This window comes from Epargyreus clarus, unplaced genomic scaffold, assembly GCF_041222505.1.
Source record: "Epargyreus clarus isolate Ecla_fem2 unplaced genomic scaffold, WU_Ecla_fem_2.2 ptg000011l, whole genome shotgun sequence".
Taxonomy (NCBI): domain Eukaryota; kingdom Metazoa; phylum Arthropoda; class Insecta; order Lepidoptera; family Hesperiidae; genus Epargyreus; species Epargyreus clarus.
The window spans coordinates 305,199-366,146 of NW_027332219.1; the positions used below are offsets into that span (position 1 = coordinate 305,199).

Consider the following 60,948-nt stretch of genomic DNA (forward strand, 5'->3'; position numbering starts at 1 on the left):
GTATGTATGTATGTATGTATGTATGTATGCATGTATGTATGTATGTATGTATGTATGCATGTATGTAGGTATGTATGTAACTAAGTAACGGAATCTTTGAACACGATTTCTATCCACTTTAGCGTTTTTCGAAAACTGATAAATGGAGCACCCCACGCTTTTTTCACAATTATACTATTTACTGTCCCTTAATTTATTCCTAGATTGAAAATTATTTTCTACTTTTTAGTTGATTTTACCATAAAAGCGTGTTTTTTTAGTTTTTTGAACTATATTTATTATGTTACAATCAAGTCGCTTCTGTTGTTGGCCGTGCCTAATAATGAGACATACATTTATATTATACATACTCATATGCATATTATATACACACTTACTCTCAGAAAACGTGACCGTATATGTATACTAATATTATAAAGAGGAAAACTTTGTTTGTTTGTTTGTTTGGTTGTAATGAATAGGCTCAAAAACTACTGGACCGATTTTAAAAATTCTTTCACCATTCGAAAGCTACATTACCCACGAGTACCGTAGGCTATATTTTATATGAAATATATTTGATAAATAGATTTTGAGACGGTACAAAGTTTGCGGTGTCAGCTAGTAGCTAATAAAGGCATATAATAACAGTAATTAACATGTACAGAATTTAGTCACCAATGTCCCATACAAGGATTTTTAATATTATGTTTGTTATTTTTGTTCAATTTTAAAAACAGTACTATACTTTTTTGGTAAATACTTTAGGCGTAAACAATTTAAATAAATAGTTTAGTTCTTACTCTTTTATTTTTTGTCAAGTCACTCCGTATATTTTCCTTTGATAGCTATTAATTTTGATCGTTCTATTTCGATCACTGTGCGAATATTCACGAATATGTATATATAAGAGCCCGACTCGCGCTTGACCGTTTACTTTACATAAATATAAATTGAATTCGGAAACTCATCGCTAACAGAACAAAGCATCAGACAGCGCACTAATGAATTACCCAATTTATTTATTCCATTGTAACTCTCATCTGATCTCGGATCAAACCCGAAATCCTATCTGGCCATGCGATCCAAATTACTCCGTATTACATTTACGTTGGATTCAAATCCGCTTGGTGATGCATCCATGCATGCATGCATTCATGCATATGCAGGATGCACTCGTAATTGGATTCCGGTTCGGAAACCAACCGAATAGTATTAAAAACATAAATTCTTGCCGTTTTCGCAATTTTCGAATATCCGCCCAATGGGTGGCTAAAATGCTGCTGGTTGATTTGATTCTGTTTTTTTTATAAAATAGGAGTAGTAGACAAACATGCAGTCCACTTGATGGTAAGTGGCTACTGCCGCCCATGGACATCTGTAATCAACTCCAGTTAGGATTAAATTTTCACCTGAGTTTCGCCACAGATGCGCCGCTACACCTGAGGACTAAGCTGGAACGCCCCGGACCATCTTCAAATCAGAACACAGTGGCACTTAACACTGCTGTTAATAAGTTATATACGGTACGCATAATGCTATCTATGTATTACTATTCTCTATTTATATATTCTTCATGTAGTGTAGTGTAGTTGTCGATGCAAAAAGTAAATAAGCATTTTGTCAGAGTAGGTGTAAAAGTCACTTTTGTTGAAAGTATGGATATTATTATTCTCTTGAACGATTAAATAATCCATGCACTGTAAAAAGAGATTCAAAATAAAAAAAATATATGTATTTTTTCCATAAAAAATAATTGACATTGCATTTTAAAACAGCACAGACGGGAGATTTTATTTTTTGGATCGCTTTTAATAACAACATTAATACATTTTCCGAAACATGAAGCTCTCGAAGAAAACTTTTCGAAAGCTCTCGAAAAATTGTTGCTTTTGTAAAGCTACAATTTTTGGACAAAACAAAATTTTAGGTCGAAATTTTATCAACATAATCTACGTATATAGGTACATAAAAGCGGCATTTTAGTGCTCCATAACCATCATTTGGTATAGTTTATGAACCGATCGCACTATTGCTGACTCATAAAACGCATACATAAAATAACGCCTTTATCCCCGTAGAGGTTATACTCGATTCAATAGTAAGGTAAACGGCGGCTTCGCCGTCAACTCATTACTGTCATAAGTGTCATAGCAGGGCACGGATCTCCTCTCAGAATGAGGAGGATTAGGCCATAGTCCACCGTGCTAGCGAAGAACGAATTGGTAGACTTCACACACCTTTGAAAACTTTTTTAAAGTACTCTCGAATGTGTACGAGGGTTTCCTCGTGATGTTTTCCTTCACGGTTATAGCAAGTGATAATTAATTTCTAATTTGAACATAAGGCAAATAGTTTGAAGTTCGTTCCTGGGGTTTTAACTTTGAACCCCTCGATTGAGGCCACGTTTCAATCTTCTTCTCTTGTGAAAGAAATAAAGTACGAGTACGAATTAAAAGGTACAGTTTATCCATTAAAATTTTACAGCCAACAAATAACATTATTTCAACACTAATTGGAAAAAAAACGTATAAGTTGATAACCTTTCTCCTTTCTATAGAACCCCGGGGCCGAAGACCCGAGTGTCCTCCCCTAAATCCGGCCCTGGGCGGAGGTTGAGATTTCACGGATTAATTTTGGAAAAACCATGCTAAATTTCTTGCCCGGTAGCATTTGAATAGGCTTATGTCATTGACTTCTCGTCGGTTTCTGAAACTAATTACAGGCAGACGAGCTAGCCAAAGACATTCAACCATATAGTAGACCTTTTTTTTAGTATAGAACTAGCAAACAGTCCACCCGATTATTGATTGATTGATGATTGGAGATGTAGGTACATAAAAAAAATTGATGTAGGTACACATCTCCCTGTAATATACATAAATAATTGACCAAGCGAGAGTCGAACACGCACAGCGAGGGTTTCGTACCACCTCATTTTTATTTATTAAGCTATTGCATAGCTTTTATCGCGGGCTTTGAGCGCGGCGACCGAATCGAGAAATTCCGTAACGAAAATAAGTAACACCTTTCAACAACTCGGTTGCCTGGAGACTTGATATCCAACTATGAAGTCTCCAGGCAACCGAGTTGTTGACTGTCAACAGAAAAATATGGATATAATTGAATAAAGTATTATTTTACATTCCTTATTATTTTATTTGACATTGGCGACGAGATGTCGAATGAACTAAAAAACAATAAGGAAATACGAGCCACATTACGTGGGTTAATGAAACGAACCGAAAATTACATTTCGGGAATAGAAAAAATTGACATTGAAGAAATAAATATAAGACTGAATTCTTTACAAGAAAATTTGAACAAATTCTACGCGATTCAAGAAAAAATTGAATGGCTTACAGAAGAAGAAAATTTAGAAGAGGAAATAAAATACAGGTACGAATTTGAAGAAATATATACAAAGCTAAAATTTAAATTTTTGAATGTACAAAAAGAAAATAATCGGCTAATACCTGAATGTTCTTTTATATCGGCAAGAGCGGAAGTTTATTTGATAAACTGTTAACTGTCAAGGCACGCTTGAGACGTACACCTAATACAAAAGAGTTATCACCTTATCAGTTAATGTTCGGCAGAGAGGTAAGAACCTATATGCATGCCTTATTTAAGAAATCCGCCCCACTATCCAGATTACATTACAATGCAACGCAATGCAACGCAGGAGTTCGGACAAGGTGATAAGGTACAAGTCCGCAGTTACACCAACCCAAGAGTTAAATGGGAGTTCGGAGTCGTCATCCGAAGATTAGGTAGACTCCATTATGAAGTCAGAACTGAAAATGGCATACTGGTGCGCCGTCACCTTGACCAAATGCTGCCGGCGCCCCTGGTGGTGTAAGTGAAAATAGCGGTGGAGGACTGTTGGATATCAAGTCTCCAGGCAACCGAGTTGTTGACTGTCAATAGAAAAATATGGATATAATTGAATAAAGTATTATTTTACATTTCTTATTATTTTATTTGATAACCTTAATTCGTCAACTTGAACACAGATGGCAGTAATACACATTTTTTTATAATCCGTGCAGAAATCTTAAAATTGCGTGAAGTATATTTTATATTCCCATTATAAAATTCAAAATTATATTACCATATTATCCAAATAATATGTTTTATCAACATAAGCTATGTTGAATTCTGGATTGATAAAATAACGTAAAAGAGTGTTTGTTATTTTTAAACGTACAATTACAACTGACAGACTTGACAGCACAAAATCAAAACGCCATTATGATTTATGGTACAAATAATTTGTGTACAAAGTGTTTTAAATATGAATAAACAAAGTGCATTTATTAATGAAAAATGCGATGTACCTGTAACATTCGGCCAAATGTCACAGGCACATCGCATTGATCCATTTATATTGCTGGTTGTTAATACTTTATGTCACTTATTAAATACTTTTCTATTTTATATTTTAGAATGTTCAGTCTTGCTTGGAGTTATGAAATGTCAGCTGATATTTGCAATGTCTTATATAATGGAGATATGATAAAATAGTGGATAAAGATGTATTAATGTAAATGTTGATGATTATGGAAGAATATATTGTATTTCTGGAACTCCTTCTGAGCGTTTTCATAGCATAAAAAATGCTATGCAATAGCTTTACCGCGGCAGTCTCCGAGTGCCACACGTATTTTTTTTGTATTTGTTATCATAGCAGCCATAGAATTCAATGTATTCTGAAAATTTAGATTGTCTACCTATTTACGGTTTACTAGATAACACGGGAAACGTCAAAAAATAGCGGTTTCTCGTATGGTGACCAGTAATTTTTATTTTTTATTTTTAGTATTTGTTTGTTGATTGTTATACATATTTACCTACACGGTTCACAAGATAGAGCCCTGTTACAGACAGACGGACAGTAGGCTTTTTAATAGGGTTCCGTTTATACCCTTTGGGTACGGAACCCTAATAAAAAAAATTAGATCACACCAAACAGTATAAGAGCTGATACAACATTGGACCAAACCTCGGGGGATTTAGCAGCTCTAAGCACAAAGTGTTTATTGGCAACTGATTTATTTTTATTATACCGATGTTACGGCAGATTGGATCGTCGTAGTTAGTTCCTTGTTGGTAGTTTATTGGGGTATAAATTCTGTGTAAAGGTAGGGTGGGTGTAAGGTATAAAGAAATTTACTGCGGAAGATAATCTGAATTTTTTTGGTGGGTTTTTGTGCGTTGGGACGATTTGTTGGCGGTGTCGATGTCTTTTGAATATATTTTCAGTATTTCTTTTCTTTTGGTTCGTCTGTATTGTAAAAGAGTATGAAACAGTGAATTAATTATTTAAATTAAGACAATATTATTTTGTGTAATAAGTTCAAATATTTTTTTGATAATTCAACACACGAGTAGGTAAAGTATAGACTTTCTGAAAGTAATATTATAGGTCTTAATTAAAATTTAAATAAAAGAAACTCATATATTTATTTAGATTTTTTTGGGAAAAATAAAGACTAAATCTAGTTGGAGTATTTTTAAACCAAAGATCGATTTAACAGTTCCTGTCTACTAGAATAATCCAACTTGCACCATTGATATGCATAGCATTCGATAGATTGATTATTAAAAATGGACGTAAATAATATGATATATATTTATAGTATATATTATATGCATAGCAGTGTAAATTGCCTAATAAAAACGTTACATTGTTAAATAACAAAAATACATGTGACGGAGGTGCCACCGCACTCAAACAAAAAAGAGTTACATTTTAACATTTTCTCCATAATTCAAAGACTTAGTAATAATTAAAATGATTTAACAAGACCACAGTCATTGTTTGCAAATTTTATTACCTTGTGCTGTGAGAATGAGTAGCCTAATTTAGTCATGACAGGAAATCCTACATGTCGTTTTTTTATAAATTTAAATACCTAATATGCTACTGCCACTATCACGTAAGAATATATGTAAGAATAATTTTAAAGGTGGTAGAACCCTTTGTGGTTCGACTCCGGCGGCACCACCGCCACACCTATTTATACCTAATAACAGCAGTGTTAAGCGCTGCTGTGTTCCGGTTTGAAGGGTGTGGTAAGGGAGACATACTTTTTCGAGGCGTTCCAGCTTAGTCCTCAGGGGTAGCGGCGCATCTGTGGCCGACCCCAGGTAGGAATATCTAATCCTATCTGGGGTTGATTACAGATGTCCATGGGCGGCAGTAGCCACTTACCATCAGGTGGACTGCCTGCTCGTCTGCTACTCTTATATTATAAAAAAAAAAAAAATATGTAATCCATCCTAAAAATATTTGAACTGTTACTTTACGATTCAATAGATAAAGCGAAAAACGTCGAAATAATCGGTTTCTTGTATGGCGACCCCCGTTTATTTACAACTTTTTTTTTATTTTTAGACAGACGGACAGACGCCCAGACAGTGGAGGCTTAGAAATAGGGTTCCGTATTTACCCTTCGGGTATGGAACCCTAAGAATTAGAGTGATACAAACTAGAAGACGAAAAATTTAGAACACCTTCGTCAAATGTCTCTCTTGTTTATTATACTATAGAAGTGGGAAACGATCATGCAATCCACCTGATGGTAAGTGGCTACTGCAGCCCATTAACATCTGTAATCAACCCCAGATAAGATTAAAATCATATCTGAGGTTAAATTGGAACACCTCGGATAAATTACCGGATAATTCTTAAAACACTCTACTACTGTCTTCTAAGGTATTGCATAGTCTCAAGGGCTGCAACGCAACCTCAGAGTCTTATCCTATCTGGGGTTGATTATAAATATCCATGGGCGCTAGTCTCCACTTACCATTAGGTACACTGCATGCTATTTTTTCTATAAAAAAATCTTCATTAACTGTTTTTATTTTTACAGCAAAATGCATAATCATTTGTTAATTATAATATTTATAATAATGAAGCCCACTTCCCACGTATAAATTAATATGTTTTTTGTCCATCTGTTTTTCCTTGTATCATTATTATTGTATTAATATTTTATCGACTATGACTTTACACAATGCACTGTAGATGTAAAGATATGTAAAACATGGTTTTGTAATATCAAATGTATGTAAAATAAGGAGTTGGTATACTTAAGCCAAGAGAAGCGCATAGTGGTATTTCCATCCTCTCACTGGAGACCTAGGTTCGAATCCTGTCACGGTCCTGTCAAATTGGTTTAAATTTTAATTCTTAAAAAAATATATATAAACAGAAACATTAATTTTTATACTTGTATATAGAAACTGTTTGGAAAAAAACGTAATATTATCACTATCTATATATGAATAATAACAAAGATAGCAACGCAACTGTGGCCAACTTCAAGTAAGAATCTAATCTTATCTGGGGTTGATTATAGATGACCATGGGCAGAAGCCACTTACCATCAGTAAAGTACAGGCATTTAATTTACCGTAGACACTTTATTTTACTTTATATACAAAGATGATGTCGATCAGTGTATAGAATCTATTAACACAGTCTTGAAAACGGAAATACTTGTTTAGAAAATGTGTAAAATAAACATTGAGTCACAAGTTTTCTAAGACTAAAATAATACATAGTTGTTTAGGTGACTAATAGTGTCAATGATCTGTCCATGGGAATAGTCCGCGTCAAAATGCTAGTCCGCTCTGAATATAACCGAGTCGCGTCGAATACCAATCGTAGATATTAGCGGGACGAAGACAGCGCGGGACTCCCCGGCACCCTCCGCTGCCCGCTCTCGCCCACGGGTACAGAACTGCGTTAGTATGCCCTTACGTTGCTACGGAATATATGCTTGTAGTTGTGCGCAACAACTTCAGAGCGGACTAGCAGTTTGGCGCAGAATATGAATCAAATAAAAATATATTAATATATAGTTCATAAAATGTTTTCTTTAACTCTTGTATATAAATGTCTATAACATCTGGTAAGATAATTTTTAAAATAGACTCTAGAGACACCAAATGCCTATTTCAGCCTAATAACAGCAGTTCGAATAGCCTAATCCTATGTTAATTATAGATCACATTGGATTATAGTTACTATGTACAATCAAGTCAAATACATTTTTATAATATCTAGGTCGCAAACGAAAACAGTCCACCTGATGGTAAGTACAGCTACATGTAATCAACCCCAGGTAAGATGAGACTCAGTAGAAAGAAATAAATATTTATTTGTAAAAAATACTACAATAATGGCATCACATCACACATCAACAACCCATTACTGTCCCACTGCTGAGCACGGGTCTCCTCTCATAATTAGAAGGATTAGGCCATAGCCCACCGCGCTGGACAAGTGCGTATTGGTAGACTTCACATAGCTTTGAGTTTTTTTTTATAAATCTCTCACGTATGCAAGTTTCCTCACATTGTTTTCCTTCACCGTTTAGCAAGTGATAATTGATTTCTAATACGCACATAACTTCGAAATATCAGAGGTGCCTGCCCAGGAGCTTCTTAATCACTAGGCTATCACTGCTCATGTGGCTTAAATAATAGTAAACATGACATTAAAATCAGAACATTGCTGCAGTAAAATTTAACAAAACAGTAGGTCGTATGAATGAAAAAAATAAGAGAAGCCAGGTAGAAACAAATGAACATAAATACGAACTAAAATCATACCCTTCATTAGGGTTCGCCTTCAAAATAAAAATACACTGGATTCAAATTTTAAGAAAGAAAGATATTTGAAACCTTAATGTGGAATAAGGGATTGAAAACCAAAAAACGGCTACTCAACAAAAACCTAATAGCCAGTCCTAATCTTTCATTGCTGAGTCGAACATTTCGTTACTTCGTCGAGGCGAGCTACGTCATCCGCCATTTGCTTTATTGCGGCCATCTTGTAAAGTAAACGTCATTTTGTGAAACCTATTTAGTTGGTATTTTCGTAAGATTTTCAGTGATTATTATAGTGGGTACAATAGTTAACAAGCTTCAGAAGAGGATTTAGAAATTAAATACATAAATTACTTGAATAAATATATTTACAACGCACGTGATAAATGAAATAAATGTGGTAAAAGATTTTTTGTGACATCATAGCATTACATAGCATTACATAGATATTTCAATACATTTTGAATATGCATCAAATGCGATTTTGATAGATGTACTCATGGTACACAGGTATTATGACATACAATTTATTGTCCCATAAGATGCCTCCATATACAACTATTCCGTAAAAATTGCCTACTTCAGAAAATGGGGAGTATTTTGGGAATCATTTGACTTTACGTTAGTTACCACAGTAGACAACTAAGTATAAAAATATATTAGGAATAATAAACAGATAGGTGACCTAAATCGACTATGGGAGTTCTAATAACTTTGTTCAATTTTAATACCCCTTACACTGAGATACATAACGAACATAATTAAGGACAATCTAATGGCAAATTAATTCTTAGCAAGCAAGCGGTTACTTTAACATTGTTTAATCCAAATAGTAATTTAGGAAAGCTAGAATAATACAAACCTTGGCAGTTTAAACTCAATCTTGCTGACAAGTACATTCAAAGTAACGTTGCTGGCCAGAGCCATCCGCCATTTGCTTTTACGGCGGCCATTCCGTGACGCGCGGATTTGGCGCGAAACGACGCAACGCCATTTTGTTATCCGTTTACGACGCTCCTAACCATTCCTTCAGTTTATTGGACATCTGGACTTTTTATTAATAAATATTTACTAGGAAAGACAATTTGTAATTAAATTTCATAGCTGGGATTGAGTAAGATAAGTAATAAGGTTTCAAAATGAGGGTAGTTTACACCAAAATCTCTTTCCTACTCCAATTTATTTGTGTATTATTAAAAATTGGACGACGTTATAAATAGTTGAGACAACAATTTATGTTCTATAAGTGAGGTAACAACTGACGATCGACGTTTAACGATCAATCATACTATCGATCGATCGCCGAACACAGTCCTTCCTTATTCTAAATCGGTTACATATATTCTTTATTAGAACATCCGACCACATAACTTTACACCGATAGGGTGTAAAATGTAGTCTTATTTAATGAAAATGTATATTTTAGGATAATTATTTAACAATAAAGTAAAATTGTTGGTTGATACAATTTACACTTCTTTTAGAACATAAGGTAGAGAAGAGAACTTTTAGAAATACATACGTTTTCTCGCTATATTTTCCTTCACTATCACATTACACATTACATACTATCACTTTCTAATACGCTTAACATTCCGAATAGCTACTTACTGTAGCTCAGAAAACTAATATTACCGCGTGTGATTCTTTGGGAATTTACAGCTTCAGAATTTTTCAGAAGTTTATCACACACAACACTGAGACAAATTTTTATATGACCTATCGAGGTAATAATAGATAAATCCAGAAGTGGAATAATAAGCTGTAGTAATCACAATTCAAAGTGTTCTGGGCATACCTCGGAAGTTCATTCCACATTTTACATGGCGCTGGAGAAATTGGAATTGGAACTAGATTGCGGAGTTCCACAATACGTCCACTTGATTTGGATGGAACATTTTTCCACAAGGAATGGATTGAAAAGGATGGGTTGTAAAGTTCGATGCCTAGTAAGGAATATAAAAAAGTTATACAAATACAATTGTAAAACAGTAACGAAGAATTTGACGTCCTTTTTTTCATAATATAGGAGTAGCGATGAGCAGTAGCCATATAACGCCATCAACTGAAATCAACCCCAGCTAGGATTACATTCCAACTTGAGGCCACAGACGCATCGCTACCTCTGAGGACTAAACTGGAACACCTCAAAAAAGTATGATGACATCTGCACATGTGTTAAAGATTTCAAAATTAAACTAATAAGATTTTATGTAATAGAAGTTTTTAGCTCAAACTTTTTTCAGAGCAAACTTTTCTCAGAAAACTTTTTAATTTGCTTATAACATGGTTACATGATATATAATTGTTATAATTGGTCCACGAAATTTAGACGCCATATTGGATTTAGAATGGTTACGAATCCAATCATGCATAGTCATCCAAACTAAACGTGTTTGCAACATTTTGGCTCAGTCGGTTTTAGTTAACTAGTTCAGTATTCAGTTGTAAGGTTTGACCCTCACATACACACGAACTTACAAGGCAACTTCAATACAAGCTTGTAATTGTAATAATTGAAGTATACTAAAGTATTTTTTATAATATAGGAGTAACAGACGAGCATGCAGTCCACATGATGGTAAGTGGCTTCTGTCGCCCATGAACATCTGTAATCAACCCCAGATAGGATTAGATATTCCTACCTTAGGTCGGCCATAGATGCGCCGCTACCCCTAAGGATTAAGCTGGAACGCCGCGGAATAGTAAGTCTCCCTTACCACACCCTTCAAACCAGAACACAACAACGCTTAACACAGCTGTTATGAGGCAGAAATAGGTGTGGCGGTGGTGCCGCCGGAGTCATACCACAGAGAGTTCTACCACCTTTTAAATTTATATATTTCAATATATTTTATGTATCATTTTTGTCTGTTCATCTTAATTAAAAACTTCGGTTAGTTTAATGAAATATATTGAGTAAATACAAAAAGGTACTCGTAAATCTTAACGCCCCGTCAGCTAGAGTCACCTTCCATTAAATGGGACAATTAAAAGGGATTTGTCGTTATGTTTTTCCAATATCCTTCAAATGTGTTCTTATAAATTATAAAAATTCAAATATTATTTTTGAGCTACATTTCAAATTTCGAACCGAATAGAAAGTAAAAGATGATTTATTCGGAAAGTTCACTAAAATATTTCATGGATACGAATAAAATCGTTGGAAAGTATGAGCTAATAAAGTTTCATACGAAGATATCGGATTCGAACGATTTTGATAGAATTATCATATAAATGGGATTTACGTCGATTCATACGAGATTTATTGTTGTTTGTTCATTCCGGAAGGATACGGATGTGTGGATTTCATAGTTTTAACAATCTTTTTACCCGACTACAGGGGACTGTTTTTTGAGCGTATGCAGATACACAATTGTATAGTGTGTTTGTCTCTGTATGCAGTGATAGCCTAGTGGTTAAGAAACTCGGTCTCTCGATCGAGGGGTCCGAGATTCAATTCCAGGCCTCTAATTTTTCGAAATTATGTCTATTATCAAATGAAAATATTTCGATTCATAATAGACGTATTACAGGATAATTAAAAAAAAAGAAAATCGCAAAATGTTTAATTTGTTGTAAATGAAAGGGAAGTAACTCTTATTTTTCACAAAAAAACGAGTTTTATAATACGTTATAGTCCACGCCAAACTGCTAGTCCGCTCTGAATATAGAAACGAGTAGCGTCGAATAGTAAATTATAGATATTAGCGGGACGAAGACAGCGCGGGACCCTCCTGGCACCCTCCGCTGCCCACTCTCGCCCACGGGTACATAGCTGCGTTAGTATGCCCTTACGTTGCTATGGAATATATGCTTGTAGTTGTGCGCAACAACTTCAGAGCGGACTGACAGTTTGATACAGACTATAACATTCAAATTCAACATTTGTACATGTATCATTTTATTAATATACCTATTTAGATAATATCCTAACTCAAACACATATATTTTACACATATATTTTCTTAAATAAACTACCGATAATATTCAATATAAATACTTTATACTTGTAGGTGGAAAACTAACCAGAAAAGGGTCATTTTAGATATAGTGCGTGATAAACAGTCAATACACCGGTCGATTTGTCCGAAGCGATTTACGAAGCGGCAACGATCCACTTTATTACAGCACCGTCGTGTTGGATCGTGGTTTATTCAAGCCTTCCACTATCCATTTACTGGCTTTTGTGTTGGTTTTACTATAAAAATATATGATACTTTGTTATTTAGATTTTGTTGCCATAGTTTAGAGTCTACGATCTTTGCAACCAGGTCGAAATATAGGCATTAAGTATGATAAGTACTGTGTGTATTTTGATCGTAAGTATAGGTGTATAATTTCAGTGTATGATTAAAAACCCACAGAGCCCCGCATCGATGAAAACTTAATTGGTTATTGAAGACTGAGAGAGAATTGAGAGAAAAAAATAGAGGATTATTTTTAGGCTTTAAAAATATATGAAAGTATACAAATAGAAATATACTAACTAGGGATTTGTGTAGTGGGCTTGTGTGCCCATGTCGATAGCTACTCGTCCTTTTGTCATCCAAAAAACAAAATTGCGATGATCCCTTTTAACATTTACAGACAAACAACCACAGTAAAGCACTTTTATTTGTAACTGGTACTCACAATACGCAGTTTTAATTTTTTTACCGTCAATATTTCGGCCCAGATATATGGATCGTGGTCACGGCGTAACTATGGCGGTGAGAAAAACCCGTTATCAACTTATAAGTACCATAACATATTAAAATGTGTAAATTTCGAGATCTTATTCTAAAACAGTGATTATTAGAGGAATATTTTACAGTTGTAAACCAATCCTATAGAAATAGTACACTTAATACACAACTGTAACTCCCAGTGGCGGTGCGCAAAGCACGCGTGTAACCAATGACATTTTATACTAGACATGTTATACGCCCACTAACTTAAGAGAAAACTTGAGCGAAACTGCTTTGATAGCACACATGCACGTTTTTTAATTTACTTACCTTTAACTACATAGACAAATGTTCTATAAGGGACAGAGCTATTAGAACAATGTGATAAAAAAAGACAACTAGTGTTTGACCTTGCGTTTCAAGTGTACGCAAACGTAAATATTGACCATGGAATATAGTGACCAATGATTACTTCAGTCAAAACGGGACATCGATTTTTTTTATGTCAAATACTTTTTACTTGAAAAAATATAGTTAAAAATAATAAAAAACACGCTTTTATGATCAAATTAACTAAAAAGTAGAAAATAATTTTCAATATAAGTATCATTTAAGGAACAGTAAATAGTATAATTGTGCAAAAAATGTGGGGCGCTTTATGAAAACTGATAAATGGAGCACCCCATGTTTTTTTTTCACAATTATACTATTTACTGTTACTTAATTGACAATGGCAACGGTTCATTTCGGAGACAACGGCACGAAGCATCGAAAAAAGGGACTGTCCCGTAAAAACGGGACGTATGGTGGCTTTCCCATTGATCCGCATGCTTGTCAAAGACAAAGAAATAATGGAACAGAAGGTAAAAAATGTCCAAAACTGTCGATAATAGTTTTAGTATGTCGTTTACGTAGAAATGTTATAGTACAGTTTAACTAAATAAATTATTATTATATAAAAATATAATTTGAAAGAATGTATCTATACAGATGTATCGACTGGTTTCAAATATACGATTTAAAAATTGTTTATATTTATTATCATAGATTAGTAAATATTACTCACTCCTAACAAGAAAATGTACCCAGTTTTGAGAATTGAAATAGTTGCGTAAAAAAGTTTTGCCACGTCTCCGTGCTAAAATGTCTCTAAAATATTTGAAATAATTATTTATTTATTATGTAAATTACGCAGTATTAGTTATTTATTCGTAAATTTTCTCTAAAAATGTTTTTATTTGACAAGAATTCAAAAAAGAACTTACTATTAAGCCGCTTATTTCAATTTCAAGGCGGCGAAGTATCTTTACTAATCTATGTTTATTATTATCAGTTTTATTTTACACACGACCAATAATTGCAAAGTTGTGTAAATTTTATAAATGTACTAGCTGACCCAGCAAACATTGTGTTGCCATATAAATAAAAAAAATGTTAAGGGTGAACAACCCTTATCACTTAAGAGATATGAAAAATAGATAGTAGCCAATTCTCAGACTTACTGAATATGCATATAAATTTTGGTGAAAATCAGTAAAGCCGTTTCGCAGGAGTAGGTACAGTAACTAACATTGTGACATGAGAATTTTATATATAAGATTCTAATTTTACCGTGGTTTTTTTGAGGATTAATTTCTGGCTATACAAAGATTGTTTATTAAATTATGTTTAGGTTAAGGAAGAAATACGACCTTAATGATTGAAATATTTATTCAATTAAAGAAATTTTAAAATACCGTATACTATCCTATATAAATTTTATGGTAATATTTTTTATTATTTACCACAGGTATCGAAGGAAATTTAAAGATTAGGATACAGAATTTCCCATATATCGATTTTATTTTATTAAAATAAACCATAAAATGTTATATTTTGACTAAAAACACACTAATATAAAAATTAAGCAGTGGGATCTTAAACTATAACATACGACATATGAACATCGTCAGATTCAATAAAATGTCACTTCTGTTCTGTTGATCTATGACCATGCATTTTGCGTCTTTATCACTTTCATTGACAAAAACATACTTTGTCTCTTTCTGGTTACTCACGTAATCATGGCGGATCGAACACGAAAAATAAACAAAATTTAATAATTTCTCTTCATTTATGTGTGATAGGTGATTCCATGAAGTTTGTTTCTTTTTCGAACATAATTTTTGCATTTACGCATTGCACAAGAAGGCATTTTGAGGCTTTAAATTCAAAATAATGACGTTTAACGTGTTCAGTGACATTCGTGTGTATTACTACGCCGCGCGAGAGCGACTGGACTTGGCTGGAGTCGTTTTACACCACTTGCCGTATTTTGTATGTTTCAAGTTTTGCCCGCTTGTGGCGGATCTTTAGTTATAGATCAATGCGTGTAACGAAGCGGCACGGTGCAGTTTACTGTCGGAACAGAATACTGGATAAAACTGCTCTTCTATTTTTTCAATCTTATAAAGATTTTCTACAAAAATATTGCGATAGATGTTGTTTATCTTTTTATAAAATGTAAACATAAAACCTCTCGCATGTAACCAGTGTTGAAAGAGTCCATATTATTATACATAATAAATATGAATATAATACCCAGGCCCATAATTAGAAATCTGAATTAATCATTTATATAGTAATCTCTTATCTGATTGAACTAGTTTTTAAATAATAACTTTTTTATTTATTTACTAAATTAATATAAATATTTTTGGAAAACGAATGAATCTATTTTAAGAAAATTTACCACAAAAATAAATCTATTTACTACACTATATTTCAATCAGTAAATACGTAACATAATAATTATAGCGTCTATAGGAATCTGAAAAAATATAAAACATCAAATTTATTTGAGAAAAGTCATCAGAGAAAATAGTACTATTAATAGGCCACTGTAACATTCCCAGTAGCAGCGCATGGTACACACGTGTAACGAAGCGGAATGGTGCAGTTTACTGCCGGAAGAGAATACTAGATAAAACTGCTCTTCTATTTGTTTAACCCTATAGAGTACGAAGTACATAATTTTTTGTGGAGTAATTTCCACAAAAAAATGTAATAAATGTTGTTTATCTTTACATAAAGCTAAGTTTCACTCCAAATTTTACCAGCATTAAAAGATGTTATGTACATAAATAAATAGAACATAAAATGTTCCTAGTACTGTGATCTCTTATTCTAATAACTTTTTCTAGTATGTCTGTAAAATTCGTGTATCAAAACAAGCGAAACTATTCTAAGAACACCTGTCTACAAAAAAAAGCATTTCATTTACTATTTTTCACCAAGTAAATATGTAACATTGCATGGTGCACGCGTGTAACGAAGCAGAACTGTGCACTTTACTGCCGGAAGGGTATACTGGATAAAACAGGTCTTGTATTTTTTCTGTGAACTTATTCACCGAAAAAGTTTGTGATAAATCTTTTATGGTTTATCTTTGCATAAAACCTTCAAGCAATCACTGCACCTAGGTAACAATAGGTACATTATTATTTTTTAAATGTGCCTATCTATATAATTTTATCTTCGAAACGTGTGAAACATTTTTTAGTACAAAAATCAGGTCCTTCGAAAGTCAATGACACTTTATCACTTTTTTATAATATCACTAGCTGACCCGGCAAACGTTGTACAGCCTCAAAATCTATTTATCAAATATATTCATAAAATATAGCCTATGTTCCTCGTAAATAATGTAGCTTTCGAATGGTGAAAGAATTTTTAAAATCGGTCCAGTAGTTTTTGAGCCTATTCATTACAACCAAACAAACAAACAAAGTTTTCCTGTTTATAATATTAGTGTAGATAAATATCAACAATTAAAAAAATAAAAAAGCGCGACGATATACACAAAGTCGTCAGGCTAATAGTTATACAACAGTTCTAAATTGTATCATTCCCAGCGGGCAGTGTACACGCGTGTAACGAAGCAGAACTGCGCAGTTTACTCCCAGACTCGTATACTTGTTGAAAATAACTTTACTTTTTTAACTCGTGGAGTTATTTCGACAGAAAAGTCTATTTCATTTATCTCGATATAACTTAGCAATCACGTCCCTTGATAAGTGTTCAAATATCGTGAATTAAACTTCAGTAAATGTGAAGTATTTTCCAATATTTACTGAATAATTAAACTGGGTGTAATTGGTTTTAATATTGCCTTATCTTTGTTTCTTTGGAGTTATTTCCACCGAAAACGTTTGTAATAGATTTTGTTTAACTAGCAAGAGTCTAGTAGTACTAAATAGGATTCTATATGACATTATTATTCTTAAATGTGCTTATATAATTCTTTCCTGGAAACGTGTAAAATAATTTTCAGTAAAAAATTAAGACCTTTGAAAGTCAATAATAATAATTTACCAATAAACATAATAAATATCAAGATAAAATAATAAAAATAGAAAAATGAAAATGCGCGGCGATACTCGCAAATTCGTCAGGCTAATAGTTATACACCAGTTCTAAGTTGCATCATTCCCAGCGGGCAGTGTACACGCGTGTAACGAAGCAGAACTGCGCAGTTTACTCCCGGACTCATACACTGGCTGAAATAACTTTACTTTTTAACTCGTGGAGTTATTTCGACAAAAATTCAATTTCTTTTATCTCGGTATAATTTACCAATCACGTCCTCTAGTGATAAGTGTTCAAATATCGAGCATGGGACTTCTATAAATGTAAGAAACTCTCCAATATTTACCGAATTATTAAAATGGGTATAATTGGTTCCAATATTACCTTTGCTATATCTTCGAAGTCATTTTTATATACTTAATATTAAAGTTTGATGGTGGTAGATAAATGGCTACTGCCGCCCATGGTCATTACAATTAACATCTGCACATCTGACGTCGGGCACAGATGAGTTGCTACCAGTAAGGACTAAGGAAGAACGCCTCGGTTTAGTTTAGTTTATTTTAGACTAAACTTTAGACTATTTAAAATGAGTATACAGGTACCCACAGGCTTCTAGTCTTTACTGTAGTTAGTCTCACTGCAGGCTCATCTATATACATAGACATAAAAATATGTGAAATCAACTCATCATCATCATTATTAAAATCGTTTATTGTCATCGGTTCTTGATAATTATTCAAAATTTTAAATTAATTGGACCGTTCAAAGTGGGTAAAAATCGAATTCAAAGATTCCGTTACATACATCCATACAGGTGAAGCTAATAAAAGCGTGGTAATGATTACACAAACTTTTTCCTGATTCCTCGTCAGTCGGTGTATCAGTTTACCCAAACTCATACGTTGGGTTGAAATTCCTAACTGGTGGACGAAAAGTTTTGTTAAACGAATGGACAGTCAAACGGAGGTTTTTTACATTTTTCAAACCGTGCCTAGTTCTATGACCGCGGGGCTTAGTTAGAAAAAAATCGGATTTTGCAAAATGTTCCCAATTTACCTTTTGGAAAAGTTTGAGTGTTCGTTATGTAGATTTGTAAAAGATTGTTGATCAAACATAAATGTTTGTTGTTAAGGTGTTGCGTTCTCATGTCAAATTTGTATTAATATCTTATATATAAAATTCTCGTGTCAAAGTGTTAGTTATCGTACTCCTCCGAAACGGGTTTACCCGCTTTTCATCAAATCTTATATGCATATTCAGTAGGTCTGAGAATCGGCTATTATCTATTTTTTATACCCCTAAGTGATAAGGGTTGTTCACCTTTATCATTTTTTTATTTATATGCAACACAACGTTTGCCGGGTCAGCTTGTTTTGTTATAAGATAGGAGTAGGAACTGATAATAATGTAAAAATACTTTTTGGAGCAGAAGTTTCTAAACTTTTTCTTCGTAATTGACCAAATAAAAAAATGACTTTCTAGGAACCACAGGAACAATTGGAAAACCGCATAAGAAGATTTTTCTTTAATATGTCTCCGAAAGAAGTCCATATAAATAATTGGTCAAGTGCGAGTTTAAATCGCAAACGGAGGGTTCCGTACCACGAATTTTTTATTATATTTTATTATTTGTATTTGTTTTCACAGCAGATATAAAATTAAATAAATTATGAAAATTTGAACCGTCTACCTATAACAATTCATGCTAGAGGCCTGTGATAGACAGACAGACGAATAGACATCTAAGGCTTAGTAATAGGGTTCCATTTTTACCCTTTGGGTACAGAACCCTAAAAAGATTGTTCATGAATCCAGAAAAATAGTTAGTGAGAGTAAATATGTATCAAAACCACATTGTCCATCAATCGTAAATAAGACTTCCATTTTTGTCAAACACTACATTAAAAGAGAGACAATGTGTAGTAGAAAAACTACCAAACAACAAAGTTATCTTTTAACTGCTTGTTTGACCAACTTTCTTTTAATCCCGGGATCGTAAAAGAGCTGAAATAAAGAATTTATCTGATTCGATGGGATTAGTATTCATGACGGTATGCAATTATTCTTTAAGATAAGATTATGCTTCAAAGTCGAATTTTTATGTGGTAGAGAAAGGGTTACCAAATGTTTTCTATAAAATAATTTTTTTATAAGTAAAATTTAAAAAGCAAACGAGATGAAATGAAATATATATTTATATGTATAGGCCAACGAAGGCACTTACAATAATTGTCAGTTACAATATTTTTCTTAAACTTCAATATTTTTCTACTACCGGATCGGAACGCGACCTCTACTGAAGAAACCTCCACCTGATAAAAAGTGATAACTAATGCCCAAGGACATCTATATTCAACCTCAGATATGATAAGCTCGAGTAAACTCAAGTAAACGCTGCTGTGTTCTGGTTCTGGTTTGAAGGGTATGGTAAGGGAGACCTACTTATCTGAGGCATTCCAGCTTACTCCTCAGGGGTAGCAGCGCATTTGTGGCCAACCTCAGGTAGTAATCTAATCTTACCTGGTGTTGATTACAGATGTCCACGGGCGGCAGTAGCAACTTACCATCAAGTGAACGGCACACGCGTCTGCTACTCTTGTATTATAAAAAAAAAACAGCAGACGGTGTGACGTTGGTACCTTCAGAGTGAAACTACAAAGGATTCTACCAAACACCAGATGGGCTTCGCTACTTCTATTAAAAAAGAAAAATCGGATATTTATACCAACATTTCAGCTTTAAAATTGTCGTTCGCACTCGCAACATGGCGTCCCGCGTACACGTGACGTCACAGGACAAATTGCTCCCGCCATTTATCGAAGACGCCATGACAGTTCGTGTGACCAAGCATTGTGTCGTTATTTCGGGATTGCTGTGTTAAAAATATATATTTTAAGTATGTTGAAATAGGTAAAGTTAGTCTGTTATAAATGAAAATATTAAAATAGCACATAGCAATGGAAACATAAACTTTAGATTTTTCAAAAATACGCGAAGAGTCTACTCTTGTACTATTAATTCAAACTATAATTGTGTTATAATTTCCTTACAAATGAATTAAAATTGGTCTATCAAGCTGGGTCTGGCCAATTTATAGTCCACTTTTAAGTTATTTAGAAATTGGAGTCGAAAAAGTGCACAAAATTCTAATATATCTATTCTATAATAGCTATTATCTGTTTTCTTATAAAACAGTGTTGCTTTGCACCCAAAGTAAATAGTATAGAAACTGCGTCATCAAAAATAATTTCTTAAACTCCGATCTCAATCATGATAAGAAAGGCTGAAAGTCTTTATACTTAACAGTTCCTAAAATAATCAGGAAACGCTTTAAACGCTTTCTGCATTCACAGCTCCACACTAGGATTCCCAGCATCGTGGGTGCCATGGACACACACAAAGACAAATACCAGACCCAGACTCAGAACAGATATCTAAATGCTTCATTAGATATTCATACATCAGATATCTGTCTGGACGGGGATCGAACCCGGAACCCTTTGCGCGTCAGACCGGTATAGTGACCGCTCCGCCACGGGGGTCGTCTAACCTAAATCCACAAACATGGTCACCCCACACTAACCTGACAGTGACAGTTACGCTTCGCTCGGCCGATATTTGCTGGAGTTTGCAGGAATACCGTTCAGAAATATTGACCAACTTAAAATGTTTACTGTAAGGTAGAACCAGTATGATACGACTGTAAAGGTATCATCGCCACACCTATTTCTACCTACAACAGTGTTAAGCGCTGCTGTGTACTGGTTTGTAGGGTGTGGTAAGGGAGACATACTTTTTCGAGGTGTTCTAGCTTAGGCCTCAGGGGTAGTGGCGCATTTGTGGCTGACCTCAGGTAATCATTTAATCTTATCTGGGTGGATTACAAATGTCCATGGGCGGCAATAGTGCTTTTATTGACATTGATTTACAAAAATGTATCTTTTTTCATATTCTTTTCTAACTTACTCTCTATTTCGCTTACATTTTATAATCTATGAAAATCTTTTTAGATCCAAAGGACATAAGTTTTGACCAAGAATAACATATAAGGTTTTTTCATGTAAATTTTCCCGCACTTAAACTAATACCCGTCGATTTGTATGCAGCCCTGGTACAGGCTTTGCCCGGGAGGCTGTACAACCGGAAATGCCTTTGTAATATCTCTATGACATTGTAAGGGTAATTTGACGGCGTTTAGATTTTATCTGAGTATGGAGTGTAATATTTTTCGAGTGTATATACTTACATTACATTACAGTCATACTTATACAGTACATTACAGTCTTACTTATGACTCGTTCTTTGACAGGGCCTGGGGCGTGATTAGAGAAATCCAACGACTCCTCATATGTTAAAATTTGTCAAGGACATTTGCAGAGGGAGGGAGAAATAATAAGAAATTATTAACAAACATTACCCTCCGGAGTTGCGTCATAAATAAGAGGTATGTACAATTACATCAGTATATTTTGTATTTAATGTCTGAACAGCAGTGTTAGGCGCTGCTGTGTTCCGGTTTGAAGGGTGTGGTAAGGGAGACAGACTTTTCCAAGGCGTTCCAGCTTAGTTCTCAGGGGTAGCGGCGCATCTGTGGCCGACCACAGGTAGGTTAATCTAATACTATCTGTGGTTGATTACGGATGTCCATGGGCGGCAGTAACCACTTACCATCAGGTGGACTGTATGCTCGTCTGCTACTCCTATACAATAAAGTAAAAATAAAAAACAAAATCGGTTGCGGCGAAATAATGGTGGCAATGTTGCTGTTACCGACATTTTTTACCGACATTTGGATATCTGTAATCAACCCCAGATAGGATTTTCGCAATAAGGTCGACCACAGGTGCGGCGCTACCTCTGAGGAGTAAACTGGAAGGCCTCGGAAAACGTATGTCTCCCTTACTACACCCTTCAAACCAGAACGCAGCGTTTAGCATTGCTGTTTTTAGGCAAATATAGGAGTGGCGGTTGTGCAACCGGAGTCGAACCACAAAGGGTTTCACCACCTGTAAAAGTATTGTAAATAAAATATCACGCCGTCTTTTAATTTAATAATCCATAAAATCCTTAACGTCATATCAGGTTGTCCTTAAAAATAATCTCACGATAAACGGCCTTCAAGCATCTACCAGGGTCGCATACAAATTGACGGATTCGTTTAGTTTTAGGAACACTGAAAAATAAACCTGAATTTTTCTATACTTAGGAGAAGCACTTCAGCGGAAGTGGTGATGAACCACCACCATCTTTGCTGATCATGGTTATCTGTAACCAACCTAAGCAATTGGAGCGTTGATTACTTCGTGTATCGCACTTAACAATGCCATTAAGAGTCTGTAGCGACTTCCCGCCACTCTTCAAGAGGTGGCGCTGCTGAATCACGCTATCGAAGTTTTCTAAACATCTTGCATATATACAAGCTCCGAACCGAGACTGCCGGAACACGGCCGCTCCCCGGGCATGATCACCTAGACCGTGGGAGATCTCCCTTTGACAAAAGTCAAAAAGTGGTAGGGCGGCAATGTCTTCGGTGTATGCTATGAAGGTATATCATTTACCTATCACAGCATGAAGTGTGGTAAAGCATCTGAAGCATTCCGACTTTTTTCTCAAGGGGGAAATACACGTCAGTGTCAAGGTCCACTAGGCCTGGACGTAAATATCACCATCAGATGGACTGCAGCTGCTTGTGGTGATGGAATCAGCTGATTGTCTACATCTACATGTTACACATTTAATAAAAATATATCATAATAAGATCCCATAGATATCTCAAGGATGGGAGACCAACCGATTAGCATAATACAAGTCAACAGCGCGAATACAAGGGATGCATACAAATACAGATATTACCCTCACTAACCTTACTACCCTTACCCTACAGCCCTTATTTGCACAAGTAAAATGTACACACATAACATGTGAGGCATATTTTATAATAAGTTTTTTTTTATGATCTTGAAGTAGCAGACGAGCGTACAGTCTACCTGATGGTAAGTGGCTACTGCCGCCCATGGACATCTGTATCAACCCTAAATAAGACTAGATTATATCTTAGGTTTTCCACAGATACGTTGCTACCCCTGAGGGCTAAGATAAGACTAAGATAAGTCATAAACATGGGAGTCCGAGGGTTGAATCCCAAGCAAACACACCTATTTTTGTTAGTTATGTGCGTATTACAAATTAATTATCATTTGTTTTAAGGGCGAAGGAAAACATTGTGGGGAAATCTGCACACCTGAGATCTTTAAAAAAGTTCTCAAAGGTATGTGAAGTCTACCAATATACACTGGCCAGCGCGGCGGACTATGGCCTAATCCTTTGCAATCTGAGTGGAGACCCGTGCCCAGCGGTGGGACAATAATGGGTTCACGACGACGATATAGATAAATAAATATGTTAATACAAATAATAATAAATGTTACTAAATCTATATTTCTATACTAATATCATAAAGAGGTAAAATTTGTAATTTTGATTGTTTGTTTGTTTATAAGGACTAATCTTCGGAAACACTGAACCGATCATGAAACTCTTTCACATTCAGAAAGCTACACTATTCAGAAGTGCTATAGGATATATTTTATTATAATTGAACAAAAAGCTGGGGAAGCCCCACGGCAAGTGCCCACGCACTGCTAGTCTTATGTATAAAATTCTCGTATCACAATGTTAGTTACCGTACTCCTCCGCAACGGCTTTACCGATTTTCACCAAATTTTATATGCATATTCAGTAGGTCTGAATTTCGGCTACTATCTATTTTTCATACCCCTAAGTGATAAGGGTTGTTCATCTTTAACATTTTTTTATTTATATGGCAACATAAAGTTTGCCGGGTCAGCTAGTAACTTATAAATTAAATTTAACCACATAACTCACAAATTGGTCACTAGATGGCGTTAACCAACATGGTGCGGTTGTGTAATTACCGGTATATTATGCGCTACTAATTGTTGTAATTAACGTACAACATAATTTAATTATTGAACCGGTTATAAAACATACGTCATATTTATTGCCATAGAGTTGTGCCCCGTTACACCTGCATCTGTTTTTTGAAGGTGGTAGAACCCTTTGTGGTTCGGCTCCGGCGGTACCACCGCCACACCTATTTGTACCCTAACAGCAGTGTTAGGCGCTGCTGTGTTCCGTTGAAGGGTATGGTAAGGGAGACAGACTTTTCCGAGGCGTTCCAGCTTAGTCCTTAGGGGTAGCGGCGCATCTGTGGCCGACCTCAGGTAGGATCTAATCCTATCTGGGGTTGATTACAGATTACAGATACCATACCCTTCAACGGAACACAGCAGCGCCTAACACTGCTGTTATTAGGTACAAATAGGTGTGGCGGTGGTGCCACCGGAGTCGAACCACAAAGGGTTTTACCACCTTCAAAAAATAAATGCAGGTGAAACGGGGCACAACTCTATGACAATAAATATGACGTATGTTTTATAACCGGTTCAATAATTAAATTATGTTGTACGTAGTTAATTACAACATTTAGTAGCGCATAATATACCGGTAATTACACAACCGCGTCATGTTGGTTAACGCCATCTAGTGACCAATTTGTGAGTTATGTGGTTTAATTTAATGTATAAGTTACTAGCTGACCCGGCAAACTTTATGTTGCCATATAAATAAAAACATGTTAAAGATGAACAACCAGGTGTTCTGCATGTTCGTTTGCTATTCTTTAAAAATATACAAACAAGATTTCCCAGTAATAATATTCGCATATATTATTTTGCAACAACAATGACTCATACTTAACTATTTCTTAACTCTAGTACCTAACTAAAGATTGCTATTAAATGACGTCATATCAACCTTTAGATCACGGATAAAATTGATTATTATAACTTCTGAGATGATTTCTGATAATATTAGATTCCTATATAAGGCTCAGTTGCTGTCCCTGTGGAAATTTGGTACGCCTCGGATACGTGTCTTAGCAGCGCTTAACACATCCTACACCGTGACCTGGAGCTCGCTCCCATTCAACAAGTCCTCAAACAATTCTCTGAAGCGTTCTTCACCCGCTCAGAAAATCTACCTACCCCTTTAATCAAGGGTGCAGCGGACTACGCTGGCTCTCTTCCTACTCGTCATAACTGCCGCCGGCCAAGAAATATCTTGACCGACACTCCTAACAAACTCTCCTCGGATCTGGAGAATCTTCTGGCCGCCCACAGGGGCGAACTACTTTCCATTGATAATCGTCTTCCCGACGATGTTAGTCGTATTCATAATACGTTGACACCTTCAGTGTCAACTCTCTATGGAGCGGTCGCTCTCTATGGAGCGCCGCTAGCGCTTCTCGTTCCACAACGAGAGGTCGCCATCCGATGTCGGCTGTACGGTCAATCTTGGACGAATCTTTTAAGGAGAGTTTTTAGTGGGTTGGTCCTCCCTTCAGGAGGTCCTTTCACGAGCCCCACACGACGCAGGCACTGGTCGTCTCGGCCTGTAAGTGCTTGGATGCATTTTTACTCCTCCCTCTCCGCAGAGGGTTAGCCCAGTTTTCCACCTATTCGTCTGGGCGCCAAAAAAAAAGCTAAACACATATATTGTCAGGCAGAAATGTAGCGATGGTGCCTCCGGAGTCGAGCAACGATAATACAGTGGTATTACAATGGTAATTAGGTAAGAATGATATTAATTAATCTATTAGTAAGTATAGTTTGCACGGTAATAATATAATGCCTTACTTAGAGGTACCTACTCCTATCATATGAATTTTAGCGTACAAGTTACATAACATTGAATGAAACAATTTATTTTAATTAGTGAAGTTACGTCTTCTTAACATTAACCCAAGGTGTCTCAAAGTCAATGTCAGTTTCCAAAAAATCACAAAAGTCTTAACATACTCACGTACATAACCTTTGTTCATAAATGTACACCGCTGACGTACTAAAAGATAGACTCCGAGTAGTTTTCTTAACTAATAATCCTTACATATTTATGCTGCAAGGCTCAAGCTCAAATAATTTTTAAGACTTTTTTTTAAAGTGACATACAAATCAAGTACCATAATTGAACTCAGATAAGGATACAAATGCTTTATTTGAAATCAAACCGGGAACCCTCTGCTTGTCATTCAAAAATTGGTTACCTTTACAGGTGTTACACATGTCAAAACTTAGTTAAAATGTTAGGATTACCAAAAAAAATAAAATGTAAGGGTTAATGATATTTAGATTAAGACGGATGCTCTTTATATTCGGGGCGGACTTTAGACATTTCTTAACAATATGTGACACCAGATATTGTTTCGTATTAGGACTCTATTTCGTTACTACGTTTGGGTCGCAGTAAGAACTGTGATCACACATTCCCACGATTTGTATAATGAAGTTTTTGACGACAGGCGTGGTGTTTGAAGCAAATTGCTTAGTAATTTTGGTTCATTGTCCTTGTACAACGTACGAACATCAATTTTAGGGAAATAGTCATGTTAGTATGTTCTGAGTAACTATATTTTTGGACTCTTTGGAGTTCTTGGACCCTACAATAGAATAACAAAATAAATGGATTTAAAAAACTTTTTAAAGGTGGTAGAGCCAATATGGTGGTCTGAGGAAAAAATGGGTGTGGTGTTAAACCCATTTCTAGCGTGAAGCAGTTCTGAATTTCGGTGGAAGGGAGTTAATCATCTTAGTACTCAAGAGTAACGATGCATCTGTAGCTGGGCTTTAGGTATTCTATACGAAGTTGGTTAAAGATGTAGAAAAGCTATTTAAAAGAGAAAATGAAAAATACCTTTATTCAAAATAGATCATTTACAGAATTATTTTTGTTTTCAATAATCGACTCGTACTTCGCAAGGTTCATTATGAAGAAAAAGCGAGAAAATAAATCCATAACACATCTTCACAAAGTAATAGTTGTCAAAGGTATGTGAAGTCCACCAATACGCACTTGGCCAGCGCGGTGGACTATGGCCTAATCCTTCTCACTCTGAGAGGAGACCCGTGCCCAGCAGTGGGACAGCAATGGGTTCCAACCATGACAAACCTAAAATCATCAAGACTGCATGCTCGTTTGCTTCAGTCTTATAAAAATCTAGTCAAAAATCTAAAGTTATTTATACCTCGTTCCCAAAAAAGAATATAACAAGACAATTGTTTGAACTGAATGTCAGATCAATTAGCACCAATCAAGTTGATTGGTTTCAGTTAGTATTAGAACGCTTTAATTGTTATCAAATGTTATATGATTGTGTTTTTGGTAGAACTTTTCGTGTTTCGACTGTAGAACTACCGTCACACCTATTTGTGTTTAATAAAATCAGTTAAGTGGTACGCTAAAGTATAGATATTTATTGTCCCTGTAGTTCCGGGACCAGAATAGGGCTACTTAATCTAAGGCTAGCTTAATTCTTAGAGTAGCAACATATGATCGAGCTCAGGTAGGACTCTAATCTTATCTGGGATTGATTATATTATCCATGCCAAACGTTACTGTGCCGAAACGTTACTTTTCGTGAGACAATTTCCTATAATTAAATTCCTATAAATTGTTAGTTTTTTTTTATAATATAGGAGTAGCAGACGAGCATGCAGTCCACCTGATGGTAAGTGGGTACTGCCGCTCATGGACATCTGTAATCAACCCCAGACAGGATTTGATATTCCTACCTGAGTTCGGCCACAGATGCGCCGCTACCCTTGAGGACTAAGCTAGAACGCCTCGGAAAAGTCTGTCTCCCTTACCACACCCTTCAAAACGGAACCCAACAGCGCCTAACACTGCTGTTATTAGGCAGAAATAGGCAGAGTCTCTGCCTCTCTCTCTCTTAGGAGTCCATTTTTACTTCATCTATGTCACTGCCATTGAACTATTTAAAAACAAAGTCGCTCACTGTATTTAAGAAGTACCAATGACAAACAAACAAACGTTATATAACTCTAATAGTATCTATTTAAAACTGAGGTAAGACTGACTTAAGTTGCACGACCTTACATAGACATTTTGTTTATGTTAATTTATGTGGCCCTGGTATCATCTATACAAATAAATAGTATTGGATGTGTGATGTGTGGAACTCGAAAATGTTATTTTTATAAGGTCATCCTATTAAATACTTTATGTTTATGTTAAAAAATTAAAGAAACTTTAAGGTTTCAAGTACCATTACTATATGTTTTGTATTCTTCTTAAAATACTTCATTTGATACTCTTATAGCATATTATTTAATAATTTGAAGGCGGTAGAACCCTTTGTGATTTGACTCCGGAGGCACCAACGCCATACTTATTTCTCCCTAATAACAGCAATGTTTAGCACTGTTGTATTCTGTTTTAAAAGGAGATATACTTACCCAAGGTTACTACTTACTCGTAGTCCTCAAGGGTAGCAGTGCATCTGTGGCTGACGTCAGATAGGACTGTTATCTTATCTGGGGTTGATTACAAATGTCTATGGGCGATGTCCACGGAGGGCAGACGCCACTTAATCAGGTGGACTGCATACTCATTTACATGTAGTTCGGGCCTTATTATTATATCGAAGCATAAGAGCAGATGCAGATCAGGCCTTATTCTTCGCACTAACAATGCAATAACTATAGTTATATAGTTACTCATCATGATGCGAACAGTCATTCCGCATGAACCTTGACTCGGCAGGTGCCGCGCCCTGAATACGCGCCGGCAGGAAAATGAGATACATTTTTATATTACATTCGAAAGTATAGGGTAGGGATGCGTTATACGATGAAGCGGAAAGCGGTTTTGTTTTTACCACGCTTTTATAAGCTTGACCTGTATGTATGTATGTAACGGAATCTTTGAACTCGATTTTTACCCACTTTGAACAGTCCGATTAATTTAACATTTTTAGCACTTATCAAGAACCTATGACAATACACGATTTTACTCATTTTGTCCCATTCACCTCATCAGGATCGTCAGGAATCAGGATTAACGAATTTCCTTGTGCGATTCTAGTGTGGTTTTTAGTTTTTAAAAAATAATTATTACAAATTTTGTTACGCGAGTGTGGAGGGTAATGTTTTTCGAACGTATGTACAGTCAGCTTCATTAGTTGATGAGCAGATCAAACCAAAAATACCTATACAACCAAACGTTCATAAGTCGATAAACACCCCCTAACATCATAATTCGATGAGCACTAATACGTCAAAATAGCTGAATACCGTATGTGTAAAATGGCTAACGTCATTAATATGAACATCACTATAATACGATATGTCACTTCACTACTTTGCTACTTTGACACTGTACTGCTCATATACTTTTGAAACTTTACGACGTTCATCTAATTATGATGCTAGTTGTGTTTAGCTAATTATGAACGCTTGATATATGTATTTTTGTAATCTATTCATCTACTTTTGGAGCCGATTGTACATATGCGTGACAGATTTTAACACATGAGGTGTCGTTGGATTCGTCTAAGTTCTGGTTGTATTTTGGCTATCCACTTAAGTGGTCGGGTTATTTGTTTTTATAATAATTGTCTATTTATCTATTGTTTGTAGGACGCATCAGGCTTTACTACACATTTCAAAACATTGACAACAATCGATCGATTAACAATTTATTTTTTTCTTTACGAAATGGTGTAAAAATGGTTTTATTTGGAAGGTGTGTTAAGGCTACGGCGTACTCATTTAGTTAACAGGAATGGAAACGAATCTTTGATAGACCTCAGAGACTTTTTCTATTAATTGCGTAATGTCGCATCTGTAACCTTCGAATGCGTACTACGATAAATTATGATGATGAATGATAAATAGTGAGTTATTCATGGTTGAGATTTACCTGTAACTATAGTACAAATCTGGTCAAAAACTCACAAGTAAATCACACAAATCTTTATATTAAACGACTCCTTATTCAAGCAATTCCGCTCCGCTTATGAGCATATCCGCACCGCAGCAGTTAGGGCGAAGATTCAATTATCTCGAGAGTGAATTAACCGCGTTAACAAATTAAGCAATTGCAGCGTCCGCTGAATTACAATTAATGATGACTGTCACCATCTTAGATATTGCCACTGACCCGGCTCCTTTGTCACAGAGCCACTGCATCAAATAATTAATGTCTTCCGCGCTATATTAAAGACGTAATATGAAACATTATTTGATGGTGGAACCATTTGTGGTTCGATTCGGCACCACTGTCACACTTATTCTGATATTAACAGCATTGTTAAGCTGTTGTGTTTTGGTTTGAAGGGTGTGGTAAGGGAGACATATCCGATGCGTTCCAACTTAGTCTTCAAAAATATGAAAACATTTAAAATCGTCTGGTACTTTGAAGGTGGTAGAATCCTCTGTAGTGACTCCAGCAGTACCACAGATGCACCTATTTCTGCCTTATAACAATAGTGTTAAGCTGTTTTGTTTTGGTTTGGTGTGGTAGGTATGGTAAGGCAGAATTAACCAAAGCGACTATGATGACTGTCACTATCTTAGATATTGCCACTGAACCGGCTCCTTTGTCACAAAACTGCATGAAATAATTAATGTCTTGCGTGCTTTATTAATGTGACATAATAATATGAGACATAATTCCATGTTCGAACTCTTTGTGGTTTGATTCGGCATCAGCGCTACATCTATTTCTGTTACTAGCAGTGTTAAGTTGCTGTGTTCTGGTTAAAGACTTACCTGATGCGTAACAACAAAAAGGAAAACAACAAAAAGGTGGTAGAATTCTTTGTGGTTTGACTCCAGCGGTATGTACCTATGTCCCATTCTTCACTTCTTCTGAGTCGCTTCTTCATTGCTGAATGTCGTGCCTGCTGCGGTGGTCTACTGTGCAGGTGTGCTGCAAATTTCGCCAAAGTGCTCGGTCTTCTGCTTGTCTTAGGCATTCTGTGACAAACATCTTAGTTAAGTCCTTGATCTGGTCAGACCATCTTGTTGGCGATCTTGCTCGAGGCCTTTTACCTTTCACTTTCCCAACAACCATGATCTTCTCCAGGCAGTCATCTTCCCGTCGTGCTATATGGCCAAAGTAAGAAGAATTCTTTGGAGGCAAATGGTTGATAGCCTTGTTTTTACTTTCAGCTTCTTTAGTATAGAGATGTTTGTCCTCTTTGCTGTCTACGGAATACGGAGCATCCTCCGCCAGCACCACATTTCGAAGGCGTTGATTTTTTGCCTTTCATTTGCTCGCAGTGTCCAAGTTTCCACGCCGTAGAGAAAAATAGAGAAAACCAACGTCTTGATAAGTCTTACTTTGGTCCAATTCTTAATTTAACGGATTTTGACGTTGGACTCGTCTAAATTGTTACTTCCACATAGCTATTTTTTTAAACAATATTTTTTGTTTTCATAATATTCCTAGTTAAACGTACTATATCTACCTAAAGATATATCAAATCAAATCATTTTTAAGTCAAAATAAGTCCTTTACAAAGCACTTTTTGAATGTCAATACAACTACTACGAGAGCTGTTTCGTTATAGAGAAAACGGCGAAAAAAACTATAACACACAGTTAAAAAAATATATTTACCTACAATAGAATGAACCAGTTAACTTATAGGTACTGTAATCTAACTCTATAACGCCGCTATTAACCAGGTGATTAAACAGCTATTATCTGCTATAAGTGTGTCATATTTTTTACAGTTCATTGTAATAGCGGCCATTCAATTGTGATGTTTTTATCAAACCTTCATCTAGAATGACCGTCAGTGGTTTTTGTTATACATAAACGCAGTATATTTTTATTTTAAACGATGGTACATTGATACTAAAGACATTAAAGATTTAGGATTCGAATCCATAATCTTTAGTACATATTAAAATTACTCACTTTCACGATGAAAGCTACGGTAAAAATTCTAAAAATAAAACACTTCTTATGGTGTCGTTTTACAATCATATTTGGCCAGCATGTCGGATTATGGTCTAAGTTTCTTATTTTGAAAGGAAACCCGTCAATAGGCAATTGGTTGCTTAATAAAGAAATGCCCAACACATGCAGTCCTGATGGTAGGAAATCATTGCTGATCGTTGACATCTGTAATCAATCCCAGGTAAGATTTAAGTTCTACCAGAGATCAGTCACACACTTTGCTACGCCTAAGGTGGCGCTTAGTAGTTGGAAGGTTTACTATAGTACAATGTTTTTTTTGTAATATTTGAGTAGCAGACGAGCATGCAGTCCCACGTGATGGTAAATGGCAATTAACCCCAGTTAAGATTAGTTTGATTGTAGATGCGCCGCTCCTAAGGACTAAGCTGGAATGCCTCGGAAAAGTACGTCTCCCTTACCTCACCCCTTAAATCAGGACACAGCAGCGCTTAACACTGCTGTTATTGAACAGAAATAGGTGTGGCGGTGGTGCGGCTGGAGTCGAACCTCAAAGGTTTCTTCTACCACCTTCAAAACCATAATGTAGCCGGAATATATATGAAAATAAACATATTCAATACAAACTCAGTTATATTAAGCTACCTATAAAACCAGTAGGCACTTCATAATAAAGTGATTTGATTTGAAAAAAGTTTCTTTCTATAATTTGAATCTCACAGAAAAAAGTTCAAACATGTCGTTTAACAAACGCTATGTAAAAAAGCGTAATATAAACTAAGTGATCATTTGACTGACAAAACGGTGTGGTCTGAAGTAGTTCCAGCTCCATATGTACCATTAGGTTAAGTTTAACGTTGTAAAAAACATTTTTTTAAAAGATGTGTGTTATGGAGTTTCTTTCGCCGCTTCTTCTCCATAACGAAACACCTTGTGAAGTGGTGGTAGTTGTATTGACGTTCAAAAAGTGTTCTGTAAATAACCAATTTTGAATAAAAAAAAGAATTGGTTTGATTTGATTTTATCGTTTTTTAGTACAGGCTAAAAAGAACACACTTTTTGCATATAACAGAAGACACTTTTTACGTATCACGGCCTCTATGAATCACGTCGGTACGTGACATCGCCAACGTGGAAAACTTAAGGAAAAGCTACATATAAAAAATATTTATATTATACCTGCGCTACCTTACGTGTGTGCTACAAACACGTTTTCCGTTTTCCTGTTTCGAAGGTATCTTAGAAAAAAATATGTTGAAATTATTGATTACATAGTTGTCACTAGATGGCGTTGTTAATACGAAGTTATTATTCCAATTCATTTTATACACGGAACAGAAAAAACTTAGTATTGTTCCGTGATTTAAATTATACATGATTATCTATTTAAAAATATAATTGACATATAACAAGGTTTCATTCATAGTATTTAATTTTTTTTTAAATTTTGTACCTACTTAAATAGTGTCGATCCAGTATGCGATTTGAGTAATGGTGCATAACATTTCTATACCTAACAAAAAAACACTGCCATACCTATTATAAAGGTAGTAAAACCAATATAGTTTAAACGTAGAAGTATTTCTACCTCACCTATTTCTATCTCATAACAGCAGCGTTTGAAATGTGTGGTAAGGGAGAAATACTTTTCGGATGCGTTCCATCTTAGTCCTTAGGAGTAGCGGCGCATCTGTGGCCGACCTCAGGTAGGAAAATCTAATCCTATCTGGGGTTGATTACGGATGTCCATGGGCGGCAGTAGCCACTTACCATCAGGTGGACTGCATGCTTGTTCACTACTTCTATAATTCTAAAACCAAATCAAGGGTCCTCATATAAAAAACAAAAACCTTTCAACACTAAATACTTTCTTTTTTGTTTACGAGGGGGAAACCTTCAAAAGGTACCCCGTGCCGTGGGAGCGACGTAGGGTTATGTGGGATTCTTACCGCACTAAAACCCCCCGGCGGCCGTCCTCTACGTTGCCAAGAGGACTCCGGGTCTCCTACGGAACGCAAAAGGAGTCCTCTGAACGCGTTGCACCTTCGGGCTCCACCCAGGCGAGCTCCAGGACTCGCCACACTGTCTGGTGTTTACGACGGTATGCGACCACACATACCGCTGCTTACCGGACGGCTCGACCTCCCAATCTTGCCGCCCGCAACCCCTGAAGCCTTTTAGTCGCCTCTTACGACAGACAGGGGATACCGTAGCCCTATTCTAGTCCCGAGACTACAGGGACAAACACTAAATACTTACAAAACCACGACATTTCAAACAATAATTTCAATTTCATTCACAACTCAATGAATGAACATAATTATGATATATGCCCTACTAGGCGTTCTAGGTCATCTACCTCAACGTGAATAGTACCTACATTATCATAAGAAAGTGTAGAAAATAGAAAGTAAAAGTACGAGTTGTTCTAAGTAATATAATTACTTTCTCTGATAATTAGTGCAGTGCTTAGGAAATATTTACTTTTCGTGTTTGGAAAGGTGTTCCATTGTCAAAATTTTTTCAACAAACTCAATGTAACCTACATTAGAAGAACTGTGCCATAGTAGAACTGTGCCATAGTAACAATATGAAGAAGTGTTTAAGACTGAGCACGGTAATATTGAGACTAATTAATAACGCTTATCTACATCGAAGATGGTAGAACCCTTTGCGGTTCGACTCCGGCGGCACCACCGCCACACCTATTTGTACCTAATAACAGCAGTGTTAGGCGCTGCTGTGTTCCTTTTGAAGAGTGTGGTAAGGGAGATAGACTTTTTCGAGGCGTTCCAGCTTAGTCCTCAGGGGTAGCGGCGCATCTGTGATCGACCTCAGGTCATACCTAATTCTATCTGGGGTTGATTACAGATGTCCATGGGCGGCAGTAGCCACTTACCATCAGGTGGACTGCATGCTCGTCTGCTACTCTTATATTATAAAAAAAACCCTTTGGGTGCGGAACCCTATAAAATTGAACCTTGGACTTCCGAGAGAACGTTTAGTCAGCAAAGAACCACAACTGAGGCGTCAGGACAAACATGATTACTACGTCTATTTGCATAAGGACAGTGGGTCAAATTCCGTACATAACTCCCCCATTTGTATGACATAACAGAATTATGCTAATTCATTACCTAACATTTGTCTAGATGACGTTAGACCTAGGTCGACAACCTTAGACACAAACACACTAACGAAATAGACTGCTAATGGGTAGGAACTTTTTATAGTCCTTAAAATTACGAATCTGTGGACAATCTTAGGCCCGGATCTTATCATATATGAAGTTGGTTATAAATATGTTGAAGGTGGTAGAAACGCACCTATTTCTACCTAATAACAGCAGTGTTAGGCGCTGCTCTGTTCCGTTTTTGAAGGGTGTGGTAAGGGAGACAGACTTTTCCGAGGCGTTCCAGCTTAGTCCTCAGGGGTAGCGGCGCATCTGTGGCCGACCTCAGGTAGGAATATCTGATCTTATCTGGGGTTGATTACAGATGTCCATGAGCGACAGTACCCACTTGCCATCGGGTGGACTGAATGTTTATCTGTGACTTCTTTAAAAAAATATATTAAATATGTATTTTCTACAAGATGAGCGATATAACTTAATTAAAACAAATAATAACATTCTCTAGCGTGACTTAACATAACATCAGTTTGACTGATCTAAAACCAGTGATTTAGGAGTCTATAAATTCGTTCATAAATGACCTTAGTTCACGATCTAGCGGATAGGTGGCACAACGAGTGGTCACGATCCACGCATTTTGTTAATATTTGTGTATTGTTTACCTCAAATAGCTGTAAAATTTGGGTCGCGGCAAAGAGTAGGTATGACGTTTAGCGCAGAAGTGCAACAAATGACAACTGAAATATTATTATGAATAATTTGTTTGTAACTACTGTCAAATAATTATGTACAAGGACATTGATGGTATCTCTTTTAGAATGAGGAGAGTTCGTCCTTAGTCCACAGTGCTGGCCAAGTCCGGGTTAATAGACACACACCTTTTAGAAATTTTTAAATCGTTCTAAAGTATGTAGGCTTCGTAAATATTCCTTCTACTCCATGCATGAGATGAATTATATCGGGGAAAACTTTAAAAACTCAGAAGTCAAAAAATAATAAAAGATACTTGCAATCTAAAGCCCAACTACAGAGTTTATCTCAGCCTTATCGCCCGATCTTAATAATTCATCTACCCATTATCCCTTCCACAAATCGAAATTTTACAATTTCTTGCGCAACAATTGTCAAATTTGAAACGAACTATTAGGCAAAACATCGGATCGATCAACAAATACCTTCTGTGCTGTATTCTCTGTTATTTATCCATTTACGATGCGATCTGGTCGACCTCGCGCGTACGACATAGGCGGTTTCTTACAACTAGTTTACGTTGACTTGAATAACTTTGTAGCTATATAAACAAAGTTGTGTCTGTCTGTGATAAGGAGGTAATTGGTTTCTACACACATTTTCTGTATTTGTTAATATCAATGTATAAAATTCTGACCGCAGTGATAGCCTAGTGGTTAAGAAACGCGGCCTCTCGATCGAGGGGTCCGAGGTTCAAATCCCAGACACCTCTGTATTAGAAATTAATTATCACTTGCTTAAACGGTGAAGGAAAACATCGTGAGGAAACCTGCATACCTGAGAGATTTAAAAAAAAATAAAACTCAAGGGTATGTCAAGTCTACCAATACGCACTTGTCCAGCGCGGTGGACTATGGCCTAATCCTTCTCATTCTGAGAGGAGACCCGTGCCCAGCAGTGGGACAGTAATAGGTTGATGATGATGATGTGTAAATTTCAGTGTTCTAATGTTTAATCTCTTTATAGTATCCTGTACACTATCCGGGTTGCTGATTTGTAATTAAATTATCAATGTATAAAATTCAGTGTTACAATGTTTAGTTTCTGTATAAAAGGTTTATACTATCTGACCGAACAAATTTTGATAGAAAAATTAGAAGAGTTTTCCGAGAAGGACCTTTACTTCGGTAATATTTAAGTTTAGTTTATGCAATAAGCATAAAAATAAATAAACATTGACACTATAATCAAAACATTAAAAATATACATTGAAATGAACAGAACTGAACAAGTCTTTTTTATTTAAATAGTGAAGTGGTCTATCGTTAAATAGATGACCAAAAAGTCAAAAAATCTCTATGCTGTCAAAATGAATAATCTTATATATAAAACTCTCGTGTCACAATGTTAGTTTCTGTACTCCTCCGAAACGGCTTTACTGATTTTCACCAAATTTTATATGCATATTCAGTAGGTCTGAGAATCGGCTACTATCTATTATTCATACCCCTAAGTGATAAGGGTTGTTCGCCCTTATATTTTTTTATTTATATTATCATTGTGACACGAGAATGTTATATACATATAAGATATCATGATTCTGGACATCAGTTACAGTTATGTTGTCTATTTAGATTTATTATTGGAAATAAGTCAGCGAAATCTTCACGGTGCCTGGTTATTTTGGTTAAAAGTCACGTTTACCTAACCTCGTGTTTGAAGTAATTTAGCTATTATTTGAACTAATAATAATATAATCTATAATCGTTTTAGATTATACTGTGGGGTACTAATTGGTTTAGATTCCTACCAGAGGTCTGCCACAGATGCCGCTACCCCTGAAGATTAAGCTTTCTTATAATATAGGCAGACGAGCATGCAGTCCACCTGATGGTAAGTGTTTACTGTCGCCCATGGACATTTGTTACCCCAGATAGGATTAGATATTCCTACCTGAGGTCAGCCACAGATGCGCCGCTACCCCTGTGAATTAAGCTGGAATGCCTCGAAAAAGTATCTCCCTTACCACACCCTTCAAACTAGAACACAGCAGCGCTTAACACTGCTGTTATTAGGTAGAAATAGGTGTGGCGGTGGTGCCGCCGGAGTCGAACCGCAAAGGGTTCTACCAGCTTCAAAATATGTTATAGGTATGTATTTAATTAAATTATTTCTTAATTTTTTCCCTTATGACGTTAGTATAATTCATAAACAATTAATTGTTCTGGAAACATAATGGACAGGTATCTCTACCACAAACCACAACAATACAGTTACGATACCAATACCTACATTTTAATACACTTTAATGTATATTACAGTTAAATTGACTGACCACCATTTAAAATTGTTTTACAAATTAAATTCTGTATTTTTGTAGGCATCGTCACTATATGGTTACCGTCAAAACAAATGGTGATTAATTTTCTATACCTTCATTTATATAACAACTATTACTTAGAAAGCCGAAGTTGAAATAATGTTTCTTTCTACATGAAGAGTGTTTGACCGGGGATTGAACCAGGTACCGTCTACTTGTTGAACGGTATAGCAATCCAAGCTACCATTAGGTCAATTAGTGCCAAATTGTTATTGCTATTTTTTTTAATGATTATTTAATTACTTCAAACTTGATAAACTTAATCTTACCACACAAAATTTACAAAATCTGATAAATTCTCGTGTCACAATGTTAGTTACCGTACTCCTCTGAAACGGCTTTACCGATTTTCACCAAACTTTATGTGCTTCTTCAGTAGGCCTGAGAATCACCTACCATCTATTTTTCATACCCCTAAGTGATAAGGGTTGTTCACCCTTAACATTATTTTATTTATATGGCAACTCGACGTTTGCCGGGTCAGCTAGTAATATGTATTTTGTCAAATTTTTGAGACTTATAATACTGAAATCAGTCTTTTAAAATGGAGCATAGAAATTACAAGGTTTACCTAATTTAGTTTAAACTTAAATATTCCGATTTGATTGTGAATTTTTTGAGATGGTTATAAAAAAAACAAATGAGATTCATAAAATATATTATTAAAAAATATCTTTTATTATAAACAAAACGACTTAAGACTAGTTTCGACTTAACATACATTTATTTTTAAATTTTATAAAAAATAACTTAAAATTACACAAACTCAGTGGTGTGATTTCGTCAAAAATTATTTAAATCGAAAATTCAAAAAATATTTTTTTCATGCAATTTTTTCATTTTATGTTTATGCTCGTAATTGTACTTTATATACATTCTTTGGCATATGGAATTATATTAAAAAATCTTTTACAATAAGCAATGAAATATAAATATGGCCTTTATACGGACGGAAAATCGCTTATATATACATACAGACAAGCATAAATTATATAGGTAGACGGAATGCAAAGAAACCTTATGTACCTACTAAGAAAACAAATTTTCTTAATTAGTTCCAGATAATTTGAAAGTCATTCATTCAGTTCCGATATCAGTTTAATTTCATTTTAATTAGTCAATTATTTAACGTTTATTATTTTCGCTAACGGTAATTATAACTAATTAATTGGCAATTCAATTTACAATTGTAACTAGCGACCTCTTTTATCAAAAGAAATAAACACCTGTTTAAGTTCTTACAAAACACTTAACTTATAGGTGTATATTGTGCAACCGAATTTACATATAGCTGTCGATGTAGGCAAAACAAACACACTGAGAACACAGTGACCTTACAAGCGAAAATCATTAGAAGTGCATAGCTAACACCGCGGGCCTCATGAGCGACCTCGAGTTTAACGAAAAGTAGACGTCCATGGATGGCACACCTTACAACAAATCTTGCGTAACTCAAGACCCAGCAATGGATTGCATACATAATTCGAGTCACTTGGTGGGGACACGAGGTCACTTGACAGATTGAAGTCTTAGCACAATTGAGGCTTACTTCATTGTGAGTCAGTCATGATTCATGGGGCTAGGAAATTACTGATTAAACCCACTCGTGTTACTTGTCAGAACTAATAACAGCACACAAGATTGTACACCTTCACAAACGTTCACTATTTCCATCTCTTTTTTCCACACATTTCGAAATGAGACAAAACATAAACTCTATACTTCAATGAAAGGGCGTAAGAATAAGTATAAGGTATACATTGGAATGTAGATACGATTGGAACTAAACCTAAATATAAAGCAGATCAATACAAGGATAAAGGTTCCAGAATTTCCTTCGTGAAGGAAACGAACTTTATTCCCGAAGCAAATGCAATAAGCGCCTTGAAAAGCTTCGGAACTTTCGCTGCGCGTGAAAAGGAAAAGTTGCGGGAGGCTTCGTTCGGCTCGAGCTTTCGTATTGTGACTTAAATATATCGGCGGTACTTTATGCTGCTTTATGACTAACGGGTAAAAGTTTAGATACCTTAGAAAGATAAAAAATCTCAAATTAATGAACGCAATCAAAATAAAATCGTAATTTGTAGCATTTATGATTATTTTTTTCATCATAAATATCAATATTAATCTCATTATTGTCATTTCATTATTATATTATTTATTTAATCATTTAACAAAAATCATGCTTTTTATTTTTAAAATAATTTCATTAATTTTTAGTTTTTCTTCATTATCAAATTCGATCATCAAAAGTATTATTACACAGTTATACTCAATAAAAAATACAAAAAATGTGACGTCACCGTCCCCCTCCTAAGCCCGTGACATAACTCAGACCTGTCTTCAATACAACAATTACAATTACGGCGCCATTCTAAGAACTAACCAATTATGTTATTACTAAAGCATTTAACTCCACGCTTTACCCGTTCGTAATAAAACAAGTCGATAATACTGACATTACTTCACTTAGCACTCAGTCTCACCTTCCTTCCTCTCATGAATATAATGTTCCACTTCTCGCAACGAATGGAACAGTTTCCAAGCGAGAATCACACCCACGATCTCCACTAGAGATATCAGCAATGACGCGCCGGCGACGGACGAACTAATAATCTTCGTGTAAACTGATGCCACTTTAGCACAGCCTAATCTCTCGTTCGCTTCCTTGTCGGTGAAGTCACAGGTTGCTCTGTAGTAGCTGTCTTGACAACAGGTCAAGGGGAGGTCGTTTCTCCAGCTCCTGTAGTCTCTCGCGTCGTTGGCGCCACAGCATCTGAGTTTCCGCTCGATTCGTCCAAACGCTTTGAAGACATCAGGGTTCGATTGAGAGTTGTAGTAGCCGTCGTAGACAGTGTCCTTGACGAATCTATCAGTGTCTTCACCATCGACGTACACGAAGATCAAAGTCGCGGCAATAACTTGTCCAACGATAATGAGTATCAAAAACAATCCGTATATCCCTAGGAGTCCTCTGCTCTCCCTGTTCGCTCCACACCACCCACAGAACGCCACCATCATGACGAAGAGACCGAGCAAGATGAAGAGCCATGGCGCGACTTGTGGCCAATAGACTCTGTAGTCCAACAGGTAGTGGTTGCTGTTCCTCAAGCTGACGAATTCTTGCAACTGCACAAAGAACCAAATTCCGGTCGCAGCTGTGACGAAACCGAACACAGCGTACACTATGTTCATAACATATAACACACCCTTGATAAGCTCGTCCTTCGCCATGATTGTGAGTGAAATCAACCGTGCACCGTGAACGTTGTCAACTGAATGAGAGGCGAGATAATAATGCCATGTAATTTATAAACTCCTGCGCACCTAAGTGGGACGTTTGGGCGTTACGTGACGACAACGATTTTACAATCTCTACGATCTACGTCGTCGATAGTTAATGTACTCGTAATTTAACATATTTTAGACTGATAAATCGTCACAATTAAATATTACACTTGTTAGCTAATTTGAGTGTTATTAAAGTAATGTTTTGTTTCAATTACGAAGGCGATAGGAATTTTTTGGACGTGATTTTTATATAAGTGGTGTTAGTCACTGCTTTGTGCATTGAATAAATTAGCTCTGCGGTTACCTGCGAGATTTGTAGTGTGAATCACTTGCTTACAATTGTAACAGTGGACAATTAATGTTCCGTTTTACATATAATAATTATATTTTTATGACTTTGGATACCGTGATTCATTTAACGTAGGTAACGTTCAATTGTTTGTTTTTATTTACCAACTAAATTTCTAGAAATTGTTTATTTTTACCTCAAATATTGACATACAGTCTGTCACACTGTTTATTGGCAAAAACGTAGATTTATAGTAGTAGAAGATCCGAAGCTAACTCGAACTGGACCGAGCTGATAATAGAATGAAACTCATTTTATAACGAAATTAGTACATTGGGTAATACATTAAAAATGGGTTTGCTAAAAAAAATGTAAATGCTAAATTCACTCAGAATAGAATTTTCTTATTATCTTGATGTTGCAAAATTTAATTTTCAATTAAATTTTAATTTTTCAAAAAATAATTAAAATTATCCTGTCCAGGATTTTTTTAGCAACCCCATTTTTAATGTATTACCCAATGTACTAATTTCATTATAAAATGAGTTTCATTCTATTATCAGCTCGGTCCAGTTCGATTTAGCTTCGGATCTTAGACCATAGGTATTACCTATAAAATAGATCTCACCGCCCGTAAATAGTAATAATTTAATAATGTAATATGTTATGTGACAATAATTAATATTACAAACGATTTATGTAACATATCGCCATATGAAAATAACTAGCCATTGAACCTAGACTCGATAATACCTAAAATAGGTCAGAAAACTTATTATTACAGTTTTTATCTAGTTAATATGTTATGTTATATGGTCTACTTTGTTCTACTGGTTATATTCAACACTTAAATTAGATACTTACATCTACAATCTAAAAATCATTCATCATCCACGACATCGCCACGACTTCCACGACTATCAAGCACGACAATCATCTCGTGAGGTGTAAACAAACATATCTACGTGATTTAACGGCGCTAGGGCAAGTTCTATCGATGACACATTAAATTACCATACTATGTGTTGCATAAGTGACCATAGTGGCCATATTCCATATGAATACGCAACATAACTTCGATGTAGTTCTATTGAGCGCCGATTGGAAAAGCTCGAAGTGGTAGCCCTTGACATATTTTTTTGGTATTTGAAAAGAATTTCGTTGCGAAACTTTACTAATTGACTAAAAACTGCGTGTTACGTTTTGATGTATCGTCGATAGAAGATATAAGAGCATTTCGTAAGAATTACATCTAATATAATAAGATTTCTACAAATTTGCGTAGTGCAAAAATATTGATAGTCTAGAAGTATGAAATTCGGCCTCTCGAGCTGGTGAGGTCCAAGGTTGAAATCACATAACTCTATTTTTTTGAAAATTATGTGCCTGTTATGAATCTATGAAATGACGAGCTTTTGCCCGCGGCTTCGCTCGCGTTACGAAGTAATATTTACATCCCCTTTTTTTTTTTTTTTTTTTTTTTTTTTTCGTGGGGAAACCCTTCATGGGTTCCTCTCGGCCGCGGGGGCAGCGGAGAGGATATGCCGGACTCCTACCGGCTAAAACCCCGCGGTGTTCCTCTGGACGCCCTTTATCGGGACCACGGGTACGCTAGTAGCACTCGTCCGCAGTCCCGACAGCGTTTGCCCGCATCAGGGCCCATCTCGGTAGGGATGGAGCTGGAGTAACTCCATCCGCACATCTTTGAGGTACGCGCGGGAACACCGCGCGCGCCACCTCGAGGCTTGATGTTGTTTTTGACGCAGAACACACCCGTGTCCTACGCCAATGCCTCCGTTATGGGGGTAGGAAATGAGCGTGGGGAGCCCTTCTCCTACGCCCGGTTTTCCGCTTGCGGATTGGAAGGTCCGAGGATTTCTCTCTCTCCCTCTCCGCAGCCTCCTTCTGCAAGATAACATCCTCGCAGAAGGATTTCACCTTTTTCCATGACCTCTCGCTCTCGACCATGGATTTTACAACGGCCGGCAGCGAGAGGTCAGGCCCCACTGCAGCGACGAGAACACGGCGCTGGCTGTCCCAGGCGGGACACTCCTCCAGTGTATGCTGCGCCGTGTCCTCGTCGCAGCTGCAATGATGGCACTGGGTGGTTGGCTCCCTTCCGGCTATGCGGCACAGGTACTTCCCGAAACACCCATGTCCCGAGAGCACCTGCACCATCCGGAAGGATAGTGACCCATGCCGCCTGTCCATCCAGTCCTCTAGTATCGGACGGTATTTTTATTTTATTTACATCCCCTATTTTATCCCCTTGGGGGTTGAATTGATCAAAATCCTTTCTTAGCGGATGCCTACGTCATAACATCTACCTGGATGCCAAATTTGCGTTTGGGCTGTGCGTTGATAGATCACTATGTCAGTCAGTCACCTTTGAGTTATATATATTTAGATTACTTAATTACCTTATGAAGTAAAACCTGATAGAAAATTCTATGTACCTTAGAGATCTTTAAAACTCATTCAGACAGTAGTCGTTGTAACGTCTACTTTAGGGATGTTGAGCGCTGCTTTGTTCTGATTGATGATTTGATTTTGAAGGTGGTAGAACCCTTTGTGGTTCGACTCCGGCGGCACCACCGCCACACCTATTTCTGCCTACTAACAGCAGTCTTAGGCGCTACTGTGTCCCGGTTTGAAGGGTGTGATAAGGGAGACAGACTTTTCCGAGGCGTTACAGCGGCGCATCTGTGGCCGACCTCAGGTAGGAATATCTAATCCTATCTGGGGTTGATTACAGATGTCCATGGGTGGCAGTAGCCACTTACCATCAGGTGGATTGCATGCTCGTCTGCTACTCCAATATTATAAAAAAATATATGATCTAGTAATACGAAGCGTTCTAAATTAGCTCTCAGAAATAGAAAAACATCTGTGGCCAAACTTAGGTAGTAGGTAGTCTATTAGGGATCGATTACAGATTTACACAGGTGGTATGGCCTCTAGGCCATTCATCATTAGGTAAAATGCTGGCTCGTTTCTTACGAGTATGTCTATATTATTATATTAAACCGTTTATAACTTATTGAATGAGAAATCTGATTGTCCACGATTGCATAAATCTTTTTAACGAAATCATTTTAACCATCAACTTAATTTAAATGATTCATTTTAATATGTTGAAAGATATGACAAATTTATCGGTAAAAATCATTTCGCCGTATTCATTTTAATTGCCGTATAATTTGTAACTCATTATAACTTTACATATTGGTCTTGTTTCACACAATTTCCATCATTTTCCAATATTTAATTCATTATGTGTGTTTTGGAAAATGATTTATTTGATCTCTTCGTGGAATAATATTTATAATAAATAATGATGCTTTAATTGCGTACTCTATAAATACAAAATACTTTTATTGACTGCAATAAAAACATACTTAAATAAAATTGAAATATCAATTTTGATCATAAAATTGCAATGGAAATGTAATAAATTCTAACTAAAACTAATTGTAATAAACAAGTTCTAATAATTATTAAAAAAATTTAAGTATTTATTTGTATCTCATTAAATGAATTTCTAAGAAAATATACCTACTCAAAACAAAGAAATATATAGAGAATAATTGCAGAATAACTTAGACGTTTAATTTCAAAAGATTATTTAGTGATATAAGATGTTAGTTTTTCAATAATTGTACTATCGTGCAGTTTATAGATTCTTTGTATTTAATGCAATAAGAACATTAATTTTAAAATTGAAATATTGTTACTTCAAGATTTCTTTCAAAGACCTACAGAGTAGAGCTTATATTTTTTGGCCTTTTTTAAATATATTTAGTATGCAAAGGAAATAATAAACAAGTTATTGTATATCTTATATTCTTAAATGCAGAATAGCTTAAATTAACACAATAATTAATTACTAACTATATGTACATCTTATTATAATTGTGATGAGTTCCTGATACTTACAAATTATAATAAATTATAAACTTAAATTATAATAACTTAACTTAAAATTTTAATAAAAAATATTATCTATAATTTTTATTAGAATTTATAATGATATTTATATCAACTTTTAAAATATGCCTAAATTTATGTATCAATAATTAAAAACTCATTGTTAAATAGACTTTATCATTAAAATCTAATTATAATTACGAAAACCCGCTACAGATATGAAGTATTTAACAAATTTATAACTGTTATTTAAAATATAGCTTGCTCTTAGAGGGTTCCGGATTCGATTTCCGACTAAGCATATATTTAAAGTAATTTAGTTTTTACCCCATTTTATCCCCATACCTTTTTTGTACTGTATTTGTGCGAAATAAAATGGATTGCTATCCCTACATACTTATTTAAAGCGTCCCTCCAGTATCTTCAAACCCGAACACAGTTCTTATATACTACTAATAAGACATTTTATATAGAAAGAACTGTGATGTTTTCACCATCACAAAGAGATTACCTTTTAAATTACATTACATGCACTTAAATCTAACTTAACTAATTATAAAAAAATAAACAGTCAGTTTCCGTTACAAATAATACTTGAATTCATGAAACAAATATTATATAAAACAGTATAGGTACTAATAATTAAAATTGAATGTTGTTCTGGAAAGAACAAATAAAATTTTATTTTAAATTTTTGTGCGAAATAAGCGCCGGAGCGGCTTCTTAAATCTTATGTCATAACGCGGTGTCTATATTTATTTATATTCTAAGTATAGATCTCAGTTAGTATATAGTTATCAGTGATAATTAAAAAATCATCACTGATAACAAATACTTAATGAACATTACTTAATGACTAACGATTCTCATCATCATCATCATAAAGTCATTTAACATAGTTAAAACTAAACGTAAATTTAATAATGTGTACGTGATAAAATCCCATTCACATAATTTTACACTACTACACATTATTGGTGGGTGAAATTTGATCCATGTACGAAAGGATATAAATTAGAATATCCATCTAATATGCTTCATTAAAATATTATAGCTATAAATATGTTACAGATTACACCCTCTTCATATTATTATATAAATCTGGTAACTAAACTAAAATTAAGAAAACATAACTGATAGAAGATTCTTTGTTTTAAAAAATCCATTTTCTTTAATTTTGTATTTCAATTATTTAATTTTCAAATTGTTGAATTTGTAAAAGTAGTTTATATATCGTTGTTGACTGTTGTCAAAGTTTACATTGTAACTTAAAAACAACAACATTTTTTATCTATTTTCTCCTATCAGTTATGTCTTCTTAAACATTTTTAATAAAAATATATTTACAGTAGTAGAGATATTTGAAGTGTTACAAAGTAAAATATGTTGCAACTAGTCACATTTTCACGCTTGTCGAAAATTCGGTTCGCTTGAACAAACAGCTTTTGTACACTAACCTCAATACATGTTACACAATAATCGAAACATACTTTAATGCCAATACTCGAATAGAGACGAGTAGACGCTAACTGATGTATGTAAATAGGGCATTTGGGTGTATTCGGCACTTGTCACAACGGAGGGTGGTTTTTCAGTGCGAATCAACAGACTACTTTGTCAGACACGACGTTTACATAATCGTCACTATTCACTTGGCCAATTGTTTGTATTTTGCCAAAAATAATGTCAAAAAATGTGCTTACTTAGCAGCCAAAGACATTTAACTATATGTATAGTAGCAATACAACGAACATGGGAGGAAATGTCATCTTTGACTTGGTACCAATTGGTAATAAGTCGTTACTAAATATATAAAAAACCTCAATCAATACGAGATGTTTTGTCATGTGTATCTGGCAAAGTATTTGTATGAAAATCTTGACGATGTCCGCTCTATATAGCTCTCTACCTCTAATCTTTTTGGTCATTAAAATATTTATTTTGGTCCAATTATTATAAAATCAATTTCAATGAATTATTCATTCATATTCTTGATTTCATTAATATTCTTGTTGAGACTTGACATATCAATGAGTAATACCTACAAAAGTATTGCTAAGAACATTACGAAGAACTCTACAAAACCTACAATCTTAAGATTTTCCTTGAACATAAGGAAATGATCATGGATTTTTAACACTCATATAAAAACTCAGAGGTGATATGTAGAGTATGAGCCGTAGTTTGAACTATTTCTCCGGAGCAGAAATCGAATTTCTACCAACTAGGTTGGCACATCTAATGTCCCAATAACTAAAACTATTATAAAAACAAAAACTTGACTATTTAAAAATAATTAACTAAAAAGGGAAGTAATGTAGCCTATGTCATTCCCACAATTTAGTCTGTTTGGGCTGTAGGGCGTTCCAAATGAAACATACATGTCATCATCATCAACCCATTGCTGTCCCACTGCTGGGCACGGGTCTCCTCTCAGAATGAGAAGGGTTAGGCCATAGTCCACCGCTGACCACCGCTGACCAAGTGTGTATTGGACTTCACATGATTTGAAAAGTTTTTTTTAAGAATTCTCAGGTATGCAGGTTTCCTCACGATGTTTTCCTTCGCCGTTTAAGCAGGTGATAATTAACTTTCCTTTGAAAAACAGAGGTGCCTGGGATTGGAACCTCAGACCCCTCGATCAAGAGAGATCGTTTCTTAACCACTAGGCTATCACTGCACTCAAAAATAAATACCCTCCGCTATCATAAAAGGAACCTAGCTGTCACTTATCCAAAGACTGACCATTTTCGAACACAATACAACATATTTAATTAGTAGAAGTAACCACCATATTTAATCATCGCTTATAGTGCTAAGTCCATTGTCTTATAATTATAACTTGATTTAAAAGCTGTAGTTAAAGTTAGCGTCTCTATGTACCTCTCGCTCATTCTCTATAGTGTGTGAGAGAGGTAGATAACAAAAGCTCTGCTGTACCTATTAAATCTTAAAATTATAAAACCAAAGCTGAATTTTTGTGCATAAAGATGTACAAAAATTCAGCTTTCCCATGTTTGTATCCACAAAACTCAAAATATAACTAATGTATTGACTCGAATTTTTTACGCAATGTTCCATTGCTATGTACGAGTGTTCTTATATACTTTTTATTTCGAAACTCATATAAAAACATTACAAAGTAAGTAATAATTTGAAAAATGTTTTCCCGAAAACCGAGTTACATAGAAGATTCATAAAAATGTAAAAAAACTCTTACTTTACAAATCCAGATTCAGACAGTAATTATGGCCTGTAATACACTACCATACATTTATGGCCTGTAAATTTTCAAAGCTATGTATAAATAACAGTACACAGTCACATCACGGCACTGTCTTTAGGAATGTCTTCAGAGATCCACGTCTTTGGTGTTGGAGCGTCACCACACTTCAGTTGAAGATGCCTGGAAACAAACAAAATGAAGTTAATACGCTGTTTCTTATTAAAACTAAGTTTAGAATACGACTAAATCAGACCATATTATTATAAAGAAATATCATTATCATCATCCAACCATCTATTGGGCACGGGTCTCCTCTCAGAACGAACGATTAGGCCATAGTCCACCGCGCTGGCCAATTGTGTATTAGACTTTGCCTTTGAAATATTTTTAAAGATCTCTCATGTATGCAGGTTTATTCAAGATTTTACATTACCGTTAAAGCAAGTGGTATTAATTTAAGTATTATACGCACATAACTTATTAAAATCAGAGGTGCCCGTGCGTCGGATTTGAACCTCGGACTCCGTGATTGAAAGGCCACTTAACCACTAGGTTATTACTGCTTATACAGTCGTAGTCACATATATACCCATCTTATTTCTGTACAACCGAATTTTTGTAGTTATGTTCAGCTATAGAGCTTTATATGTTTCATTTTATTCATAAATTAAATAATTACTATAAATTAAAAATCCAACTACTTAAAAATATAGCCTATTAAACTCCCACAATTTAGAAGAATTCGATGAGATCTCATATACTAAAATCCTTTAAGCCGTTTAGTCTGTAGAATGTGCCAAAGAATAAGACATACGCTCGAAATACATTGCCCTCCGCATTTGAATACAAGATAAATTTAACTTCTCCGCATTAAAATCGTCAAGGTAAACAAAATGACTTCACATACCATAAGTATATATGAGTCATAACACACGATAGTCATGGGAACCTGTATAATTAAATGTGATTGTGTCGGAAAATTGTACTAAATGTGTAAAATATTAGTCATTTTATCACAAATGGGCAATGAATTTTGCAACTGTGATTCACTGCCTCATTCTTAACGGCTTACTAAGTTAGTAATGAACGAACTAAGTTGTACAAAGAGAATTAGTTACAACTAAGTAGTTAATAAATGATACATTGTTTTACAATGTCTTTCATAATGTTTTTTTATGTGATAAATTTAGCGATGGCAAAAGTCATTTTAATTTTAAAATACACGTCTTTCTTTATTTATTTCGGAGTTTTGTTTTTTATTTAACTTACATTTTTTTTTATAATGTCTTACTATATTTGTGTAATATTAAGATAACAAATAATAACAATGTAAATTGTAATTACATGCGCGAGCAATACGTAAACACAATAAAAACTTTATTCTTTAAATCTTAAACACTTTTAAATTTAATTCAAAATTGTAAATATTACGTGATAAGCCAATTAGTTGAAACATAGTTGCGTTGTCGAAAATAAATGATATTTCGGCTATAATTATGCTGATTTAATACGTAATCTTTCCCTATCATCTTTTCGTATGACCAATTATACCAATATATTATACATAGATTTAAGTAATAAATAACTTGGTTTAGTTTAAAATTTCCTACATTAATTCGGGGTTTAGGCTTGCACTTTTGATTTTTTGATAGTCATTAACCAGAAATTCGTCATGTGTTAAAATATTACTAAACGATGACTTTAATCAAGTAATGATTAACCATCAGTACACGACCACAAAGGCAGCATTCATTTCCTAAGTACGAGTATGTACAGTGCAATAACAATGATATAATGGGCAGGTGGCTCCATTGTCACATTACATAAGTATGTCACGGTGGACTCTACCGTATGTACAGTACATATATGATGCGTCGAAAAACTTGAGAGTTGGTTAACAATTGTCATTGTCAATATGTATGTACGAGTAGTAATGATGAATGAATGAAAATGATGTTTTCTAAACATTGTCGTAAATTAGGATTCTCTGTGATGTGCCTATTCACATAATCAGTACCTAGGTACACAAAGACCGACTCTTGACGTAAATGTTAGTTCATAATTAGATGTCTGTATAATATTCTAGTCCGGTTGTCTACCTATTAATGTCCCACTGCTGGGCACGGGTGTCCTCTAAGAGTGAGTAGGATTTAACTCATTTCCTCTGGCATAATGCAGAGAAACTCGAGTACTCTATCGGGTTTCAATCTCAGTATGTACCACAGATTTTCAACATTGTGTGCAGTCGAACCACGAAGGGTTCTCCTACTAAAATTTCGTAAAGCAAACAGGCACTATAGACACTTTAATATATAGGATATTAGATATGTTATGTAATACATTTTATATATCTTATATTGATCTAAACGTTCTCCGATCTAAGTATATGTGTATGCCTCTTACCACAGATTAGCAAACGACCAGCTTGACGCAACGGTTACGTAAGTGTGTCATGGGTGTTCATAGTTGACTTAAACGAACACTTGATAACAAGCAAAGGTATGAGTTATAATATAAGGTTTTAGGTACTATGACCTTTTGTGAATAGTTCGTGTGAAAGTTGTAAAAGTTGGTACTTATTAGACATTTATTTTAAATATTAATTAATCCATTTCAAAATGTAATTAAATTGATTTGAACTACGAAATAAAAAGTATTTTTTATTGTTCCGTGAATTGAGCGAAAGTTATTGAAAGAAATTTACTTTAAAAATTTTTCGTTATCGTTTATAAATTAAAATTTTAAATAATAATTTAATTAAATGAATGCACTTGAACGAATTTAATTGAAATTATATTAATTAAAATTCAATATTTTCAGGATTAGGTTGCGGCTACTACCGCCTCACCTATTTTCGCGTCATAACATTGACGTCAAATTTTTGACGTTTGATTTAAAGGCATATTAAAAGACCAAGTGCTGCCTAAGATAAGGCATTCCACCTTAGTTCTTAAAGACATCAATCCATATATGAACAAACCCAATTTTTCTATACTAATATTATAAAGAGGCAAATTTTGTTTGTTTGATTGTAATGAATAGGCTCAAAACTACTAGACCGATTTTAAAAATTCTTTCAACATTCGGAAGCTATATTATCCACGAGTAACATAGGATATATTTTATTTGAAGTTTATTTGATAAATAGATTTTGAGGCGGTACAAAGTTTGCCGGGTCAGCTAGTCCTAGATAAATTTATTTAGTTACATAGAGCGTGACCTAAATTCAGGCAAACATGCTTATTTGCTCCCATTACAGAATAACTACAGTAAAATTAATATTCAATCCCTATAAATAATAACCAGTTATTTCCAGTTGAAGGTCGGTGTCTATTGTTGAAGAAAACAATGCAATGGGTGCGCTGTGATGGAGATTCGATGCATTATGTGTGTATTCAAGAGATGATTCTTGTACAACCGATTGTTTGTAGGTAATTTAGGAGGACATGATATTTGCCTGATGGTTAGTAGCCACTGCTGCCAGTGGATCTGTTAACTACTTCAAATAGTATTGGAATTATTTCAGAAGCCAGTCACATGCATTTTTTAATAATTATGACAGTTTTTTATAACATACGTAAGGATGCCATAATAGGTAATAAATTAAAATCTGTCTGTATGTTTATAGAATCATTAGATTTCTTGAACTTATTAATAGATATTAAGCATAACCACTACATAGAAACTTATTTAAATTAAAATCATGAAGTTCTTGAATGAATGGTTTCTTGATTTCTTGAATGAACTTCCTGAATCCTTAAAATCCCTTACTACTCTACTTTGAGTATTTCAATTTATTCGAATTATTGGTATTACAAATTAAGGCAATGAGGGGTCCGAGATTCAAATCTCAGGCACGCACCTCTGATTTTTCAAAGTTATGTGTGTATTAGAAATAAATTATCACTTGCCAAACGGTGAAGGAAAACATCGTGAGGAAACCTGCATACCTGAGAGATTTTTAAAAAAAATCTCAAAGGTAAGTGAAGTCTACCAATTCGCACTTGTGCAGCGCGGTGGACTATGGCCTAATCCTTCTCATTCTGAGAGGAGACCCGTGCCCAGCAGTGGGACAATAACGTTAAAAAATGAGTAATATGCACGCGAGGAGACCCGTACGTAAAAACCTGTATCACATTGAATGCAAAATGCAAATTAACATCTACAGTGACCCCGGCGAGACTAAATTAGATAATTACATCCATTCAACGTCCCTAAAGATCATCTGAAGACAAACCAAGCCGAGATACTCATTAATCTTTCAAAATACAAAGTGCATAGGATTTAATTTTGAGCAGAAATGCTTAATATTTTTAGACTTAAACATAGCTATGCAATTCTTTTTGGCAATTGCTCTGGTTACTACAGCCCATGGTCATCTGCAATCAACCCTAGATATGGTTAGAGTCCTACCTGAGGACGGCCACAGATGTGTCGCTATTTTTGAGGACTAAGTTAAAACGCCTCATAACTAAGTCTTTCTTACCACACCTTTCAAACTAGAACACAGCAGCGCTTATCACTGCTGTTATAAGGGAAAAATAGGTGAGGCGGTGATGTTACCGAAGTCAACCCAACTTCAAAATATATCCGTAAACCTAACTTTGAGAGTTTCTGAAGTGAACAGGTATCGGTCCTATAAGCAAAGCATTTTATTATTATTAATCCATATCATTGAGTATCTTATCTTATGTATTATATATCTTAAACGCATGCTTAAATAGTAAACTTCTTTTTTAATAACCGATCTATCAATCTATACCAACGTAAACGTCACTAGTATACAGGAATTCAGTCATACGCCTCCACGCGTCGAAGTCTAATAAGACGCATTTAGTCACTTTACCAATTGAACTGAGCAATCATTTAAACTAACGATATTTAATTTAACGAATAAACAATTCAATATTATACGTATTCTTCAATCAATTGTTATTTTGAATAACGTATTATAAAAAACGAATAGTCGAATAGAACGTGTTACTGCTTTTCCTTTTGGGAAATGTTTAAAAATACTCCCAATTTGATATAAGTAACGAGTTGATTGGCAGACCGTTCGCCATTAGGGTTTCAAGTTCGATCCCCGGTTAGGCAATGCTAGGGTGTTTGCGTATTACGCATGTCCATAACACCGTGAAGGTATGAGTCATATAAAAAACCCTTCGTGCAAGTATTATAGCAATTAAGTTGTCCCTTTCCTTCATAACATAATGTTGCTAAGTGAGAAAGAGACAAACAATAGCTAATGATATTAATCATTTGTAAATAAGGAGGGCAGTATAACCTACGAAATACGTAGATGTCGCTTAGATGACTTCACACTGTGTCATACTCAAATATAACTAAATGTAAACATTTAAGATTTATTTAGTACTTAGCATATTTTGGCGCGAAAGTAGGTATGTTTTATGAAACAGAAGTTATACTTCTTTAAAATACATTTGTAGTGATTATATGAAAGTAAATAATAATAAATTATTGAAAGAAATAGACGCAACTAATCAATTATATCCGTAACATAGCATATAGTACAAATACGTGTAACGATGCGTGTAATGAAGTTAACCTTCATTTTGATGTGACGATGTAAGCGAATGTGATTAATTTACTTTTATGTGTGTTAAGAAGTTAAACTTCAATGCATAAAATTCACTTTATATAATTGCTAACGTTGTAAAATTACTTGTACTTATAGATCTATAAAAGCATTAATTTACTTTAATGTGTGTTAAGAAGTTAAGCTTCGACGCATAAAAAGTCACGATATATAGTTGCTAACTACTTGCATACTTACAAATCTATAAAAGCACCTTTTTGCTCTCCGATTCGTACTGCGCGACTGGAACTCTTGGTTTCTTTCTCATCGATCTGGACAGCGCGACGGCGGCGACCAGGCTTATTATGGCGATAATTGCGATAAAAATAGACGCAGCTGATAAGACCTTGATGGCAATTCTCGCGTACTGCGCCGCGACGGTCGAGCAGCCGTGTCTTTCGTTCGCCAACTTGTTCGTAAACTCGCAGTCGATAGAATAAGGCTCTAACCAGCCCCGGTAGTACACATCACAGCACGACATCGGGAACTCGGCCTTCCAGTTCTTGTAATCCCTCGGGCTGTCCGCGCCGCAACAATGCAACTTCCTCTCGATAACCCCGAACGCGCTCGCCACTTCGTTATCCGTCTTCGCTTGGAAGTAAACATCCCAGACGGTGTCCTTAACGAAGTCGTCAGTGGATTTGTTGTCAGCGAACACAAGCGAAACTACCGCTGCGGCGATGAGACAAACAATCACAATCCCGAGGAAGATTATGTACATGTGGATGAGTCCTCGGTTGTTCTTGCTGACGCTGGTGAAGCCGCAGCAAGACACGCTCATCACAAACACGCCGACCACGAAGAAGATCCACGGCACCGCCTGCGGCCAGTACACGGTGTAGTCCAACAAATAGTGGTTGCTGTTCCGTAATGTCGTGAACTCGTGAACTTGGACGAAGAACCAGATCGAGGCCGCCGCGATCGCGAGCCCGAACACAACGTTGATGACGTTCAGACCGTGCAAGATCAGTTTAGTCGCGCGAGCACTCCCCATTTTTTAATTCTGTTATTTTATCACGCACAACACGACTGTCGCTTAAGAGCGGTCACAATTAAATGGCGTGGTCGTACGCCAGTTGGTTTTATAAACTACGATCGCTATCAAGGTTGTATCACTTCCTATACAATGATTCACGATTCACGAGGATCTGTAGCGATGAGTGTGCGATGGGTTTGTTTTTTCTAAAGATTCGATAATTATGGTATCGTGTTGTTTTTTAAGGTTTGTCTTTAGCTATGTTACGTCATACTTAATATTGACTTATTAAGCTGGTTCTTAGATTAAGTTAACTTTTGTATTAATAAACAATAATAGGAGATATGGCGTAAGATTTAATTCTAATCTAAATTATTATTTTTCTTATCGTCGTCATAAAATAATATTATGTCTGTACGGTTATATTTCTAAGGTTTATGTAATATAACAATAAAAAAATATATGAGCTAAGGTTGTATTATATATTTATTGTGTTGTTGAGTAGTCATTGCTGCCTACAACCCTTAATAGAATAATTCAACCTCAAGTCGGCTATTAATGCTTTACTACCCCTAAAAACTTTTAAAAAACTTCCTAAAGGAAAGAGGAGGAATTTTCAGAAAATAAAATATATCGAACTCTCCGAGTGAGACGTAGAGTTCGCTTCTCAGCATGTTGACTACGTTTCTTTCTAGATATAAAAGTATACAAATATTGCTACATTTATCATAATGATAGGAAGTCTTCCTGTAAAACCGGTTTGTTCCTCTTAGCACTCAAATGGTCTATATTTCTGTCTAGACAACCACAAACCACACTTAGGTGTGACATATCATTTTATCTTTAACGCTCTATTAAGACCGTAACGCACTATCCATCCTTTATCCGGAGGGTAATGTTTTTCGAGCGTATCTATGTACCAATTATTTAATTCAGTGTGAGAAGAAAATTACATGCAATTCATTCAAATCAATTGCATGTAATTTTGTTCCAGTTATGTTTTTGAACGTATGTATGTTTCTATATGTCTCAATCTTTGGCAAACCCTATAGACCAAAATTCTTGATAGATTTTTACATATGCAGTGTCATTGGATTCGTCTAAATTGTGGGGGTAACATAAGCAACATTACTTACTTTTTAGTTAATTATTTTGAAGCAGAGTTTCTTGTTGACCAATTTTTAACAATGTTACCGTATATGAGAACACTAAAACACATTTATTTTAGCGTGTCATGGTGGTTATATTACACGTTAGCTACTTATTAAGGCAAACATATTTTGGAATGTATCAGAGGAGAAATATGTTTGGGGAAACTACGCTTGCAAAAGGATAAAGAATTGATGACGAATCGAATAACTTATTTTTTTTTAAAGATTATCATTGTGACTGTTTAAATATAACTATAACGTTTTTGAGCGTATTTAGATTATTTAGCCGGCTCTACAGCCCAAATGGCGTCTTGTATTTTAAACCCTTTCTACACTCACAGCCCCACACTAGGATTCCCTGTGTCGTGGGTGCCATGGACACACACATAGACAAACACACAAACACCCAGACCCAGAAACAGAAATCTAAATTCATCATTTAGACATCTGTCTGGCCGGGGATCGAACCCGGGACCCTTTGCGCGTCAGACCGGTATGGTGACCGCTCCGCCACGCGGGTCGTCTAACATATGAGATGTCATTAATTTTAAGCAGTCAGGTTTTTGATTAATATAATGATTTTCCTGTTATCATACTTATATTAGAAATGGTATAACCCTTCGTGGTTTTACTAAAGCGACATTACTACCACACTGTTTTCTACCCTACAATGACAGTGACAAATATACAATGTTAAGCGCTTCGGAGTTAGTTTCAAAGATATGGTAAGCTAGATACACTTATTTTTAATTTTGATTGAGACATACATAGAAACATACATACGTTCGAAGAACATAACTGAAACAAAATTACAATCAATTGATTTGAATGAATTACATGTAATTTTCTTCTCACACTGAATTAAATAATTGCTTAAAGTAAATTGCATCAAAAATATGCATACGAAAAATATTCGATACATATAATAACAATAATGTATAATGTATAGTTATGAAAAAAACATTGTAAATATATAGGTAGTAGCGCGCAGGTTTCCCATCAGAGAGAGAAGGTAAGGCCAAAATAGATCACGTAGGCCAATAGCGTCACATAACACGTCACACACCATAGATAATAGTGTCTAGAGGATTTATAAACGTATTTCCTTAATTCGTCACCAGTAAATCAAGTTATTATTAACATAACATGAACAATATACATATGACTAAGAAAATAATCTTTAGATTCAAACCATTTTGAAGAGGAGTCTTAAACTAGAAATCGATATTCACTTCCCCACTATTTCGAAATTAACTTTAAGAGGTAGAAATCTGGTAATACCATCTTATATACTTCCTTACAACAGCAGTGTCAAGCCGTTAAGTCATCCTATGTCACATATGTAGTAAAGAAAAAAATATATGAGGCCCTCCATGTACACCTCAGGGGTAACAACGCTTCTATAGCCACTATGATAGAACTTTAATAATATTCAGAGACCTTTAATAACTTTAATAATATTCCTATCAACTTTATAAACGAAAAAGTGTAGATTTATTAAACAAATAAGTTAATACTTACAGATTATAGCGGCACTTTGTTTTTCTCCATATGAATGACGGTTTCTCCGTGGTGACGTGGTTGGTGGTCATTTGGTTTCTTCTTCAACGCTTTGCAGAGGATGAAAGCGACGATCAGGCACATGAATCCAATGACGGCGATCAGGACAGACGCACCCGATAGAATTTTGATGCCAATCCTAGCGTAGTACGACGCGACGGCGGTACACCCATGCTTTCCATTCGCAATTTTATCCGTAAACTCACAAATGGTTGACGAATTAGCATCACAGCATGAGGACGGGAACGTATTCCTCCAGTTCTTGTAATCTCTCGGGCTATCAGATCCACAGCAATGTAGCTTCCTTTCAATCAGTTCAAACGCTTCAGCCACAAGACGATCGTCTTTCGATTCCTGATACACATCCCAAACGGTATCCTTGACAAAGTTATCCGTGGTTGTGTTATCAGCGTACAGAAGCGTCACGACCGTCGCAGCAGTGAGGCATCCAATTAAAATCACAAGGAAAACAATATACACAGTGATTAACCCACGACTGCTTTTGTTGACACTGGTGAAACCACAGCAAGAGATGAGGAACACGAGAACGCCGACAGCGAAGAAGACCCAAGGGATCACTTGAGGCCAGTACACCTTGAAGTCCAGCAAGTAGTGGTTGCTATTCCGTAAACTCGTAAACTCGTGGACTTGGAGGAAGAACCAGATCGCGGCCCCAGCGACTAGGATCCCAAGCACAGCGTTGATCCCGTTGAAGATGTGTAAGCACGCTTTACTTCCTCGAGCCTTAGCCATTGTTTACGGAGATGTATCCTGTTGGGATGTCACTAATTAAATGGCGTGGTTGGTCGCTGATCGTTGTATAAATACGCTGTTGTGTCACTATTCGAGATGATTCACGGGATCGAATGTACCGACGGTTACAGTTTCAGTTTTTGACAATGGTGATTTTGAACGCGTAACGTTGACGAAAAGGTTTTTTGGTATATGTGGTTTGTGCACATTGTTGTGGTTGTAACGTCTTTAAAAAGTTCCGAATCATTTTGTGGTGGCATACCTGACATTGGTAATTTTGAACAGCAGAATTACTAATCGCTAGGTTTCCTTCCGCTCTAACGCCCGTTATTGATAATTAATCTGCCTAATATTTTGCCTATTAGAAATCAGCATTATTAATTTCTGCTTACTAGCAATCGTCAAATTTAGATATAGGTATTGTAAATTCACTCAATTTGTTAAATTTCCTTTAATATTTTTATAATACGAAATGTTCAATATATAAAATTTGACAAGTTTAAATCTCCTGTTTACCTATATTAGCGGGATGAGTTACGAAGAAATCTTAACCTATTATGACTTATGTAATCATTATGTATGTTATAAGCAACTCCTGTGCTTATTCTCTTATAATGAAAATGAAATCTTGAACCAAATTATCATGCTTCTGTTCTTTGCATGCCAGTCAAATAGAATTTTTGTTATTTTAAATGAAGTGAGTAGATGTATGATTATAGATTTAACGTAGGAAGTCGTCCGATAACTCGGTTGTTTCCATCTAGCTTTACATGCTTAACGATATTTCTGTCAGACAACCACAAACCACAATAAGTGTGGCATATCATTGCATCATGATAGGCTCACAATGGCCTGACTTGTCATACAATGTAATATAACGATACATAATATATTATGTCATATAAGATAAGGTATGTTTGACTCTGGCAGCAACGCCACACCTGTTTCTGCTACTAACAGCAGTGTTGAGCTGCTGTGTTCTGGTTTGAAGATGTGGTAAGCGACATACTTATCCGAGACATTCCAGCTTAGTCTTCTAGGGTAGTGGTGCCTTTGTGGACGACCTGAGTTAGAAATCTAATGTTATCTGGGTGGCTGCAGCCACTATCTATAAGATGGACTGTATACTCGTCTGCTACTTCAGTCTTAAAGAAAGTTTGACCTGGCCTGTCCGGGAATCGAACCTTGAACTTAGATGACAAACCATTTTGCTGAGTAGTGCGGCATGTTAAATGTCTAATATTTTAACGTATGTGAGGTCAAAACTTTGTATATTTAGGTCCAAGTATCCCAAACTTTGGAGCCTAAAATGCCTAAGCAAATATTATTGTGGAACCTAAAACTATATGAATATGTTTCATAGTTTAGAATTATTGCAGAGTTTGTTTAAACTGTTAAGTAGATATGACCTAGCTTCAGTATTGTGGACTATGGCTTAAGTCGTTTAGTCTTAGGGACTGCCCAGCAGTGGGACATTTTTGGGCTATCTAAACTAACTTGGCTATGAGGGAGTTATATTGTTATTAATGGAATTATAAATATTTGTAG

At 35.5% G+C, this 60,948-nt stretch overlaps 2 protein-coding genes across 2 annotated transcripts; both read right to left on the minus strand.

Moving 5' to 3' along the window:
* Positions 1-40,789: 40,789 nt before the first annotated feature.
* LOC140745736 (uncharacterized) lies at positions 40,790-56,027 on the minus strand. The gene is made up of 3 exons (XM_073077630.1): positions 55,166-56,027; positions 44,050-44,380; positions 40,790-41,936 (listed from the first exon to the last, which is right to left on the minus strand). The coding sequence occupies exons 1-3, from the start codon at positions 55,952-55,954 to the stop codon at positions 41,101-41,103; spliced, it is 1,956 nt and encodes a 651-aa protein (XP_072933731.1). The 5' UTR covers positions 55,955-56,027; the 3' UTR covers positions 40,790-41,100.
* Positions 56,028-58,611: 2,584 nt separating this feature from the next.
* LOC140745700 (23 kDa integral membrane protein-like) lies at positions 58,612-59,418 on the minus strand. The gene has a single exon (XM_073077596.1). The coding sequence runs from the start codon at positions 59,398-59,400 to the stop codon at positions 58,612-58,614; it is 789 nt and encodes a 262-aa protein (XP_072933697.1). The 5' UTR covers positions 59,401-59,418.
* Positions 59,419-60,948: the final 1,530 nt, after the last annotated feature.

Excerpts from the sequence above, each read along its gene's own strand:
- LOC140745700 (XM_073077596.1), bottom strand. The coding sequence starts at position 59,400 with ATGGCTAAGGCTCGAGGAAGTAAAGCGTGCTTACACATCTTCAACGGG.
- LOC140745736 (XM_073077630.1), bottom strand. The coding sequence starts at position 55,954 with ATGGGGAGTGCTCGCGCGACTAAACTGATCTTGCACGGTCTGAACGTC. Across the intron at positions 44,381-55,165 it reads AGAGCAAAAAGGTGCTTTTA|GTGCTCTCGGGACATGGGTG; the intron begins TAGATTTGTAAG and ends CGGATGGTGCAG. Across the intron at positions 41,937-44,049 it reads CCGCAAGCGGAAAACCGGGC|CATGGCATTATTATCTCGCC; the intron begins GTAGGAGAAGGG and ends GTTTATAAATTA.